Consider the following 59,134-nt stretch of genomic DNA (forward strand, 5'->3'; position numbering starts at 1 on the left):
GATCGATTAAGATTAGAGCAACAATTTAGGCAGATTTATTCCACCATTTTAGAATGTAGTACCGAACTGAATAAGAGAACAAATAGGTTTTATGGAGATTCGCCGCAGAAAATTTCGCGTAGGAAATCTCGTCGCATTTTTCATGCGGTGATTTATCCTATGCGGCGAAATTTCCCGCCGCGAATTTTCCGGAAACGGAACAAATATACGCACACGCAGTTTCGCGCAATGGAACCTGGAAGGCCTTAGAACACAGGATTTGCCGAATAGATCTGCGGGCAATCGTGACATAAGCGGTCAAGCGTTCTGCCGAATGAGGAAATGTTCAAAATTATTGCAATTATTTTTTACACTAAATCAGTAACAACACTATAGGTGTCACTGCTTGAAGACCCAACCAGGTCCCTCGCGACTTCTGTCGCACAATTAACGTTACTAGTTTATTTATTTTCTGTACCAGTCTTTGTGCATTTGTTTTTGAGACGACAAATAAATGATTGACTGACTGACTTTAAACTACAACAACAACAAGAAATTATCCGAACGGTTCAAAGGTGCACATCGCGTCTAATAAATTTTATCAGTTATTATCTCGGTTTGCGGTATAGCTTGTGACTAAGCCCACAGCACGCTAAGGAAGAGTATGTGATTCTTTAAGTCGTGGATGTAAAAACTAAACTCAAAATTTTTACTCACGGCTGAAATTTTCTTTTTAATGATGATTTAAATAAAGTTTCCCGGACTTCGGCGCGATGTCCTGATTTCTCAAATTCGTGATTGGTTAGATAGCTAGTTAAAGATTTAGATTCGATTCTTTGTCTCGAGTAGTCATAGTATATAGATATTCGCCACTATATAGATGTTCGCCACGGCGGGTTGGAAAGAATAAAATACCATGAAATCGTTATTGATACTTTTCTTGAATAAAGTCAGAACAGTCTGCAAACAGATGAACAAGATATACTCGTCTTGAAAGGATTATGATATGTGATCATGGCGAATACTTATTCTGTCAATATTTTGGATTAACCAAGTCTATGTTTGGTCAAGAAACGGATTAACTAGGATTCCAACTTTTATGTTCTCGCAAACAATGGATAAAAGACTTTTGTGAATCTGGGTGGGACGTTTTAGACTCCATCATGAGGCTAAATGAAATGGATTTCGATAAGATTTCACATCTCCTAACATCGTGTTAATAATGTCCTGGTTGTATACTTGGTTCTACACCCAAAATATTAGAGAATAAGGACGCTTACACTTATTTATTAAATCAGCATAACACGCACCATAAGATGCTTAGAGGAACGGAACAAACTGCGACACGTAACACTAGACATATAGCACAACCATTTATTAGGGACGTTACTCGACAAGGCATTATTAGCCATCATCAACACATCGTCACCAATGGAGTCGTTCCGGAAAAAGATTCCAGAGATGTAACTAATGGAATACGCTCTGATTATGTGTGCTGGACAGTTTTATTGATCAGGGATCTTTCAGAAACCATTTAACTTATTTTGCCTGATCAATTTTTTGACTTGGCATTATATTATATTAACTTGTTTTATAAAGTACCACGAAACACACATTCTAGTGAGACGAGGTCCCTTCAGAAAACTGCCTCAGTTGCAAAGTACGAAACGTTCATTATTATCATATTTAAAACTTTTCCTTTTAATACAGATTCAATTTTAAATATTTATGATGTAGTCAATGAATTAATACGGAAGAAGCATCAGCAACCAAAGTTTTCAATTACTGACAATTTCACCGTGATTTCAAATCAAAATGCCGGTCAATGCATATCGGGGTTCATTCCCCACATTGTCCGCCATGGTTAAAAGAGAAGATGAAAACAGAAGAGCAAGTATGAGAGCAGAAGCAAAATTAACTCAAGAATTTTTACAACCAGGGGGAATTGATGGAGCAAAAAAGTGAGTGTAAACTTACGTTTATTTTTTAAATTTATTTTTAAGTAGATGTACAAACTTGTGATTTGCGTCTATTTTTGTTAACAATTATCTACTCAGTGGTGGGACTCGAAGGAATCGCACGGGTTCGAGCGAAAGAGGATCTGTTATTAAGGTTTTAAATCATCAATCAGTAATTTTATTTTTTACCATTTGATTAATACACTCTGTATGAACAAAGAAAAGAAAAAAAACGCAAAAATGTCATTTTCCGAATTGAAAGGTGACGCGCAATACTGGTTAACGAGCAGCGACACCCGTGATTAAGTCCAACAGTAATTAATACGGAAGAAATCAGAAAGTCAAACATTGTTTTATTAGAAAAAGTTTACAGCGAAAAAAACAATGCTACGTACAAAAATACAACTCCAAGCGTGGTCAAATAAGGTAACCCTAGTAACGGCATTTCAAAGACACAGAATATACCGTATCGAATTAATCATGTAGCAAATTATACATCATACGAATATCAATACCCAAATGATAAGCCAATCTACGAATGGTTCCCCCAAATTTGACAATATCACTTACGTTATATTTTATCCAAGCAACAAAAAGACAATTTTTTGAAATATGAATAAACATATTTAAGTTAACAAAAGAGGAAATACTGACAAAAAATTGCTTTAAGAATATTTAATTAAGTACTCGATCTAGCCCAGACATATTTATGGCATAAAATACAGTAGAAATTATTTTTGTTACCGCGTGCTGTAGGGTGAGCTCTGGGAGTGGCTGACAATTAGTCAATCAATTCTTACAAGAAGACACGAGTGAAAGTAGAAAAAATTCCGTATATTATAAATCACGTTCTTCTTTTTTGAAAATAGTGTTTACGTAATTTTATTTCCACCAAATAACATAAAATTCAAAAACAAAGTTTAAACTTGACGATGGCGCTCTTAAATCATACGTTACCAAAGGGTTTATTCTCGGACCTATTACTAGTATTGTTTCCGCCGAACCGACTACAACCTGAGAAACGCATCTTCTTTCCTTGTTACTTTAGTTATTACTTTAGCATGGTGCTTCATAATCACGCTAGCAAATCGTTGGCGGTCATGATATATTTAAATGTACAAGAATCAAGTTAGTAATATTACCAACATCCTTGTTTTTGTTGCCCTATTTAAAATCTCGCCTTAGTGACGTCCGCCACAAATGAACGATTAATAATCTAATCTAAAAATACTAATTTAGATTTCGAATCAATATTCAATCTCAGTAATATGCAGGGAAGATTTAAATTTGTGAAGTAATTGCCATGTTTCTTCCACCACATATTTACTTAATTCGCTAATAGTGTGTTTTTGCGCAGCTGACTTATTACATTGAAGTTTTAAAGGATTTAGTTTTGTGGCCTCTCTACGGGTTCTTGACAACAAAAGGCTAAGAATATGAACAAACAACCCGCTTATTCATGAGAGGCATTTTATGAGCGGAAATATCAACAAAAGATTTATAGTTTATAAAAAACAGTAAATTATTTTGAATTCGAAAGTTATTGTGATAACTTGTTAAAATATAATATTTTAATTTTGATGAAAGGGTAATAATGCCGTAGAAAAGAAGATTCGTGTAAATTCAGTATTCTGAGTGGATTGAGATGTTCTACACAAAAAATCGAAATATAATAGTTTATCAATTAACAGCACAATTTTGATATAATTTTGGCATTTCATAGCAGGGTAAAATTGTAAATTTTATGTCAGAAACTTTTGCTTGTGGCTAACTGGGAGTAATATATAGGTATATGGCAGATATACATTTTCATTTAATTATTCTGGACGAAGAATTGATATAGACTGAGAGGAAATTGAACATGTGCAGATTCAATGTTAGAAAGAATATTGAGTAGTAGCGGGGCCGTGCAGTAGGTCATAATGGACAGTTACTTGTATGCATTGCTACTAAGATATCTAGTTTAAATAGAACTTTTGGATTTACGACTTTCTTTATTCTATATCAATATACTCTATCGGCGCTCCAGAAGTATGTTCACCAATATGGGGTAGCTAATTTTGTTCGCCTTTTTTACATCAAGTTGTGTAAAGCGACTGAAACCTATGGGCAGGGAGTATATTTACTTGGCTGACACAGACAGTCCCTGAACTCGTAATAAAACTAAAATGAGAAAAATCGAAATAAAATTATGGTCTAACCCTAACCTGGTACACATACTACGGAAGTACTCTCAAACTGTCGTCTTCTATTTATTTCAGACATAGTTTATCAGTCCACAGACGAGAGCGTGAGCAAGTGCGACAAGAACTTGAGAATATAAAATCATCGTTCAATAGAAATAGCATAATTATGATGCAAAATCCAGGTACGCAAACATTAAATATACTTTTATTGGAATAAGAAACAGTTTGCTCAATAAATGAGCTCATAAGAAACATTGTATTGATATATCTAAATTTGAATTGTCGAATGGCTTTTATATGTTATGTTTTTCAATTCTTATACTGTCAGGAATGATTGGTGCCCCATTATGCCTTGATTTTTATTTAAAGTCGCTGTTTGTTGCCATATGTCAAGTCTGATTGACGTTTGAATAGATGGGCATTCCTTTTGAATGAATATCGTCTCAATGATTCATTTTCAGATTTTAAATGAATATAAATGAATAAAAGATATCTGGTATATATACATAATCTAATTGGAATACTCAAAATAATACAAATCTATGGCAAACAATGATTGCCATGTTTATAACATTTGCCATATATATCAGCAAATATAAGAAGTATAATTTTTTTTTCTTTTGCAGATAACATGAAATATCTGAATCCTCAACTTGCTGAAGATTTGGAAGAACAAGAATTTATAAATGCGCAGAATCAACAAAACAGTCGGAGAAGTGGGATCCCAAAAAGTGCGATCACATTTTTTTAAATATGTCAATATCAATACAAAAATGGAAAGGGAGCAAATTGCTAATTATATTTCGAAAGAATAGAGAGTAACATCAAACACTTAAGTCTTTATATTAACATTTTACCCTGAAATAATATGTGTATCCATGTGTGTTCCTGTATGAGTGACTTTCATATTTCCACCCAGCAAAATTGATCGCTTATGCTGACCATTCAAACTTTTCTGTATTAGAAGTTGGTTAACGATAGCCAAACACCAACATCTATGTTGATTGATTGTCCATTTTGATTGACAAGCGTAGCATTCCGACACGAACAGTCAGATTGATAGATACTCCCGTAGTGTGTAAACCAGGTTAAGGTTAGGCCATAATTTTATTCCGATTTTCCCTATTTTGGGTATATACATTACGAGTTCAGGGTCTGTCTGTGTTAGCCAAGTGAATATACGTCTCTTTACACAACTTGATGTAAAGTAGGCGAACGAAATTATTTACCTCCGATCCTCCATATTGGTACACACACTTCTGGAGCGATGATATGCTTATCAGTGCATACATGGATCCTGAGCATTTCATTCAAATTTTTTTTCTAGATTACGGTCGTAATTATTTTGGATACAAGAGTCAACCAGGAAGCAATCAACCTCAGTTCCAACATATGAAAGCAATAAAGGACAAATACAGCCATGTCAAGTATGTTACAACTTAAGCTTTCATGCTCTTGCGCCCTCACAGTCCTAGATGGGGATTACGAAGAAGAATGGCCGAGCGGTCTAGGGCTCTGCGTACAGGTCGCAGTCTTCGATACAGGCGTGGGTGGGTTCGGGCTCCGCTTATGTCATCATTATTTATCGCGTTAAAAAAAAAACTTTGCTGAAACGAGAAAGCAATGATCGAATATTTGGAAACGAAGATCACACATGAGTAGGTTATATCGAGTCCAATGGGACCTAAACAAAATGTGAAAAAAATTGGTGGCGTGTTTCTTCTTCAATCATTGACAATTTGAACCGATTGGCCCATTAGTCACTGAGGAAAGTGATTTTTCCCAATAATATAAACATTTAGCAAGAAGATCCATTAGTGCATTTCGTTCCCAATAAGAACGTTCTTACTTTTTACTGTTTTAGAAATTACTACGAATATAAAGGACCAAAAATGATGGATAAAAAAACTCGAGAAAAATTGTCAAAACAAAAACAAGAAAATATGAGCGTGCAAGAGAGAGTGAAATCATTTTCTCTTCCGGAGAAACCAAGAAGCGGTAAGTTGGCTAGAACCAACGCGGAGTAAAATCTTCCCATTGCAAATATTGGATTACTTATCTGTTATGTAGATCGTCCGTGGGCAATCTCCATGGGCAATCTGATCTCAAATTTTGCCTATCGTAAATGCTTGTCGAAAATTACGTTGGCCCAATAAATTATGAATTATTGTCCGCATGACTGTATAAACCTTCATATATTAACTAATATCTCCTTGTGCTTGCTTTTTTCCCATTCATGTTCCTGTGCTTCTTATATGATATATATTTGCTTAGGCTTCTTCCTTAATACATTCAATAAATATAGTAAGTGCAAACTTAATAAACTCATAAATTTTAGCACAAATAGTTGGTTACCAAGCACTATCAGATGACACAAATAAAACGGCAGTGAAGCAAACAAATGATGAAGAAATTCAAAAGCCATCCATAGTTACAGAAGAGGTAAAAGACATTGTTTGTACGCTGTTAAAGTTGGCCACTATCTTGTTTGAACTACTGAAAAATCACGTCGATGATGTTTTATATGAAATATTTGGCGCTCCCGTAGTATGTGCACCAAGATGGCGGACAGGTTAGGGTTAGGACATAATTTTATTTTAATTTTCCTTATTTTAGTTCTATTACGAGTTCGGGGACTAGCAAAGTGACTTCCGTAATGTTTGTACCTGGAATTATGGCCTAGCCCTACCTGGTACACATATTACGTTCCGGTGTCCGCCATCTTGGTTCACATACTACATTAGTACCAAATATTTTTACCCATTTCAGTTGAAACAACATGAAAATATTGAATACCCTCAAACGTAGTTTGATAGAACTTTTGAATTAGGCTTAATATTAGAGATTTAACGCCGAGTGGAAAGGCTAAAATATTGCTAGGATGTCATGAATAAAAATATTTTTTTTTCATGTTTTTTTTCGTCAAAATCTATCTTCACAAATCTATCTCTATAAGCATAAACGCGAAGAAACTCAGGTCATGGTTGCTGGTCTTGCTCGGGCAAAAAAATCATCTAAGAACACAACAACAGAAGTTGGAAACTCTGCAGAAGAAAAACCGTCGCGAGAAAGCTACACTCTTCCAGGTTTAAGAGAAGATGAAGTAGGAGAAATTCCTCTTCCACCATCAGCAACGGTATTGATAGTCAAAAAATTATATTCTAGCTGCTCAAGCTGGGCATTGCAAATCGAATCGAATATTGAAGTATTCAAAATCGCCGCCATATTTTTTGTCCGCCAAAGGTCGAAGTGAATCCATATATATTTTTTTATTGAAGCATATTTTTAAAATGCAATTCTCTTCTTCTTGTTGAATTTTTGAAAAAAAAAATTGATGTTTTTTTATTGTGTATGAACACTTAGCGAACTGTCTGAGTGATAATTTCTATCTTATTAGTATTTTATGTGCCTTAGGGGCCCCATTACAATACAATGTCACCTACATTTGCATATTCGAGATTCGATTCGAAAAAATATTCGATTTGATTCTGAAATGCCCAGTCTTTCTGCTCAGTAGAGACATATATTGGACAGCAGGACGGCTTCCGCTTTGAAAACTTATTTGCTTTGCTTTAAATAATTTTTTCTAATATTTGGTGGGCCAATATAATTCTTTGCTCTCAAACAGCTGAAGTAATTGCTGTCAGCGTTGAAAAATTGAAAAAATGATAAAAAAGTATACCCTAGTAGAGGCTAGAACTTAAAAGCATATGAATTTCACATATTTGTTGTTTTTATGTTTTAGCCATCTCGAAGAATGAGTCGCATCCGACCTTCCTCGCCTGTGGGATCATATCGTAACTTTGATTCGGGTTCAGTCATAGGATCAACCATGTCTCTCCCACCTTACAGAACTTCGAAACCTAAAACTGCGCTTGATCTCGTATTTGATGCGGATACTTACGCTCCAGATGGAAGGTAAGTTGTGAATTGGGATGTAGGATTGGGAAATCCTCATTTTAATATCTTCCTCCGTTTTGTGGAGTATATTTGGCTGTATATTTTAATACCGCTTTTATAGTGGGAAAGTATGTGAAGAGTACAGTTTTAAAGTAGGGTTGGAAGGTGTCGAACAAAAATGCAAAATATGAATTTGTGAAAAATCCAATGTGTGTATATAATATATAATCTCATCTGTCGTGACATATAGTAGTCGCAAGTGCATTCAGATTTGACTGAGACAGGTATTGTTCTATAAATTACTTAGGAGAATTGAGTTAAATACTAAATCAAAGATGCTGATGAAAAGTTTTACAGGAGTGTACGGTATATCTCCAACACTCTAATAAAGTGAGTTCGACGCTTTTGGGCGATGCTGTTGACAATGTTATACGTCAGAATGACGTCAAAGAATGTAATGAATACCACAATATTATAATAAAAATCATTTTTGTAACAGGTTACGGACTGTTCACTGTTTACCAAACGTTGACAAAGCTTACAAAGAAGCAAGACAAGCAAGATACGTCAGAACTAAATACAAAAGAGAAATCGACAGAGAACTTACTGTCAGCGAAATATTCAGACGATAAACAGTGACTGCAAACAACAACACCACGCTAATAAGCCATATATATATTATATATTTTCTATATCTGTCACCATTTATAGCTTTCTTTGCGACATGAACAATATAGCTATACGAGGAGGGCCATATATATATATATATATATAATAATCAGCCACACCTGTAAGCCAAATTTAAATTTCACAATGACACAGAAACTTCAGATTAGTTCGAGACGTTGAGATCCTTTTTAAATTCAATTTTTATTATGATTAGATTATACAACCACGATTGTTTGAGATGAATATTATTGATAATATGCTATAACATTTTCAATAAAGGGGATGGAGTACGGGCAGTGCCGGAGATGGTAACAAAGGGACTTCGGAATAACAGATATTTGGGAATGCTTCGGACAACTAACAAGTAAAAACACTTTTGTGACATGTATCGATATGTATATTATGAATGCCATATGAAATATGAGGTTCTTATTTAAACATATCGCCAAGTAGCCCATCATAACTAAAGAGCCAAAAACGCATGGTAAATAGTGGCGATAACGGTTTGGTATTCATTTAAGTTTTGTCGTACCTGATTGCCTAAAAATCGTATTGTATAGCATAAACCTTTTACATATAGTGAATATTTTTAATGCGTACAAGGCAAATTTTGTTTTCGTTTTTATGGAGTAGATTTTGCTATTTTTATATCTTTTACTCAACAAATTTTATTTAATAAAGTATAATGATACTTGACACATCTTCATCAAAAGAACAAAATTGATATGTTCGACCACGAAAATTTCATTTATTGTAATAAATATTTTTATGTTGAATTGATTAAATTCCCTTCCACTTTGGTCTTTTATATTCCAACAAGGGCCTTTTATATTAAACTAAAATAATACTCCGAACTCGGATATCAGTTCTCAAAATTGAAATATATTATAAAAGTGGTGGAAATCTAAGGTATTGATCGACGTTCAATATAGTAAGAAAAAGGGGCGCTCCAGAAGTGTGTGTACAAATATGGAGGTAACTAAATTTGTTCGCCTACTTTACATCAAGTCGTGTAAAAAAACTGAAACCCGTGGGCAGGGGGTATATTCACTTGGCCAACACAGACAGTCTCGAAACTCGTAATGGATCTAAAATGAGTAATTTTCTTTTGTCCAGATTTTATTCTGTACTAACCTTACACAATACTTCTTCGAAAAAAATGTATCACGATTGAAATGGTAACAAGGTTAGTTCAATCGCGTTAGGTTTCGAACCTAATTGCGGGAATATCCTAACAGTGACATAATAATAAAAACGATTGTATCGCACTGAATGAATATTAAGCATAAAATATAAAACTGATATTGTAAAAAATAATTATTAAAGTTGATCGGCTAATTAAAATTGGTTCTGTGAGCCAAATCCATTAGTTCCATAAAACAAATGACTTTGAAAGCCTTCTCAACATGAGCATACCCACTTTATTCTATAAAGTGAATTTACCTTCGTAATTTTCTTTGAAAATCGCTCATATACACTATACACTTATTAGAAGGTATTGTTTCTTTAGAATTGATCGTTTTTTAAAAAATGTTATAATTCAGAGCCAAATCTTATTTGTTGTAAAAAAATAACAGAAAATCCAGATTCAAGACTTAAGCTACTTTTTTCGTTCACCTAGAAGTATGTCAATAAATAGGTAAATATATTTTCCTCCGCGTTTTGTTGTAAAATATTTCCATTCAATATTTACTATTATTTCCATAACATTTGTCCGCATTGAAGCATGATATTCGATTCCGGGTCGGAACTGTTTGGTATTTTCAATTCAAGGAATAAATATAGCGAAGAAATTTTATGCAAATTCGTGTCAACAAAATACTAAGAATGCCAGTAACGTAGTATTCCAAATTATTAACCGTTAAATTGCTTACCACGTTTACCGGCACATAGTGCTGAATGTATACTGTAACGAAACGTGATTTATATAGCAGCCGGCAAATAACACCGGAACAGACATGATTCTGATTTGTCAATAATTAGCATAAAAACTATGACACACAAAATGCTCTGACATAAAAAGCCAAAGGTCCAAAACTTTATATTCATTATTTTCAGTTTCGGTAATCGAATCAACAACGTGCGAGGGATAATAAGTTATCGAAATTTAACAGCTCGGGCCCCCGACCGTGCATTAGATTTCTAAGTCACTGTCTTCGACTTTATTTGAGAAAGAACAAAAATTTCCACGCTGAGATTTGAAAATAGAAATTTTGCGATGCATTTTGATTAACTCGTTCGAACAGTTGCTTTGTGATATTCCTTTCAATTTTCGGAGTTCTCCCTTGTCTCATTAGTATATTTTTGTCGTAACATCTGAACATTACGCGCTGTCATCCTTCGGGATTTTCAGGTAATGAAAATCTCCCTAGTTTGGAAAATAAGTACGATCTAGTTACCGAAAGCCATTTGATGGGTTCCTTTCACTACAGGGGCAGTTCCTCACGTTAAATCCATTATTGGACAAATAGAATTTCCTTGAATTATTTTTCCACAAGTGACGTTCTCACATCAGTACTCTCGCAACTTTTGACGTCAATCGGTGACTTTAATCGATATAACACGTGACGCAAGAAAGGACGTCATGGTCTCAACGTACGGTTGTTTTATTTCAGTTTAGTTTAGAACGTTTACTTAACAGAGACGAAATAACTTTCCCAGTTTTGCAACAGGACCAAGAATTCATTGTTGTCGCTCTGCTACAATTTTTTCAAAAATTCCGTTTACCAAGTCATCAAGTCATGTCACGCAGTTAAAGATTCTCGGAATTCCTTCCAACGTTACATGAGTTGTACACCGACTTTTGCTAAACGAAACTGCACGACTCTGCATGTTATACTATGACTGATATGAGAGCAATATATATATGTGTATAAAACAACATAACTTCTCTAATTAAGTACATGTATCTTCAATGACAAACTAGCTAGCTATTCTTATATCTGATCTTAACTAGTATGTAGTGTCTATACATGACAAGCTGTGGTGTTCGCCATATGATTAAGCCGTCCTGGCGGATTGCATTTCGCCCAGGATAAATATCTTCAATCGTATCTCATTCTGCACATTCAATGAGATAAAACGAAAAATTTAATTACAATTACAATAACTATGAATATACATTTTGAGCAAAGCCAATATCAAAGATGGGAACGGAAATTGTAAAACTGTCCATTGTTCAGTTATTAGGACATTAACTTAAAATCTGTGGTGTGATAATACAGAACCCACGGGCTTGGTATTTAATATTCACTGTTCAATTTACGTAAACGTGCATTTTTAAATAACGTGTGAAAGTATTTTCTTTCAAAAAAATGACCAAAATCACGGTATTCACCATGTTACGAATATCCAATCGATTAGCGAATTAGTTTTGCCATACTTGGAATGAGTAAGGAATCGATGCTACAATAAACTCGATTCAACCATTTTTCCTCATTCGATGGAATCACTAGTAACAACGAGAAAACAATTTTACTTGAATATATATATATATATAGAATACTTTCACTACTCATTCAGAATGTCTAGTGCCTTATCGCAACGGACATTCAATATAACTTAATAAAATGAAAATCTTAAAAAAGGTTCGATTCAGTTTCATGCAGTGAGAATGCTTGTCTTTTCATATAAGAAGTCGAGCGCTAGATCTAAACAAAATATCGATAGTAACTCAGATTAGTTTATAAAAAAATTGAGTTTGACAATGGAGTTATTGGTGAAATACAGCTGTAAAATTAGTAGAGAAGTTAGATGAAATCGCTTTCAGATAAAACTTGTTTTCCTAGGAAATTTTTTCCCGGCCAATCGAAGCATAATATATTATAGAGATAATGTATACCGGTATTTGAGGTACTGGTACAAAAATAGAAATAATAAACATCACAATGCAATGTTCAGTAAGCAGTATGTATAATAAAAACAAGATTCCTAGTTATAATTTGATCAGGGTTAGGTGCGGAAACTGGAATAAGTTTGCGCTACTCGAAACATTTAGGACAAAAGTATTCATATTATATTTTAGAAAACGATTTCACTCAATAAAATTGAATGATTAAAAATCATCATTATCAAAGTTACAACCAATACTCAGGTTTTTTCTACGTGGTGATCGTTATCTCCTGAAAGCTACAATTATACTTTTGAAAACGAGTAATATAACATTATGTTACGTGATACACTGAACATCAATATCTTAAACCTTTATCGTAAGTTAATAAAAATTAATGCCTTGGGCAGTTTTTGCGTTTTTTGAGATGTCAAAGTCAATCAAATATATATGGTTATCTGACATTTAATTTCATTTGAACATAGATTATTACTTTTACTTAATGAGATTAAATCAAAAAATAAACATTGAAAGCACGATAGTATTATATATTCTGTATGGTTTAATTTAAACTAAAGTGTACTGAAGAGTAACTGTACTGAAGCAAATCAAGGAGTAGGGACCCAACTGCCCGGTCAGATTAAAGGTTCTCTATTTAAACTAGCTTCGTCAACTTCGAGAAAGTCATTTACATGTGAGAGAACTAGTTTGAATTAGAAAAAACTTTATACACGGGAGTATCATTCGCATGTAATTCAGTCAGTTAATCATTTATTCTTCCCCACAAAAAAACAAGTGTACAAAAAACGTGTAATGTAACTCTTGCGTTCAGAAGAACATTAAAATATAGGACCTCATGAAGTATGCGCACCAAGATGGTGCATAACCTGCACTCAGGTTGTGTACCAGGTTAGGGTTCAGGTTATGCGACATCTTGGTGCGCATACTTCAGGAGCACCAAAATATATCCCCTCTTCACCGACACATATCTGTATATATTTTTGAACTTCATGTTACGTGTACGGGAAGCGGTTTTTCAGTTTAAAGACGTAATTTGTAATTGGTCATCTTATTCCAAGGAGGTTCGAGGAATATGGATCTCTAGATGCTGAGAAGAGCGACGCTTAGGTGGTTGCGTCTAAAAATTGATAAAATAAATTTGTTTGCAATTTTTCGATGCACAGATATACATGAACACCAATGCATACTTAGCTAAGGTGTATAATTTTAATCTAGATAAGTTTGTCAATTTCCCTATAGGCCTATGTTAATATTTGTGACTTCTTAATTCAAACGTTACAGATATTATAGTAGCTAAATATTCCAAAAGATCAACATGACCGAGCTTTCCGAACGAACTCGCATCTTGATGTATGATGACATCACAAATAACCAAACCGAAGTACCTGGTGAATCAAATGAGACGATTTCTACCACGTCACCAGTTGACGTAACGACATTCGATGAATCAAAAATATATTCCGAATGGTTGATTTGCGAAGCGATGACAATATTTTTAGCGATCATTCTTGCGTATGTGTTGATATCTCTTATCATTTACCATATACGGCGAAAGAGAAGAGTTCTACCAATCAAAGACAAAACCAGAATACGAAATCAACGTTACTACATTGCTTTAAATGGATTGACGATAACTGGTATCGGATTTGCATTTATTCGAGTATTTTGTGATATCGACGCTATATGGGGAAGAAGTTCCGAATTGAATTGCAACTACATGAAAAAACCAAAAATATTATTTGCATTTCTAGCATTTGGCTTCGTTTGTTTCAACTATTGGCTGAGACAAAGGATAATCTACGGCAACGAACAACTTAAACATCTCAGTAACAAGTTTACAAGAATCATTAGTCCTGTTTTTCTTATCATCATCGCAATACTTTATCTTGCAGACCTTGGTTTATTTCTAATAAAAGATCAGAACTACCGTCCTTTACCGCCATACGGATGCTCAGAATCAAAAGAACTGTTACCGTTTTATATTGTTGCTTTTACGTCTGTGTCGGCACAAATTATTCTAGTGGTTCTGCTTGTTTACCCGATCATCAAAAGTCGGAAAAAGCTACCTGGCAGTTTTAAACGTAAAGAATGTAAGCTAAGAGATTTGCTTTACAGGGCATTTGCAACTTGCTTGACTGGCGTGGTGTTCAACATCACGGGTTTGATTGTTTTACGATTCATTCCCACTCAAGTTGACGACATAGGAATGTTGATTGTTGATATTAACTTAACCATACTTGGACTTTGCATGGTTCTGTCTTTCGCTGACTGGAAAAAAATGTTGTTTCCGTGCTCGATATCGAAAAAGAGAAAATCATCAAATTCTATCAGCGTGACGTCAGTACCTATGATGAGTCCTCAAACACATAGCTAGCAGTGAAATGTGGTTTTAAAGATGAAAAGAAAAGTATATAATATTGATTGACTGCTGACTACCTTGTAACAAACGATATAATGATTGGTACATTAAACGCCATATGAAGTAATCTTATCAAGTTTTTTGTGCAGAGATTATGACACTTCAAAAAAGTGGTAACAAGAAACCTAATTATAATATTATTTTATTTTCTAATTCTTATATAATAGTTTCTGATAACACTTTTACAGCAGAACAATATACTGTGAAATTATTAAATTATTTTCTAGCAAATCTCTTGATGTTGCAATTTTCAATACTTTGTTAAGCGTAAAACGATAGAGAGTTCACGATCAAGGTTTACGCAAGTTTACAATCAAAGTTTTCAAAAAATCGCGTAATTTTTAATCGAATCCTGGAATACAATCAAATTACAGTATATATTCATGGTGAATGTATCCACATGAAACAAAAGAACAAAATTCTTCAAAATGGTACGTTCCAAATCATAAAATATTCATCAATTTTGAACGTTATGTATCACTGGATAAACTTCTTATTTTCCAACTTCTTCACACATTTTTATAAATATATTTGTAAAATCGCTTGCTTCAATGACTTTTATGCCTGTGTATTTTTAGATATTTGTATGGAGCTTTATGGTATCTTGCAAATGTAGATAGGGTTGTTTTGCATGGGTATTTCAGTCATAGTTAGTCTCTTATTTCCCTATTAGGACTACGGCAGTACGTGGTTCAATTGCGTGGCAGCGTGTAGTTATTTTTGTAAATGCATTAAATGTTCAATTCACGTTTAGACTACGTGAGTCGCGTACTGTTCGCCGTATCCCACACCAAGCTGCTGCCGCGTTCAACAAATACGCATCACAGTAAGTATAAAAACAGTGCAAAATCTACCAGCACATTTGCAAACGTCGGTATTGTCACAATGAAATGAAACAATACGACTGAAATCGGCAAAACAATACAAGAGTTTCGAAGTAGAAGATAATTTGTACGTTGTTGTTTGCTTGCGATTTTGTTGCGAGCATTTATAAAAAAGTATTACCGTTTCCCCCCGAAAATAAGCCAAGGTCCTATTTCAATTTCCTTCCGAAAATAACACTAGGGCCTATTTTGGGGGGATGTCTTTTATTTTCATTCGTCAAAAACAAAGTTACAAAGTGGAGAATCACGAGATTTTTAAATATACAAAATATGAAACCGATATCCATTTACTTATAAAAAAACACGTTTCTATTTCAATATTAATCATTTGAAACGTGTAGAAAATATTTTTTGCTATCGACTAGGTCAAAAATAAATTTCTTGCTATTGACTAGGTTTCTTAAGAAGAGGGCTTGTATTAATAGAGGCAGTATTCTTTTAGTTTAATATAATGGCAAAAGCGTGATGTAGAAAAATGTATTAACCAGCTGAGTTTTCCTTATTATGTATTCATACCCGTTTATGGTCATTGCTAGTATGAATTATGAAAATGGCGCACTTTAAATTTGAAATAATTTTCCAACTCCAGTTTAATGCTACCATTTTTTTGTTGCAATGACAAGCTTTTAACGGGTTTTAGTATGTTAGAAGTGAAACATTTATTTTAAAAAATGACTCAGTTTCGTCTCCTGCAATAAGTCATGATGACAGTTCAACGTGTTCGGCATGTACGCTAAATATATACGATTGTAAATGGAAAGAAAAAGAATATATTTCGCAGTTTTGTGAAGACGCATGACAAAGGAATCAGACGTATGATTTTAAACATATTGTGAGTGGAATATAAACTGGTAAAATTGAAACAACTGCATTCAAATTACGTTGTTTACTTATGTTGTCAACATGGTTGCCAACACAATCTTCATAAACTATATACCAATCCAATCCAGCGATATATCTCTCTCCATATATATATATACATAGTTAAGAGTGGCGTGCATTATAAGAATATCACACTCAGTTAGTGGCGGAGTATTTTATATTTGTGAGTTTTATCAATATTTCAGGTAGATTTCGACGAAGAAATAACTCTGTTTCCGGATATTTTTATCAAGCTATTCATCGGTTTCCGTACATTTTTGAACCCACGACAATTGCACCTGCATACTATTACACCAATGACATAAAACAACATGATGCGCAACTCCGGCATTTTTGGCCGAAGATCGTATTCGATAGCACGCTCCAATGCACATACTTGACGAGACGAAAACGAGCGGATGTGTGTTGCTTTCAAGGCATAGCACGAATGGTGTTCGAGGTTGCTTCGACAATTGTTGTGGTTTTTAATGATATGTGGAAAATTGAAGGTAAAAATAAATCGGAAAAAAGTAAGGTAAATACTATTGTTGTATATCACACCCGGGCATCGCACTGTTAAGTACATGCGGGAAAGCCAGCTTTTGTCAAATACTACGAAGTTATTAATTCAGTACGGTACGTAGTTGCCCATTTGCCGAAATTGCATATTTACTTACCCCTTATGGTTTCAAATAGTTCATGCACCTCCATTTAGATTTTTTTAATCAGTGAGGATATATACTTATTGCTGTAACATACTATTGCTCATTCACTTTTATTTGCGTACTGAATCAACGGGTTAACAAGTTCACCTAAAATTTCCTCATACCGGTCTATATTGTATAATCTGATCTCTCAAGTATTTGGAGCCACGAATGCTTATAATTTTCTGACTAAACCCCTTTATTAGTTAGTTTATATACCAAACTCAGTAAAACATTTTTTACAAAAAACATAAGATATTGGATTTATTAGCTTTTCCATTCTGAATCATATAGACTGCTTTATTTATTCTTAACGAAAATTAATACATCTCCTCTCCTACAGATGTGAAAGTTGTGGACAGACCTGTCTAAGCATTGTGAGACTCCTGCAGCACAAGAGGCAATAGCAATAATAGTGAGTATATCAATCAAGAAATTAGGCCGACATAAAACAAAACTTTCAACTATTCGTCTAACCTCAATTTCCTATTATTTATTCACAGGACAACTGTAGCTGAAGGGGAGATATCAGAAGTCTGGCGACATATCAGTGACAGTTTGATTCCAAGAAATATGATTAGAATACTCCATAAATGTTTGCAATAGAAGAACAACCTATGGAGGAATGCAAAGACATTTGACCCTCCGGTAAAGTTGTGTATGGCCCCTACATCCTGCAGGGCTTGAGGGAAATAACTAAAAATTCCAAAGCGTAAGATTACATAAGCGGTCTTCTTTGTAAAAAGGCACAAAATATGCCAGACATACTTAAAACAGCTTTGAAAAATGAGGATTACGGTTCACTGACTACACCTGTGTTATATTTGGTTCATCAAATTTTGGTAGTACTATAGAAGAAATTCAGAAAAGGGTATAATCATGATTCATGATAAAATAATGTTATATATTTTGGACAACTTCAATCTAGACCAGGGATGTCAAACTCGCGGCCCCAGAGAACTTCCAGTGCGGCCCTCGAACGCTTAACAATAATTGTAATAGTATTTTGGAATTTTTTTTATTTAAATGTAAAAGATTTTTCAAACCTTTTAAAGTGAAATTGAATATTCACACAGAAAACAATTTACTGAAAGTAGTTTTAGAAAGGTAATTTTTTTTTGTTCACATTTTGACTCAATTAAGAATACACATCAAGCTAGCAAAAGAATACTGAATAAAACACTTGAGTGATTAAATTAAAGTACACGAAGAAAGTGGCATTTTCGGAGAAAATGGGAGTTGCAATATTTCTGCATTTCACAAAATTCTGAAGCACATTGTTTAATTTGTCATATTTCCATCAGTACAATGAAAAACACAATAAGCTCAGCAGTCAATATGACAAATTCGAAGACCAACTTCGAACAGAAAATTTCCATGTGTTTGTATATTAATATAAATATGCAACGACTTAGTTACTAAAAATCAATATCAATAATAATTCAAGCAATCCTATGCCATGCAATGTAGCGTGAAATGTCTTGTCGAAAAAATCTGTCATTTGTTTTTTTACTGATCTATACATGAAATGATAAAAGTAACTTTTTTGCATTACTGGAATTAATTAAACTTTTGCAAAGATACAGATTAACCCATGATCATGTGACCTCGTTAGTTAGAGTTGGTACTATAAAATCATTTCAGCCTGGCCTTAGTATGCTGGTGACACAAAGAAGATGCCAAACGTCAGGACAAATGTAATTAAAAAAACATTGAGTTTATACTGTAGTATTTTTGTTAATTTTAGGTTCATATATTTAGATTAAGTCATTTTTAGTGTATATATTATTCTTTCCTTAACCAAGGCTTGTTCAAAAATGATTTTGATGGTTGTACATGGAATTTTATGATTTTTTGTAATAAATACAGTAACTTGCAATAATAGTGGAATGCAAATATTAATATGTAATTGCATTTGAAATTAAAGAAAATAATAAAACTTAATCCAACTGATTAGTTGCATCACAATATATGTCACAAACTAAAACTATCTGAAAAATATCTCTCGAGTATACATTATCAAAAACTGTTTGCGGCCCTTTTTACAATTTCCAACATGCAATGCGGCTCTCGAAACCCATGAGTTTGACACCACTGATCTATTCTAGACGATTCAAGCATTGCTTTGGGAAATAGTATCACTTCAATTAAATTGCAAAAAAAATCTCGCTATATTAAATACAAAACCGTTGCTATCATAAAGGTAAACCAATTCAGCCACTCGGAATATATTGGCCTTCACAAAGCAATGGAGGCAGAATTGAGAGTTCATGAGCTATGCACTTTTGTTCTTTTCTTTGTCTTGAACTTTTCATACTCCACAGCCTCTATTAATTTTTTTTAAATTTTAATTACCATGTGATGGCCATACATACTGTATCTTTGTATTTTCTGTCATGATGTATTATCTCAATGTGTCAAACTTTTAATTAGTGTGTATATTTTGCTTGCAGATGACATGAATGTATTGTCTTGCTTATTACCTCAGCTTCGAGTATTGACAAGAAAAAAGTGCCCGTAAATTACGTAAAAAATGTTTAACTCTTTGATATAATCAGAATTCACATTTAATAGGAATTATAAACAGCCAACAATCAATGAGAATTATTTGCAAAATTCCTCACGATTGAATTTGTCTTCTAAAATCGGAGGAAGGCAAAACATATAGGTAGTTTCCATTCACACAAGTCTTTCAAGAAGACTTGCTCGAGACAAACTAAATGAGCATCGTCAGGTGATTGGTAAGGCTGCAAGTTGAATCAGCCCTGCAATCTCCTGCATAGAAGATAATATTAATTAGCGGGCTATGAGCTAAATTCCTAAATTTAGACACAAACCTATCTACGAGGCATTATGTACCAGTAATGTTACCTACGATTAACTGAATATGTAATATGTCTAATAAATTCACCTACTAAAACAAGTTCGATAGGTGCAAACTTTGTGTTATGGAATTGTATCACAGCACCTTTAAGAGAAGTAAAAACAGTTTTGCTGTTTTGTATGACACCCTCTTTAAATGAAATTTCAATGTTTAAGCGCAAACATTAAAATTACTAACTTTGAACTTTGTCATTATCTGCAAAATGTTTCACACAAATCCTTACGCTATCGCTTTTGTAATATTCTCTGATAAAAAAAACGTCTATGATGTTCAGAATTACTCTTTACAGCTTGTCTGTCATTCCAGCTTTCCAAATGAGCAAAACTTCTCAGATATAGAGATTATTTTCTTTCGTTACAGGCGCAAAAAGTCAGGTACGACACGTAAAGAAGACGCCGAGTAGCAAAAGCAAGCGGAAAACCGTCGCGAAAGGCGACGAGAAATATGTGCATTGGAGCGTATCATGAAATACAATCTTTCGCATGTAGTCTTATGGAGTGACGTCAGAGTTGCCTATCACGTTGTTTAATGTCATTGATTACACCTATGGAATTTTTGTTTTGCGGATATTTGAACGCATACTAACCCTAACCCACGGATATACACAATGTACGGTCACCCTATTCATCATCGGCGTAGGGTTAGAAGGAATGGTGATCGTACATTTGAACCCATGTGTATATCCGCGGGTTCAATCTATATGCGGGTCCTAAAACCCACAAGTTAGGGTTAATATGGGTTCAAATATTCGTAAAACAAAAAAATTTCTTAGGGGGCAATAGTATGCAGGTGCTATTGTCGTGGGTTCAAATGTAATGGAACCGAAAGAATCCACGAACAATTTGATTACGAAACGAGACTTTGATCGGCACAAATATTTTTATGAGAGCATCGTTTGATCTGGAGGATTTACTATGTTCGAACGTAAGATAAAATTAAATTAGTTCATTATTCATCTCAAAAAAATTACTTTACGTTGAATTGAACTCTATGCACGCAATTGCCAGTTTTCATGGCCTTATTTTCGGTATTCCAATTGATTAGATGCTCTGGTATCAGTCCCTGGTCACCCTAACGGAAGATATTGCAGCAGTTCTAGTGTCAAAATGGGGGCTCCCGAAGTATGCGAACCAAGATGGCGGACATGGGAATGAAATATGTGTACTAGGTTATGGTTAGGCCATAATTTTAGGTATAAATACTACGGGAGGCTCTTGGCTAGTCTTCGAACTGATAATAGGACTAAAATAAGGAAAATTGGAATAAAATTATGGTCTAACTCTAACCTGTTACCCATGTTACGTTCCGATGTCCGCCATCTTGGTTCGCACCTCAAAATGAGTCGTCTCAAACGTCCACAGAGTCTGGTTATCCAATTTTCTGAATAAATCCCGCATTATTGTTTTTTTTTAGACTGATTTGAACTCATGCGATCACTTTTAAATGGCTCTTCGAGACCTCTTCTACAAGGCTATTTCTAACAGACCACCATCGGGTCCATTCAACTTCACAATTAAGCAAGAGGATACGAAAACCCTTTTATTAATTTGACGCTTCGGAGATAGTCTTACTCAAGAAAATGCCAACTACGAACTAGGAGTAAATGTTCAAGTCGTCGCCCAACTTTAAGCGGCGCTCCCGAAGTATGTGTACCAGGCTAGGGTTCAGGCTGTGCGTAATCTTGGTACGGATAACCCCGGAGCGCCTTCGAACCTAAATACCAACCTTCGATCAGAGATTCTACTTCACCCGAACTTGAAACACTCATGGAACACCAGAGAGCTATACGGTGACAAATAACGTTTTTCTTTTTCAACTTTAATGTTGCATTAGTCGCAACAAAATCCCCGGCTTCAATAAATAGACCATATTACGGTGACGAATTAAGATTTTTCGGACACTAACAAATTTTTCAGTGCGATTTTCTAGTCCAGTGTTCACATATGCGACAAATTACGAGCAATCAGACAAAATGGCAAGTGCAGTTTTAAGTATTTTGTGGCGTCCGAAGAACCATTGCGACTGGCTCTTTAGCTGTCACAAACCAATGGCGGGGGAATTTTTGCTGCCGTAACCACGGCATGTCGGCAGGGCTGCCCCTGACGGTGACAATTATTGGGTAAGTTATTATGGATACAGTTTTGGGGTTAGGTTTCAGTAGATATAATTGATAAACTAAAATCTGGGTTCCATTACGTTTGAACCTATGACGATTGCACCTATGGAAATTTTTTTTGTTTTACGGATATTTGAACCCATACTGAACCTAAACCGCGGATATACACATGGGTTCAAATGTACAATCACAAAATCTGGTACATGACTTTGTGATTATACCAGTAATAGCGCCATAACCCATGGCAATAGCCGCCATCGCCACTCCATAATGGATTCAATGAAGTGTTAATGGTTAAATAACCTACTCTTCAAGACACTCGCTCTAAAAAAAAAGGGATTCGTTCAGCGCATTATTTATTAGGAAACTTCCAATGGAGAACAATGAAAAGTTTCCATCTTTATCCCTCTTGTTGCTTAGCACGCAAGAATGATGCTTTCTTCTGTTTGACACGATCTCTGCGCTGGGAGAATGTCATCTTCTTGCGATTCCATCTGAAATAAAAAATTTCAGAATTTTTATATCAAACTTTCCATTTATGAGCTGCTGTCTATTCACGATTGAATGGTCAAATGATGAAATTGGCTAATTTATCGTAACAGAAAGATTTCATCTTACCACAGAAAGTCTAGAATTCTTAAACAACATTACAAGCCAAAGCCAGTATTTATTTTTTGTTACTTTGTAGGTCCGATTGAGGATAGAACCACAGTAGTTATACTTATGGCACCGAAGACATAGCAGATCAAAGTTTAGTTTACCTCCCATTAAAATCTTGACAACACACAATACCAATGCAGTCAAGTCAAGAGTTAGAGGAATCAAAATGAAATCAAACAAGAGTGAAAGACATCAATAGAAAAAAAAAAAATTGGTTAATATAGAACAGTGGTTCTCAAACTTTTAAGCCACCCCCCTTTTTAGAAAGTAAAGTCTTATTCAAAAAAACGTGTCGAAAGCAAGTGGATGGAACGTAAACATGGAACGTAAACAACGAGTATGAGCCCTCCTTGTGGAGCGGGCCCCACAATTTGAAAAACACAGATAGAGTTTTATGCAACGTCCAAAAATATACATAAATAGCATTTGGGAGTACATCTTAAGAGTTATTTTAATTGTATTGAAAAACAGTCAAAATAATATACGAGGCAATTCAACCAGACAGCATACCTCTTAGTCTTTCCAGCAAAGTCAGTCTTCTTCTTAGGAGTAGGATCCTCCCTGATAGCAGCATGAGCTTTTGTGTACATTTCTTCAACTGTATCTGCCGTTACGCCATGCTTAATGTACTGAGAGAACTGGGATGAAAAGAAAACCTCAGTTAAATGAATAGTTTAGGCATTTGAAATAGGACACAGACTGTCTGTTCAAGGTTGAATGATCATTCGACGAAACTGGTTAATTGGTCATGATGCTTGCCACAAAAAGTCCCGCTACAACATTTACAAGCTAATACAAGTATTTATTTTTGTTACTTTGTAGGTCCGATTGAGGATAGAACCACAGTAGTAATACTTATGGCACCGAAGACATAGCAGACCAAAGTTTAGTTTACCTCCCATTAAAATCTTGACAACACACAATACCAATGCAGTCAAGTCAAGAGTTAGAGGAATCAAAATAAAATCATCAAAAGACATCAATAGAAGAGAAAAAGTGGTTTTTAATTAATATAGAGCTGTGTTCCTCAAACTTTTGAAGTCGAGACTTATTTAGGCTTGCAGCGACAATACCCAAAAACCTCGTTTTATGTTGTATATTGAAACTTTGTAACATTTTTATTGCTGAAACACATATACTTATATCAAACTTATCCTTGCTAAAATCAATAAAAATTAGTGTTCATATTACTTATATATTTACTCCAAATTAAATACAACAAATAAAAATTCTACTCCAAAATAGAAAAATACGAGTTCAAGGTCCAGATCATCAAAATAAAGATTATTAAATATTCAATAGAGAACTAATATCGGTACTCCAAAAGTATGTGAACCAAGATGGCAGAATCTGAACATAGTGTGTGTACCAGGTTAGGGTTAGGCCATAATTTTATTTTTCCCTATTTTAGTTCTATTACGAGTTCAGAGACTAGCCAAGTGCTCCTGTAGTATTTGTACCTGAAATTATGGCCTAACCCTAACCTGGTACAAATACCAAGTTCCGGTGTCCGCCATCTTGGTTTACATACTCCGGGAGTATCATACTATCAAGTTCTAGTAAAACTATATAATCATGTTTACCCAAAGAATTATTCGATGTTACCTGTCTCTTGAAGGCCTCTTCATCTTCCTCTTCCAATTCTTTCATGTAATTGGAAACATGTCCGCCAAAAATATGGCTGCGATGAACTTCAGCACTGAAATCACCAGACTCATCATCGTAACCTGTTACAAACCAGATTATGAGAATCAACAAAGAAATTTAAAAACCTGCGACACACGTGCGTTCGCTCAAAGAACTATGGTCTTATCTGTAAATGGTATAAGTAACAAAACTAGAGACATATGTGCGTAAATGTCAGAGATTTTGATAAATCTAAATGAACATAGTACCATAATTTAAAACATCTACCATCAATAGACGGTATACAGCCCAATCACTACTTCTCTGCAATCAAAAGAATGGTTTAAATTTATACTATACAGTACAACTTGGTATTTATTCAAAAACCAACTTTTAAAATTGTACGCAAGTGACTGACGAAGACCACACTGACATCTAGTGGTCATCGTTAATTAACGAGCAAATATTATCACACACTGGGAAAGGCCGCTCAAGCTCATTTTTATAAGCAAGCACGGGGCAAAAGTGTGTAAGTTAATGACATCACACAGCATACTGTCAAAACAGATTTAGATGCAGGTTAGTCCAATTGAGATGCACAAAAAGAAATGTACTCTACACCAGGGTTACTCAACTGGCGGACCGCAGTCCGAATCCGGACCTTTTGGGTATTAAATTTGGACCGCAGCCGCGTTTGACTTCGAATGTATCATTTGATTTTTCTTCCATAATCATGACATAATTTTCGTTAAACCACCGAGAAAAAGCGCTATATTGAGCATTGCACTAGTATTTTGTCAAACAATTTATAATTTTGTTTGTATAGTTAAAATATATTTCTGGAAGGTCCAGACCCCAGTAATTTTAAATTTTGGGTACAGACCTTTGGTGAAAATAGTTGAGTAGCCCTGCTCTACACTACCACAAAAACTTATACAGCACAAGTACTCTTAAATTATAACCACTGTATAAAAAATATAAATCTGATACAAACCAGGAAACCTTTTTGTTGAATGAGGAATATCAAGTCCACCATCGGCAGCTCCTTTCATTGCTCCAAAAACTTTGGCACCAGTGGTGGTACGAGCGAGTCCAACATCTAAGAATGCACGGAAAGCACCAGGTTTTCCATCCACATCCTCGACATAGAATTCGTCTCCGTCAATTTCAGTTTGACCTTCATAAATCTCATCCAATCCAAATTTATTGAGAAGCTGAAAAATGAATTCATTGAGTGAAATATTAGCACATTGAATATAAAAATTGCACCTGAAACATCTCAATGAAATACTGCTTTGTAATTGCTACATAATGCAATTTTAGGTCGATAACTCTAAATCCCGAGTCTAAGTCCAGCCAGGTGAGGGTCAAATAAATAGAGTCAATCTCTGAGCGAACTCCTACTGGCGATTAGCTGAGCCTGATTCAGAATCATTTCATCATTCGAGTCATACAACTACAGCATACCAAACACTTAGCTATTAATTATTATTAGGTAGTTCTTAGCATATCACCGACTCCACGTTTTTTGGCAACTCATTGAGAGTTTACTTTCAAACTTGAGAATATTTCAAGTTTTGTAGGCAAGTGACTGACGATCACCACACTGACATCTAGTGAGGATCGTTAATTAACAAGCAATTTATATAACACACTGGGAAAGGCCGCAGATGCTCATTATTGTAAGCAAACACGGGGCAAAAAAGTGTGTAAGCTATTTCTCCATTTAGGACAACGTCTTGACTTAACTAATTTGAGTCTATTTACGACTACAATCATCCGTCTCGCTTTCAGAACTGGCTAATCGGGTCTGGAGATACATCAGCCGGAAATTTATTTAAAGAGAAAAAGCACTGCTCAATTGTATAGACACGAAGGTCGCGCCTATTTCAAGTGATATATCTGTTTCTACAAGTCTTCCAGCGGAAACGTTAAAGAAAATAAATAACAGTAAGCTGTGTCGCAAATTTTCATCTTTACGCACGGAAACGTTCCATATGCACACTTTGTGTCAAGAAAGCAAAGAAGTATGTACAGAACGAGTTCATACATAACTATAGCAGTAGCCAAACTAGTTGATGCGAGCAAGCAAAAGTTCATCTAAGCAAATCTTACCCTTCTGCTCAGTAGCAATCCAGTACAATAAGCAGCAGCATAATTTGTCAGCCCAACCTTGACCCCATATCTTGGAAGTTCATGAGCGTATGCAGCGCATATCACAACATCCCCTTCAATACGGGCGTACGCTATCTGAAAAAATAGTTTAACATTATTACAAATCGACAATATACTGATAAATGGATCTGTGAGATTTCAAACGGTTTAAAAAATCGCAAAATCTATGCGGGTTTATTCAAATATATTTACAAAATTACGAGGCTGTATTTAACTTAGTTTTCCATAATTTGTTTGTTTAAAGTTTATTGAGTCTTGCACATATATCTGTATATATGTATTTACAATACGCTATGGTTCATACAATCTTAGGAAATAAACATCTGTAAGAAGCAACTCATTTTCATGGTCTGTTGCGCAGATAATATTATAAATCAGGAAATTGTTTGCTACACTGGCAACTGGAAACAGTCAATTACTAAAATACCAGCTTTGAGAATATTCAATCAATTACGATTTGAATAGCATTAACAGATTATAGAATAAATACCTGGCATACAATGTCCTTGTTTGTGAAACGAACAATCATGCGATACTTTGGTGTGTTGTACTTGTTTTTATCTTGTACAACCAATCGTTTACGAGCAAAGTAGTCAGTTTTACCTTGACGTCTACGCTTGTATTTAACTTGGTATCGCTTAAAGTAAGCTTTGTTTTTCACAACTTTTACAAATCCCTGAAAATCAAATGAAACAATTTGTGAATTTCAGAACTCGATTAATTAACTGATTACGGTAAATAACTTTTTGATGAAGGCAAGCAAATGAGACTAGAAATGTCTTTATTATCTCTATAGGTGAAATACTTTTTGCTCTATATTCCAGTATTCAGACATTCAATTCTAAGTTTAATCATTTTGGGATTCTTCGTCTACAAGACGTTTAATCTCAATGCAGCAATGGTACCGTAAGCTTTGTTTGCTACAGTTTAAAGATAGCCTGTTGTCCTTATCCATCAGTCCGTACATGCTTTATAGAATTCTTACTCATAAATATGCATATTATGAAAAAATAAACTTGACGACCAATTCGCGTCCCCTGCACCGTGACATATATTTTACTAAAAACACCGTGCCAATATCCGTGATAATCGACAACACAGAAATATTTAATATGACAATTACATGCACAGATTGTTAAATATACTACCACTAAACTTATAAAATTCCAAACGAAATCAAACTTACCATATTTACAGTCAAATAAGGTTTTCAACAAGGACAAAAGACCGATAGCATCGGTCTAGGGGTCGACTACATTCGAAAAGAGAGACTCGGGAAGGTTTTCATGCTGACTGCAATAACTACCACAAGAGGTCGTTGTAATGATAAGTATAATAAAAACACTAGTGGCGGGTCTTACTACTTACTGAATACAGCGCAAAACACTGCAAAGAGCGCAAAACAGCGCAAAACAGAGAAAAACAGCGCGAAACAGAAGGAAACCAGCGCAAAACAGAGGGAAACAGCGCAAAACAGGAGACGCAGTCATTACCACCTCTTGCCACGAAAGAACCACGGCGCCTCTCGCCATAGTTTTATGGCGCTATTTCGGTATATTTACAAGGTTATGTACCGGATTATAGGTCATCATGCGAAATTTTATCTACCTTTTTGGTGCTCCAGAAGTATGTGCAGCAATATGTCGCACAACCTGAATCCGCTACACACACACACACATACTATTTTCAGGTTGTGCGCCACCTTGGCGCACATACTTCTGGAGGTCCCTTTTTACCTAACCCTAACCCTAAAGCCAACCATATCCATATGGAAAATGTTCTAAATTATGGTACCCAAAATGTGTCACCAGCAGGGGCAGACCTGCCATTACAGCATTACTGGCTACATACGTTGGTTTGTGTTTTTAATTTGCTGCCGTGGTACTCCAACTCAAAACAAGGTGCCCCGAACTCATTGCAAAAAAATTTTCCGCGGGTCTTACTACTTACTGAATACAGCGCGAAACACCGCAAAGAGCGCGAAACACCGCAAAGACCGCAAAACAGCGCAAAATAGCGCGAAACAGAGGAAAACAGCGCGAAACAGAAGAAAACCAGCGCAAAACAGAGAGAAACAGCGCAAAACAGGAGACGCAGTCATTACCACCTCCTGCCACGAAAGAACCACAGCGCCTCTCGCCATGGTTTTATGGCGCTATTTTCGGTATATTTACAAGGTTATGTACCGGATTATAGGTCATCATGCGAAATTTTATCTACCTTTTTGGTGCTCCAGAAGTATGTGCAGCAATATGTCGCACAACCTGAATCCGCTACACACACACACACACACACATACTATTTTCAAGTTGTGCGCCATCTTGGTGCACATACTTCTGGAGGTCACTTTTTATCTAACCCTAACCCTGAAGCCATCCATATCTATATGGAAAATGTTTTAAATTATGGTACCCAAAATGTGTCACCAGCAGGGGCAGACCTGCCATTACAGCAATACTGGCTACATACGTTGATTTGTGTTTTTAATTTGCTGCCGTGGTACTCCAACTCAAAACAAGGTGCCCCAAAGTCATTGCAAAATTTTTTCCTGCTTCACACTGTTTCCCTCTGTTTTGCGCTTTTTCGCGCTGTTTCCCCACTGTTTTGCGTTGCTTCCCTCTGTTTTTCGCTGTTTTGCGCTCTTTGCGGTGTTTCGCGCTGTATTCAGTAAGTAGTGAGGCCGACCAGTAATCGATCGGTCTGACGAAAAATAACCCCCGTGACGGATTGCTGACAATGGATAGGGTTTTCATACTCATCCCGGGAGATAAAAGCCGATAACACGGCTTAGTCCTATGGCGAACCACAGATTACCGGTTACCAGCCCATGTCGGGTATGGGATTAGTTAGCCCATTAGCCAGTTATTTGTTTCAGATGCATGGACTCGACGATAGAAGAAGTCGTAACCGACCAGCGGTTATGTAAACCACATACCGTACCATGCCAAAGAGTCCAGCAATTCTCTTCCACATAATTATACCCCACGGGATTTGAACCTACATAGGGTAATCAGAGGTGCGATGGCGGGCATATTCTTAACGCTAAGCAACATCCACCACACCGCCGAGCCCATATGATCGCACATGATCATTCCGCACAGAATTTTGTCATCATAATGCAAAGATACGCATAGCAATGAATGTCTTCCTGGACTTGACCTTTCCTGGCCTTCCGTAAAATTTCTCTACACTTCAAGATTCCTCGATATTTAATAATTGATTTGATTGTGTATTAGCTAGTTAGAGAGAGAGAGAGAGATATTTACACAAAACAATGCTAAAAAAGAACAATAGTACAATTTTTTTTTTATAGAAATACGGTGCAGTGAATATTTAAACATTGAATCGTGATGGTCAGTATGCAAGACCTTTACAGGTCACCGAGGCTCCTGACCATTTTTTTTACGCTGTGATCAAACTGTCAGTATAGATTATCACAATATGAAATTATAAAATAAAGACAGAAAATGAGTCGACTGATGAATTTTTTTTTTACTATACGACACTTAACATTAGATTTATTATATAGTTCAGAGGGCATGTGTAAAATTGTGTATATATTATACTACACTTTGATCAAGTACAATATTGATCCCATCCACAGAACCTGGTTCCGTATAAAAAAGAGAGAGAGAGAGCGATATTTATTATTTTGTCAACCAAAATACAAACAGTCAATACGAAAAAAAAATGTAACATAAATAAAAATTGCTATAAACAGAAGGGAGCGATGCGGTCATCAAAGTTTCCACCCTATTTGCTGATGTGATTTAGGTTCTAATTGAAAATGACTATTAGAAAAGTCGGTCTGTCTAATAAGACTTCAACAATTTCGATATAATCACAGAAAACTTCACATTGGGGAAGGGCATGTTTTGTTGAGAATTCATTTGCACAATAAAATTCTATCGGCTTTGGACGATGGTAAACAATAATATATACAAACATTCGATATATATATACACATGTATTTCAGTGGATAGTGAGCTCGAAAAATGTAGCCTATCACCAGCATGACAAAAGATTAAATGCACAAGAGCGCTTATACGGTATAAATTTTCAAAATGGCGAGTTTGCTTCGAAATATTAAAAGCAGTCTGTTCAAAAAAAAGCGGCAGCTGATTTGCCCCCAGACTATCGCAGATTTTCAGTATCGTTTTTCGGTACCGACACTATTATTTAGTTCTTAAGGAGACAAAATGTGCATTTATGTTGTTTGATTCATTTCCTACTTTACGTAAACTAACTAAACGAGTAATATGACATTCAAAACAACGAAAAAAAGTCAATGTACGGCATAATCATATGGCGAATCACGGCCTCTCGTCCGGCCAGGTCGGGTTTGGGATTAGTTTGCCAGTTATATGTTTTTTAGGAAGCATGGACTTGAATTTTTTTTATTTTTTTATTGGATTTTTATTAAATTAAAATAATATTGCAATAAACAATATCGTTCAAAATCAAAAAACAATAAATAACAATATCATTTCAGATCACTCTATAGGACATGCATTTTTTTGGATTTTCATAAATTATAAAAGATTATATAGCAGCAAACAATATTAATAAATTCCTTAAACCATTCCACAGATAATTTTGGATTTTATACATAAAAACATAGAAATAAATAAATAGTAATATTACTCAATAACACAAACATAAGAGTATTTTTCCATAACATGAACATAACAGTTTTAATCAAATTATCTTACAGAATAAACATGAGAGAATTATTTTTTTTTTCTAAATCTCACACTTTTAAATATATATTAGGCTATATAAAGACTATAAACAAATTAGAACAAAAACACAGTTGTCAGGTTTAAGCTAAGTAATCAATGATTATATAAATAAACGCCATTTTGTATTATGTATCATGATTTTACCATTTTTCATTGCGATATATTTTTCATTGTTTCGAATATCAGAAATGAATTTATAAAAAACATCAAAAACTGGTTTACGCTTTTGAATCCGACATCTATATATAAAGAAACGTGCAGCTAACAGCACACAGTTGATGAATTGCATATCAGAAATGTCATCGAAGCCAATAAAACATTCTTTCATTCCAAGATTAAAATTCAAGTTATCGGTCTTAAAGACAATCCATTGGTTTATGTCAGACCAAAATTCACTGGTGATTGGACAATAATAAAATAAATGCAAAAGAGTTTCAATATGTAATTTACAGAATTCACAGAGGTTTGTTTCCACTAGTCCAAATCCATATAAAACATTATTCAGAACTATAGCTTTATAAAAAAAAATTTAATTTGAAAAGATCTAAGACTTGATTTTTGAGGAAGCCATAACCGACCAGCGGTTACGTGAACCACCCTACGGCGGCGAGAAGTCCAGCAATCCTTTCGCGAACCCACACAGGGTAATCAGAGATGCGACTATTAGCATGATGCGCCACACCGCCGACACTGGTTGGTTATTGTTACGGTGGTAAACAAGGAAGTCTATGCTCTGATAAATACATTGGCGGTTCAATAGAAAGATCCTATTTTGTGACTGTGTTAATTAAAAAATATTTCGATCTTTTCCTCAACACAACTAAATCAACTATGGTTGTCTTTCACCTGCTTATGATTTTTGTCACTTTTGAACGTTATGATTCACTGCTCAGTACATACGAGTAATGCAGGCATTGAACACATTCCCTGTCATCTCGAGTTACTTTGGTAAAGCCAACGTAATTGTCGTTCCATTTTCGTATTTAGGGCATTATGAATTTACATATGGGATATTGCGTCTATAATGCGATAGCGAAAGTTATCTCGCAGTCTGATGGAACCGCCAGTCTGCAGGCTAGACGGCCTACCAGCGAACTGTTTTTATTGGTGAATTCCAAATTCCATTATGATCAAACAATTCACGCACAAGAAAGTGAATATACCCAGTGATCGCAAATAACCTAGTTAGGTAATGAAAATACGGTGAACGCCAAAACAGGGAATTTGATTTTAGAAGGAAATTATGCAAACGAAATCGCCTTATGATCAGTTATTATCCTTGTGTCGTGCCCCCCTGGAACTGCTTCGTGGCCCCCGGTTGAGAACCACTGATTTATATGATTATAGGCGCGGCGGTGTGGCTCAACGGGCTAAGCGTTAGGAATACGCTCGCCACCGCACCTCTAACTACCCTGCGTGGGTTCGCAGGTTCGAATCCCATGCAGGAATGGTTATGTGCGAGAGGATTGCTGGACTTCTCGCCGTCGTTGGGTGGTTCACGTAACCGCTGGTCGGTTACGGCTTCCTCCACCACCAAGTCCATGCTTCCGAAAACAAACAATACAGTAAAACTAATCCCATACCCGACTTGGAATGGTAACCGGACGAGAGGCCGTGGTTCACCATATGGATAAGCCGTCTTATCGGCTTTCCTCTCCCCCGGGATAAATATGTAAATCCTATCCTATGTAAATCCTATCCTATGATGACTGGTGAGCGACCTTCCAGATTTCGGTGATTCCCCGCGCGCTGGTGGCATTGGCATGTCAAGGAGTTAATCTAGGATGAGTTTCTTTGGTTAGTTTGATCGCTCTGAGAATGACATGGGCAAACTACGGCCCGTGAACCAAATCGGACCCCTTGGGTAATTCAATTTTGCCTGTACGATGTAGCCACAACCAAACTAAAACCGAATTTCGATTTTTTAGCTGAAAATAGCTCAAGTAAACAGTTGAGTCTGTTGAGAGGCATTAAATTGTGTCTATTCTTGGCGCGAGGCTTATTGTTTTCCACTTTTGCTTTTGTAACACTGTAAATATTGGTCATAAAATGTAACTTTTCATGTCACTTATCAGTACATGCTGACATGGCCCGCCAGTCTAGGTCTGGTGGGCAAAATTTTTAGCGCCTGGTCTACAAACCTTGGCCACCCCTGCGTCTACTAAACTGTTAAAACCGTAAGCTTTTTCTGGTGTGGATGGTAATTATTTTTTCTTATCTCCTAATTTAGCACTCACTTTAAATCTACTGTACCGCTGTATGTCTAGCACTAGGTTGTTTTGGGGCCATTTTACTAAATTGAAATATTTTAAAAACTCCATCCCTCGCAGCACTATGGATCATAAAAGAACCTATGGAAATTATTCTGGGCAAGGCGGGACTGGAAACAACCCATATTCTGGTGAATGGTATAAGAATGATAACCCTCCTCAAAAAAGCCAAGTATATTCTAGAGGTGGAAGAAGGGGGGGAAGAGGCGGTAGAAGGGCAGGTAGAGGTGGGTATGGCAGGGCACGTAGAAGTAACATGGACGATAATGGAGAATGGAAACAACGTTCAGCAGGCAGGGGTAGAGGAAGGGGCGGACATCCTTCAGGTAAGTTGTTAATATCTGAATTTTTTTGCTATTTAACTTGCAGACTTGGCCTGACTACTGTAGTATATTAATTTATAATGTACATTAATAATGGAATTAGTGCTAGAATATTTAAAGCAACGCATAGTTTTCTAAACATGTTATCTATTGTAGGACAGCCTTTAAAAGAATTAATTATCAATTTCAATATAGTCTGATAGTAGATATCTCATGTCCCACTGCTTTCTCCAACAGATTTAATTTGAAGTAATGGGTGCTTTGAAAGCAATCCATTCATATCAATCAACCATAATTTGACATACCGTATTTCCCCGGCGAATAACTACCCGGCAAATAAGATGAGACCTGTTTTAAAGTCTGAAAAAATGGGCGGTCGGTCGCCGTGTTTGCGCATTGGTTAAAATAGCCTATAATGACGTTTTCTTGTAGTGTAATATTCAATCCATATAACTATGGGAATTCAAACTGTCTTTAAATTTTAATCTAATTGTGTTCAACTCGCGATTGCATCCACCATAAAAGAACATTAACTAATACATAATAAGGCGACACCAAAAAAATGAAAATTACCATACTCGCCTAATAAGACGACCCCCCCAAAATCAGGCCAAAAATTTGGGTCTAGAAAAGCGACTTATTCGCCGGGAAATACGGTATTAAAAGTAAAATATTGCTACTGTCTGAGTTGTGAATCTTTTTACAAATTTATCATTGAATCAGTAGTATTACTTGTTATGTCTTATATGAGCTTGACATTATTAAAAAATTACAGTATTACAGTATACAACTACACCATGCTTAAATTTTGCTTTTATTATTACCAGGATTGAAAGGCCGGGATATCGGACTGTGGTATGCACAAAGAGGTAAAGAAAGAAGACTTGAAAAAGAAATGCACAACAGGAAAACAATACATATGGATGAACAACAAATTGGACAAGTTAACCATGCATTATCAGATGCAAGATTTCAATCCAAAAAGCAAGAGATTCCTGATAGCAAAGTTTCGGGTTCCTCTCACGAAGCAGATTTTGAATGTATTGAGAATGAATCGCCTGAAAATGTTTCAGATTTTTTACCATTTTCAGACAATGATAAGTCATGGTTTTCAACACCACTACGATTAGGCGCAGACCTTACCATAAATAAAACATTAAAAGACGAGTTGGCAGAAAAGGCGAATGATTCGCATTATATTGGAATGCAGAAGTTTCGTAAAACTCTGCCTGCTTTTAAAAAGAGAATTGATCTAATGAAGCTGATCAATTCAAACCAAGTTATTGTTATTAGCGGAGAAACCGGTTGTGGCAAAACGACTCAAGTCCCACAATTTATTCTCGACGATGCTATCGAAAATAACAATGGCATGGCATGTAAGATTGTTTGCACTCAACCAAGAAGAATATCAGCTATTTCGGTGGCTGAAAGAGTTGCTGATGAGAGAAGTGAACGCTGTGGTGAAATTAGCAGTTGTGGATACCAAATACGACTTGATTCGAAGTTACCAAGATCAAGCGCATCAATTTTGTATTGTACAACGGGCATTTTAATTCAGTGTTTGAAATCTGATCCTCTACTTCAAAATATTAGCCACATAGTTTTAGATGAAATACATGAACGGGATCTCCAAACAGATTTTCTTATCACAATTGTTAAAAGCATTGTAGAAACTAGAAATGATTTGAAAGTTATTTTAATGAGTGCTACTCTTAATGCTGAACTTTTTTCATCATATTTTGATAATTGCCCTTGTTTTCATATTCCTGGGTTTACGTTTCCTGTTCAAAGTTTATTTTTAGAAGAAATCATGGATGTTACTAAGTATGACCCACCAGATGCAGCGTATCGTTTGATCGATGACGTTGAGAGATTCAACAATGGTCAAATGAAAAGACGAGAAGCGGAAAAATTCAGTAAGAAAAACATTGATCAGGACATAGCAAAGAAATGGAGAGAATATGAAAAAACAGAACTTTCATCAAGATTTCCAGAATGGGCTTGTGATAAGCTATACGCAATGCATCTCTACACACAAAGTGGGATTGACCCTCAACTAATTGTGGCAACTATAAAATATATAGTCAATGAACAACCAAGAGGAGCAATACTTGTTTTTGTTCCTGGCTGGATGGATATAAAAGCTGTTCACGATCAGTTACAACGGGATCGACAATTTTCTCCATCACGATTCTTGATTATTCCACTACATTCTATGATGCCGACAGCCAATCAAAGACAAGTATTTGACCGACCACCACCAGGCGTGACCAAAATCGTCATAGCAACTAACATAGCTGAAACTTCTATCACAATTGATGATGTAGTTCATGTAATAGACTCCGGTAAAATAAAATTAACCGACTTCGATCACATGACAAATATTGCTTCTTTACAAATGAGATGGGTAAGTCGTGCCAATGCTAAACAACGCAATGGCAGGGCGGGACGTGTGCAAGAAGGCTTCTGTTATCATTTATACACAAAGCTTCAAGAACGAGATTTTTCAGATTTCCTGTTGCCAGAAATGTTACGTACACCTTTAGATCAACTGTGTCTGCAAATCAGGGTCTTAGAATTAGGTAAAATTGAAGATTTTTTGTCAAAAGTTATGGAACCACCTCCATCTGAAGGAATTGAACTTTCAATACAAAAGCTCATTGCTTTAAGCGCAATGGATGTTGACCAACGACTTATGCCACTTGGATATCACCTTGCAAGACTCCCCGTTGAACCTCAAATAGGAAAAATGATTCTTATGGGTGCGATATTTTCATGTCTTGATCCTGTTTTGACAATTGCTGCAAATTTAAGTTTCAAAGATCCTTTTGTTGTTCCGCTTGGTAAAGAAAGAGAAGCAGACAGGAGGAAGAAAGACATTGCAGATGGGACCAATAGTGATCATCTTATGCTTTTAAATGCATATCAAGGATGGGAAAGTTCTGTAAGAGAAGGGCATCGAGAGGAGTCACAATACTGCTGGGATAATTTTCTTTCCAAGTCTACTTTGGGAATGTTACGAGACATGAAGGGACAATTTGCTCAGCAGTTACACTCCATTGGTTTCTGTTCTTCTCCATCACCTAAAGATCCGATCATGAACAAGCTATCAAATAATAAGAAAGTTGTTTTGGCTGTTGTATGTTCTGGACTTTATCCGAATATTGCTAAAATTAATTTTTCAAAACCGTACAAACCGGTAAAAATTATAACAAAATCAGAAAAGGTCAACTTTCATCCCAAATCTGTAAACTATGAAGCATGTGGAGAAAAATTTAGTGAACAGTGGCTCTGTTATTATTTAAAAATGAAAACTAGCGTTATATATCTTTTTGATACATCAGAAGTTACAGCCTACCCTCTATTATTTTTTGGCGGAAATATATCAGCTTATTATGACTTAAAAATGAAAGGTGACGTAATTGCAGTTGATGATTGGATTGTTTTCAAATCGAAGCCTCACATTGCTAAACTAGTTAAAGACTTGAGAATTGCACTTGATGATATTTTGGAAAAAAAGATTAGGGATCCAGACATCACTGTTTTAACTAATAATGACACTGCTAGTAAAGTTCTTTCGTCTATTGTTGATTTAATTACAACTGAATAATAAATATTCGGACCTCCTGAAGTATGCGCACCAAGATGGCGCACAACCTGAAATCAGGTAGTGTACCAGGTTAGGGTTCAGGTTATGCGACATCTTGCTGCGCATACTTCAGGAGTACCAAATATTCTTTAACGAATCATTTTTATATTTATTCATGGGTCACGTGGGAGGTTGATAAGATACAAACGCTTACTCATTATTTTTTCGCGGATATTTGTTTTCATATATGTGGACTTGATGGTGGAGTGACCCGTAATGACCAGCGGGTACGTGAACCACCCTATTGCGGCGTGGAGTCCAGCAATCTTCTCCCACATAACTACCCCCGCATTGGATTCGAACCCACGCACAGAGTAATCAGAGGTGTGGTGGCGAGCGTATTCCTAACGCTTAACACGATTAGCCACACCGTCGCGCCATCAAGGTCTAGTGATAGCATGTCAATCAGTCGCATCGTATCTATTGATTATGACTGGCAGTTGAAGCCGTGGGTGTGAACCATCCTGCAACAAAATCCAAGCACCCATTCCATTTGAAATTCCAATCTGCAAACCCATGCAGCTTGCCTACTCTTGAGTAGGGTACCCAGTGGTGGGTTATCGGCAGCGTCCCTGAAGCTCTCCATGACCACCCTACTTTCTTATTCGTTACAAAAGCGACCGATCATATGTAAGACGCTACTGATTATGAAAGGAACTGGAATCTTTCTGTGGGAATCTGCCTGCCAAATTTGTTACAACCTGGATGAGGCGGTAAGATGTATAATTTGTGAAGCCACCACAGTTAACGCTCCAGCCACCTCACCAACCGCCTTCATAGTTCTACCAGTAGCTACACAATTCCCGTGTGCGTGGCGCATCGTGCGGAGCGTTAGGAATACGCTTGCCACCACACCTATGATTAACCTGCGCGGGTTCGAATGCCATGCGGGGATATTTATGTGCGAGGAGATTGCTGGATTCCTCTCTGCAGTAGGGGGTTCACTCAACCGCTGGTCGGTGACGGCTTCGTGCAACATCAAGTCCATGCAGCTGAAAACAAATAACTGGCTATCTAATCCCATACCCGACATGGACTGGTAACAAAACGAGAGGCCATGATTTGTCATATGATTAAGTCGCCTTATCGGTTTCCATTCCCCCAGGATGAATATGCAAATCCCTCCTTCATGTTCAATGCATACGAAAAATTCATGCACTTCCGCATTCTCAAATACCGAATTTTGAAATGTTGTACAACGCGAACGCTGAACGCTAGAGGGCTGTATGACTCTGACATGTCGACGTTGACCTCGCTATTCCTTTTGCGCCGCATTGATCTCATAAGCCGAACACGGTCGTTGATCATAAACGATTCTGACCCAATGGCGTTTATAAGGTAACTATTCCAGTCAAGAAATTGAGACGTGGTGTCTGCAGGTCACTATTTCCGGAATATGCATTTCAAATGAAACAGCGTCCCATTCTACAAGGAACTATGTAAATGGGAAAAAAAATTTAAAACTGTTAACATGTAGAAATTACAAATAAAAAAACGGGCAGTCTAAAAAAAATCGAGTACTATTTACCAAAGATACAATTTTTGCAGACTGTGTGTACCTTGGAAAGTAATCTTATTCTGATGCTATATAATTGCCTATTGTATAGGATTATACGAAAATATCGTGCAAAATTACTTAAATATATTTGTTCCGTTTACGTATCTTTTCTAAAACTCATAATTTTGAGCAGAATTATTTAAAAATTAAAAAAACAACAATTCATCAATTACGTATATAAGCCTGGAATGACAAATTTGATCTACTTTACTGTAACGTGACCTCGTGTAAACTGAAACAGGTATATGTTGTTGTTTCTAAAATAGAATATTGTTTCAACATTCTACATTAATTGAAAATTGGTAATCTCACAAAACTCACAAATTAATTTCACATACAAAAATGATTCTTGGCCACGAAATAAACCTATTGATCGTTTTGTTATTATGTTGTTGTTCTTGCTCCTATTTTTGTTGGTATTTTTCTTCTTGAAAAAAATAGCCTTTCTCTTTAACTACTTAACCAACTGCATTCAGATTTTAAGTGGTTGAAGATTGTATTTTTTGTTTCATTTTTTCCTAAACTCAAGAGGGAATAAAAGTAAAATGAATTCCTAGCAGCATACAAAATCTTGCTTTTCTACATTAAAGTTTATTTTTAAAAAGATAAATAGAATAACATTCATCAAAAATGAAAAATAAATATTTCGAAGTACAATTCAAACTATACGTTCTTTACGTAATAGCAAATAGGTACGATGACGCTTTAACAATATAAAACATATATATTTTGTTAAGAAATGAGCAATTTAAAGTGTATTGTTTTACGCTCGCGGACTGTTAATGACGAACGAGTAAAACAATCAGACAACAATGGTGACGTCGTATTTTTGTTTATTAACGTATATTTACAGTAAATGCGTTGCGTAAATATAAAGCAAAAAGGTTACATGTAACGTAACGGGCGTTTAACAAACGTGGAAAAATGATTGATTCTAATATAATGGCGCACGATATGCGTCTTAGCTTGATATGAATCGTCATTGCAGCAACAAAAATTTTCTGTTTTATTTTTAATTTTTAACCGAGTTATGAACTTTGTTCGAAATCTTTGTTTGATTTTTGGGTTCAAGTTGCGGGCAACTAGGTAGAAAAGTATTATAATAGTTTGTATAATACGTCCAATGCCACTTCACCCTTTATAGCTAACTATTTTCTTACCTGCTTTTTCATGCTTGCGTGCGAAGCATAATGTTAGTTCATTGTTATTTAAATGACCTTGACTTATAAATATCAATTTCGAATATTATTGTCGCAAACGCGTCACAAGTCAATCTATTTAGGTTGATGTAATTTGCATGTATTTGATATAAATGTCACAAGGTAATGACCGTAACCTGTTAATATTCCATAATATAATAATAATCTCAATCTACTATTCTAAGTAAAGCATCTTTCGACGTTAGTCTTAACCAGTGGTTCAACCTTTTCTTTTTTGTGGCCCATTTTCGTTGCCCAAAAAGTTCTTGTGGCCCATAAAATTTTTATTGCAAGGAAAAAAACTACAAAAAGAATCGAAATCTTCCTGCGCAAATGGACAATTTCCCTTTAATAATTTGAATGAAAATTACAATTCAGTTGCAGAAATCAGCATCGTCAATCATTGGTACTACAATCAAAATTAAGGATAGTGATACAAATGAAACTAGCAATTTTCAATAGGTCTGTTGCCCATCTCAAGATTTATCCGTGGCCCAGCAGTGGGCCATGGCCCACTGGTTGGTAACCGGTGGTCTAAACCAGGGTTGTGCGACCTTTATTACAAAAGGGCCATATACAAGTAATTGGGTGACCGCGCCTTAATTTGAGATAGCCTTTCTAGTACTTGCAGGCACAAAAAATTGTTTCTTTTCATTCTTGATCTGACGCCATTGTTATTGGCCCTACAGAAATGGGTGAGTTAATTAAAACGTTATTTTTTAAAGAAAACTGCTATTAAAATTTATCGTCACACCGGCTTTAAACGAATTTAATGTGAAACACGTTTTTATAACATTGTGTATTTTGCTAGCTAGTTTTACTAATATGACAGTGGCACTCAGGTACTGATAATCTGGTATAGGCCTTGCTCCGCAAAGAGATCGGAATTGCTAGCACGTACTAGGTTAACTAAACTAAAAGTTGTTTCGCGGGCACGCCATCTAAAATAGACACTTCTCCCCGGGCCGCACAATTTTTCCTTGCGAGCCGCATTTGGCCCTTGGTACGCAGTTTGCACACCCCTGGTCTAAACTATGCAAAGTTTCGAGTCAAGTTCGAATAACAGCAAATTTTTAGTTCTATTTTTCATGTAGATTCAAGATCACTACAATATCGAGTCAAAATCCAAGCCGCATTGCTGCTGTTGGGATCACAAATGAGTCGAAGTCATTGTAGATTTCATAAACCAGAATGAAACGAATAAATTTGAGTCACGTTGACACTACGACTTTTATCTTGCGTCAAATGGACGGTATTCTGAAAGACAAGCATGAAGGAAATCATGCACTGACAAAGATTTGCTTAAAAATTCTTTCGAGTCCTAAGATTAGCATTGTGACGTTCATTTAATTCCATTCCAGTTTTTTCTTTCAGATAATTCAAGCCTTTGAAACAGGGGAATTGAGTCCGATTTGATTGAATGACTTGCGTTTCTCCAGGAATGCTACTCACCTATAAAGCGAATGAAATTTTCGTATGTTCCACCCATTAATCTCGTACTTACGAAGCAAAATACATTCAGAACCTCTATGTCGAGAATTCACAATTAAATGTAATTTCATATAATGCAAGAATACTAAGAAGCCAGTCACACTCACAATGTTGTTTATTATTACGTAGAACATAAACCAAAATATGTGATATAAGTCTCGCAAACTTAAAAAAATCGATGCTCTTTAGAGTTATAGACAAATAAATACGACACACTTTATTTTTGAAAAGAAAAAAAAAAACTAAATCTTGATAATTGCATGGTTTATGTATGGATTTACATAAGAATGTTGGTTTCGTAATAAGTTCATGTTGAACTAAATTTTGACATTAAGACTTCTCATAAATTCAAAATAAAATATTCGGAATTACCTGAAATACCAGGTTCATAATAAAGTTGAATGTTTTATATAAAAATGATATTTATACCTGTCCCGATTGGAATTTGAACGAGTCATAAAATTTGCTTAAAAGTTTGAAATGAAAATAACTTTGGCAATTTTAAAAATAGCGTGAATAAATTTTGGAAAATGTGAAACGATTTTGAGATGCAAAATCTTGCTGGCAGAACTAAAAAAAACGTGTAAGGTTACGAACATTGTTTATTCACATGAGTGGTAGGCAAAAACCATATTCAAAAACGTAATCACGCTATTTTTAAAATTTCCAAAGTTATCTACATTCAAACTTTCAAGCAAATTTTATAACTCGTTTAAATTCCAATCGGGACAGGTAAAAATATTATTTTTATATAAAACTTTTAACCTCATCATACTCCATGTATTTCATCCTAGTTCGGATATTTTAATTTGAAATTACGAGAAGTCTAAATGTCGAGACGGTGGTATGTTTTGCAAAATTAGTTCAACATAGACAGACTATGAAATGAACATTCATCCATCAACAAACCACACGATTTAGGTTTAATTTTCTTCTGTAAAATATTGTGTGTTGTAGGCCTAGTCATTTTTCTATGTAATTATAAAGAGCATTTTTTTTAAATCGAGACTTATATCCCATTTATGTTCTACTTAATAGTAAACAACATTGTGACAGGCTTTTTAGTATTTATTCTTGCATTATATGAATTTCAAATTTACTTGCGAATTCTCGACATAGAGGTTCTGAACCTATTACGCTGCCGTATGTACGAGGTTGAAAGGAACATACGGAAATTTCATTTGCTCTATAGGTGAGTAGTATTACTGGAGAAACGCAAATCAGTCCTCGAATCTGACTCAGTTCGTCTATTTCAAAGGCTTGAATCATCTAAACCATGGGTCATCAAACTACGGCCCGCTGGCCAGGTCCGGCCCTTGGCGTCATTTCATCTGGCTCGCAATAACAAGAGAAAATGGCGAAATTTTTTTCCAAGCTATGTTTACCCGAACAACGACTTCCTTGTTTATTTCGTATCATTGGCCAATCAGCAAGATGCAAATAATGACATACCAATTCTATTCGTTAGTTTCTGGTTGGGTTACGGTAATTTAAGTATGAATCAAATAGGTCAATCATCATTTTTGTGATTTCATTGTACAGTATTGCATTGACAAACATATTTGTCCGATCCGTTTTCAACACAGTTTGAGTCATACCTGGCCCTAGGTCAAAAAAGTTTGATGACCCCTGGTCTAAACTAAAAATCTAATCTTAAAACTCGAAAGTAATTTTAAGTAAATCTTTGTCAATGTATGATTTATTTCCTGCTGACTTTCACAATAACGTTTGTTCGACCCATATCATTCTTGTTTGAGAAATCGAGCGAGTTTTTTTTTTAATTTAGTTAATTCTAGTTAATACGTGTGAATAATTTTAAGCTTTTTGCGTTGCGAAGCTTATACCTACGTTCAATTATTATTTATGCCTATGACGTTACAATTTACAATGTCCTAAATATTTGTGCCTGCAACTACTAGAAAGCCTATGTTCAATACAAGTGTGGCCCGCGGTTTCACCCAGTTATTTGAAATCTGGCCCTCGTGTATTGGAGGTTAGAATAAAGTCGAAAGACGTGTCACTTAGAATAGTAAATTGAGATTACTGGAAATGTTCATAATATTATGGAACATTAAAAGTTTACGGTCATTACCTTGTGACATTTATATCAAATGTATGCAAATTACATCAACTTAAATAGATCAACTTGTGACGCGTTCGCGACAATAATATTCGAAATTGATATTTATAAGTCAAGGTCATTTAAATAACAATGAACTAACATTAAGCTTCGCACGCAAGCATGAAGAAGCAGGTAAGAAAATAGTTATCTATAAAGGGTAAAGTGACATTGTACGTATTATACAAATTATTATAATACCTTTCTACCTGGCTGCCCGCAACTTGAACCCATAAATGAAACAAAGATTTCGAACAAAGTTCATAAAGCGCTTAAAAAAAAAATTTCTCGTTTGCTGTAATGACGATTTATATCAAACTCAGACGCATACCGTGCGCCATTATAACTGGTATCAATCATTTTTCCATGTTTGTTAAACGCCCGTAACGTTAAATGCAACCTTTTTACTTTATATTTACGCAACGCATTTACTGTAAGTTTACGTTAAACCAAAACAAGACGTCACCGTTGTTGTCTCTTTCCATGTTTGTTAAACGCCCGTAACGTTAAATGCAACCTTTTTACTTTATATTTACGCAACGCATTTACTGTAAGTTTACGTTAAACCAAAACAAGACGTCACCGTTGTTGTCTGAATGACTTACACGTTCGTCATTAACAGCCCGTGTGCGCATAACAATAAGCTTTATATTGTTCATTTATTAACAAAATATATATGTTTTATATTGTTAAAGTGTCATCGTAACTATTTGGCTAATACGTAAAAAATCTATAATTGAAATTGTACTTCGTAATGTGTATTTTTCATTTATGATGAATGTTATTCAACTTAATGTTATAAAAATAAACTTTTGTACTCCCGAAGTATGTGAACCGAGATGGCGAACTCCGGAACGTAATATGTGTACCAGGTTAGGGTTAGGCCATAATATTTTATCATTTTTTGTGCCTGAGTAACCCCAAAATCAGGTTCATTACAACAATCTGTCCACTCGCATGGTTGTATCAGCAATGCAACTTTTTTTCTTTTTGAATGTAAAAATTAAATATTGTGGTCCTAAAATCATTATGCGAAACTAGATCTTCCTTCATGATATTGCGTGATATAAATATATGTTTGGCACTTTTAAGTGTTTCAGTATTCCATTGCAAAGTCCATTTCATATTTCTGGAACAAAAATAAAACTGTCTTATAGCAGTGTAATGCCAACGTGGTATAAAGTCGTTTTTTTATTAGCATATGGCTTCCGTGCATCCAAATATTTTGTTTTAATTTCCGAGTATGGACTGATGCTAAATGTTTTTTTTTCTTGTTTTTCAGTAGGCCATCTATATGCTTTTACTGTTTGTTGCACGCAGACATTCCATCAATGACATGGTATTTTTATTTTGTGGCGTGACGCGCATTTCACGATTTTCAATCTTAATAATTAGGCATCAAATGTCATGCTAGACTATTTTTAGAAATGCACTTTCGGTAAAACTATACTGTGTTACGTAAAAAAAGAAATCCGTCTGCAGTCTGACTAAGTATTCAATTAATCACGAGGTTTGGCAATACAGCATTGAGATGTCATAAACGGCACGTGAGAAGCAATACCATTCGAAAAAATGTTGGTACTCCCGTAGTGTGCGTACCAGGTTAGGGTTAGGCCATAATTTGATTCAGATGTTTCTCATTTTAGCTCTATTACAAGTTCGGACACTGTCTGTGTTAGCCAAGTGAATATACCCTCCTGCCCATAGGTTTCAATTCCTTTATACAACTTGATGTAAAGTAGGCGAACAAAATTAGTTACCTCCATATTGGTACACATACTTCTGGAGCGACAAAATATTTACATGACTTGTTTAAAAATATTGTAATAATTACAGTAATATTTCATAGTAATTCTAACATATATAATCAATTTTGACAGCTAACTATTAATAACATCACATCCTAGAAAAATAATTTTCTCCCAATTTTTTTAAATTAGTTTTCTCCATTGATCAACATTTTATGCACGACCTTCCAATTATCTCATACAAATACGAACGTTTATGTTCTAACAAGATGCAATGCGTGGAGATATTTATTACTTTCCTGTAAATACAAAATGTATTTAACATAATTGCTAAATTTAACATGGCTAGAATAATATACATCTCAGTGATGGGAGTAGCTTCCAGGTTAATCCCGTAGTGTGTGTACCAGATTAGGGTTAGGCCAAGTGAATATAATCCATGCGAATAGGCTTCCGTCCCTTTACACAACTTGATAGTAGGCGAACAAAATTATCTTCATGTTGGTAAACACACTTCCGGAGCGCCGCTTTCAGTAGGTACAAAATCCATGCAGGCAACGAAAATAAATTGAAAATTTGTTCCTTTTTTTCCTCTGTAGATCATATCGCGTAATTCAGTGATGAATTAGAAAAAAACACGAAATGAACAAAGATACAATAAATTCACGAAAATTTTATTCTATATTGGTCAAATTTAAATTTTAGGATAAAATTTACTTCGTCCTGAAAAGACTAACTATAGAATAAGGAGCGCGAAAATATTACGTCGCATCCCAATGGACACGTGACTTCCGACGTTGCTTTGAGGTATTGACATGAATGCAAATGGGTTTAATTCCATTTATCCATCCATACAAAGCTGATAATCTAAATACAACTAGATTTAACGTCATTTTGAAATGATTTACCAGCATTCCTTCTAAAATAACTCATGATTTTTTTACAAAATGCGATAAGGCATTGATTGTAATTTTATTTATATTGTTTGAATCAAAATTTAAGCGATTTTTAGAAATCAAGCATAATGAACAACCGAATTAACTCTAACTCATAGAATCTTTTACTTCGGGTTATGTTATGGTTATTGCATTGTGGAAATATAATTTGTTTCTATAAATATGCTTTTCAAAACGTATCGAAATCAAAGATATATTGGGGAACGTTAATAAATTTGCATTATAGGTTGGAATGATGCTGTCTTACTTGCCAACATAATTTTTTGTGCTTAAAATACTGCAAAAGTTCGGTTTTAATTAGTTATTTTAATATGATTAGGATTATGACTTACAAAATATATGCAGGCAAGGAAAATAAATTGGGAATTAGTTTCCCTCTTCCCTCTGTAGATCATGAAGAAAGATATAATATATCTAGAGAAATTTTATTCTATATTGGTCAAATTTGAATTTTAGGATAAAACTTACTTCGTCATAAAAAGACTAACTATAGAATAAGGAGCGCGAAAAGATTACGTCACATCCCATTGGACACGTGACTTCCGACATTGCTTTGAGGTATTGACATGAATGCAAATGGGTTTGATTTCATTTATCCATCATTACAAAGCCAATAATTTAAATACAACTAGTTTTAACGTCAATTTGAAACAATTTACCAGCATAGCTTTAATTAATAATCCATGGACTTCATAAAAAGCGATAAATGCATTGATTGTAATTTTAGTTATATTGTTTGTATCGAAATTTGAGTGATTTCTAAGAATTGAGCATAATAAACAACCAAATTTAACTATAACGCATAGAATCTTTTACGTCGGGTTATGTTATGATTATGGTACTCCCGAAGTATGTGAACCAAGATGGCGGACACTGGGACCGGAACGTAGTATGTGTGCCAGGTTAGGGTTCGGCTATAATTTCAGGTACAAATACTACGGGAGTCACTTGGCTAGTCCCCGAACTCGTAATAGAACTAAAATAAGGAAAATTGGAATAAAATTATGGCCTAACCCTAGTTTGGTACACATACTACGTTCCGATGTCCGCCATCTTAGTTAACATACTTCGGGAGTACCATGATTACTCCATTGTGGAAAATATCATTGTTTCTTCAAATATACTTTTTCAAATCGTATCGAAATCAAATAGTGAATTGGCAAACGTTAATAAATTTGTATTTACAGATTGGAAAGATGCTGTCTTACTTGTCAGCATAATTTCTTGTGTACTTAAAATACTGCAAAAGTTCGGTTTTAATTAGATATTTTAATATGATTAGGATTATGACTTACAAAATATATGCAGCAATGCAGGCAACGAAAATAAATTGGAAATTAGTTCCCCTCTTCCCTCTGTAGATCATGAAGAAAGATATAATATATCTAGGGAAATTTTATTCTATATTGGTCAAATTTAAATTTTAGGATGAAATTTACTTCGTCATAAAAAGACTAACTATAGAATAAGGAGCGCGAAAAGATACGTCACATCCCATTGGACACGTGACTTCCGACATTGCTTTGAGGTATTGACATGAATGCAAATGGGTTTAATTTCATTTATCCATCATTACAAAGCCAATAATCTAAATACAACTAGTTTTGACGTCATTTCAAAAGGATTTATGATTTATCAGCATACCTTTTAAATTAACCTTCATGTAAGGCGAAAAAGGAATTTATTGTAATTTTATTTTAATTTTTGAATCGAAATTTAAGTGATTTCTAGAAATCGAGCATAATAAACGACCAAATTTATCTATACCTCATAAAATCTTTTGTTTAAGACTATGTTATGATTATGGTCCTCATGTAGTATGTGAACCAAGATGGCGGACACCGGAACGTAGTATGTGTACCAGGTTAGGGTATAATTCTAGGTACAAATACTGCGGGAGTGACTTGGCTAGTCCCTGAACTCGTAATAGAACTGAAATAATGGAAATTGGAATCAAATTATGGCCTAGCCTTAATCTGGTACACATACCACGTTCCGATGTCCGTCATCTTAGTTCACATACTTCGGGAGTATCATGATTATTGCATTGTGGAAAATATCATTGTTTCTTCAAATCGTATGCATATCAAAAAGTAAATTGAACGTTAATAAATTTGTACTATATGCTGGAACGAGGCTGTCTGATTTGCCAACATAATTTCTTATGTACATTGAAATACTGCAAAAGTTCGATTAAAATTAGGTTTTATCATTATTAGTGTAATGACTTATTGGTATTTTTTTTATATAAAGGCCTTAATTGACATGGATTACTATTTAAATGAAAAACGAAATTTGAATATATTCAAAGTATGATTCTGTGTATTTTATAAATAATATGAACTAACTACAAATTACATTTTAAATATCACGCGAAGAATACAAGTAACAAAATCTTGAAATATCGTTACGATTTTTCATCAAAATATTATTTAATACCTTGAAAAAACTCAGTTTATTTTATTCATCCATCAAAATACTTTTGAAGTCCTTCTAAACGATGTTAAATAAAATAAAATTTGAATTCAGAAATACCAACGCGAGTGTCATTTCCTTATTGTTATGGCATGTTCATCACTTCCTGACTAATTAATATTTTCTTCTTATTCAAAACATTTTTTCTCTAAAGTGCAATGTAATAATGCAATGAGTTTTATTGGAAGCTAAATTTGCCACGTTTCTGATTCTCGTGATAGATTTATAATGATTCATAATATATATTATATTATTGTGCATTAGATAATTGAGATTTTTAGCATCTTTGCTATTTTTAAGGTATATAATCTATTTTTGTGAGAATAACTGTGGTTATGTCTATATATTATGACTATTTGGTTATGATTGTGACGTCAACATAAACTCGACTTTCTTTAAGATATAGTGCTGCCGAGAATGAAAAATGAAAGCAGTTATGTAATATGAAAATAAAATTTGAAAAATATCTCTTAGGTAATTTTAAAATAAAAATATTATTGATAACTTCATCTAAAAATATATATATATATATATGAAAATGGTTGAATGCGGATTACAATATAAAGCATAATGTGTAGTATTGGACAATTACAGCTTTTACCACCCAGTGGTACGCGGGGGCTTTTTAATTGGTACAAGAGCAGCTTTGAATATTTCCAACAATCAACTTTTGAGTTGACTAAAATATGCCGGCAACGCTTTCTCTTTATCTTCCATACTGTATGTATTCGCTGAACGGCGTTTATATAGCACTCACTACCAGTCCCTTTTTTAATGATCGCCCTCGTCCGTTGTGCTTGTTACGACACTAAGGATATTGTGCCGCATTATAAAATACTTCCATAGCGCGTTTTTGTGCCATTGTTCCCCACACCAAAAGGGGGCTTTGCCGGGGGTACGTGACCAGAGTAAAAACATCAAAGTGGTACGCTTCCAGTAAAAGGTTTATAACACTGATTATTGTAACTCAAATGCCACCCTTAGGACTTTTATAAACATACCCCAAATAAAGACTGATCCCGATTAATTTATTGAACATAATAAATTGCCGTCAAGATTCTGAATTTTGAATTTAAGAGAAGTGTGATGCGCTTGGTGGAGTCATAGGCAGTGCATTCTCTTTTATATGTTCATTTTGAGGTCGTGCATAATATAATAGTGAGATGTAGTCGCCAATAAGTTGGATAGACATTCCAGTTTTGATTTTCCTACCTATCTCAAATGTTATAATTAAAGACGTGGTCCCCAGGTTCTTGTGGTATTCCAAGGAGTATGTGTCTCACAGCATACGGTTGGGGTGAATTGAGTCACGGACTCGTCTCTGGTCAGACTAGACTAGAGTAATCTTTTTTTGAACACTTAAAATGGATCGTGAATCATGACTCGTAACTGCAGAATCTCGACTTGACTTGGGGCTCATGAGTGTGAGTGACTTTAAAATTTTTCGAAACTCGAATGACGAGCAACTCGATTGAATCGCGACTTAAGGTTGATAGGCTTTTAACACTATTTGCGGGTACCTTTGAGTGAATATCGTACCTTCAATTAACAAACGTTCATTTCCTAAGTGATGTGGCAGTAATGATAACCAAGGGAATTCCACTAACGCTGTTGTATTCGACGTCTCTTAATTACACCCCATTCGGGCTTTCATCAACGTATTGTGTTTTGATACTTTGTTAGGCATTTAAAGGTAAAATAATCCTAGTTTTAGAGTGTAAATGTTTCAATGTACTCGAATAGCAAATACATGTCTCGATACATGACACTGACAGACGTTCATTGATTAAACTCGGGATATATAACCAAAATAGATAGATCTTCTTACAGTACGTGACATATTCAAATCACGATCTGACATAAAATTTGTGTCAAGTTTATCAAAATACCCAAATCAAACAATATTAATATATTTGTATATTTTTATGTTTAGGAACGCGCATGACAAAGTGTCCACATCGCGTCTAGACTCGTTGTATATAAATCTAAAATTCTACTAAAGTACAGTTAAGATCACGAAATGGCTTGATTGGTTCAGGCGTGAAATTGTTTGACGTCACCAACCGACCAATTACCCTTTTTATCTCGATAGTAGTCTGGTTTAAAATAAACTTCCAGGAATAATAAGTTAGTCTACGTGTTGGTATTTTACCAGTATCCACATTGTTTGGCCCGATAAAAAAAAATACTCAAATACACCGTTTTAGTTTGGATTGATATTGGTCTGGCATTTCAGGTTAAATGTTAAACCATTACTCACTCTTACAAATGGACAAAATTTCTTGTAAAAGTTAAACTAAATTATACCGTATGTGCCTAATGGGATTTTATTGGAAAATTGTCTATGTTAAAAAGGTAAGCGCGCGAGAACGAATTTTAATCTCCGATTTTTAGACTGTTTGTATGTTTAGGGCAGTATTAAATATAAGATTTGTACTTGTTAAATCAATGCCCTCTCATACATGATATCGTCTAAACGTGCATCGAATTCTCTATGCAATACTTTTGATCCACACATTTGCATGAAGCATGATTTGCAATTTCTAGAAATCAACCACATCTAGTAAGTGATGTTAGTTGGATACCTCGTACGGTAGGCCTACTCACCATCAAAGACAGTAGATTTCAAATTTTAAGATTTAGCTGGCCAGCTTTGGTTCCCCGCGACTGCCCTTCCCAGAAATCTGTGATTTTTTTCTTTACTGATTAGAAAAAATAAATTTGACTTGACATCTTCATGTTACTACAGGAAGATGTTTAATTTACTTGCCCAAAATGATTCATTCATAAAAGTATTGTCAAAATATTGTATGAAAGTTGTGAAGATTATTAGGTAAATCAACTGTAATTGTAATCACACCAGTCGTAACTTTGACTAAAGCTGAACAAACTATTTCACTATTATTTTACGTGTGTGATTAACTTTCTCTCTCTCTCTCTCTAAATGCTTGGCTATTTTTGCTAATAACACATCAAATCTATAATCATTTCAATTCTGTGAAAATCTAGAAAGCATTATTTACGGGCTCTTAATGATAGAATGAGGAGAGTTAAATCATGGCGATCTATGATGGGAATTCAATTAACACTCTTCTATTAAATTAAAAGATTAATTTTAGAAAGTAATTAGATACTTCCGATTTTACGTAAAGCGTCTAAATGAGATAGGTAACTAATTAATTGCGCTGTGTTGTTGCACAAAGTTTATCTGACAAAAAAAGTGGCCAAACAGGCGAATCGGAATTTTATTATAGCCGATGTTTAATTAAAACATATAAAATGTATCCTAAAACGGTGAATTTTTTTTTTCCATTTGTTCCGTGACTGTATCAAATTGACAAATCACAAAAACTAATGGGTTGCTACAAAATGTATAACTAGATTAATGTTGGTTATTATTGATACTATTTTGCCAAAAACAGCCTGAAAGTACCCATCTTGTTTATTTTCAAGGCCCAGATAACCCATACTTAGGTATGACTTCTTTTTAAACAACATTAAAATATGAAGTTGACAGTGTAAAAAAAGACAAATGGTTGATTAAAAATAATGCCTTTCAAAGCGGTTACATCTCGAATGTTTACGGGCATTTAGTAGGGATACCTACACTATGTTAGGTAGTGTTACGTACTATCCCATAGTCACACTGAGTGTATTGAAAACTTTAGAACGAAGGGTATTTTGTAGTTTCTGTCAGCGCCAACAGCAAGTTACCACAGAATTCACAGTGTATGTGTCCGCTCATTAATAATACATTGGCTTGTTTTTCATTTCGGGCATTTTTTAAATAATTCAGTAGTCACCTGAAACCTCTCTATTATGTTATCGTTGTTGTTCTTTTTGGTACTCCCGTAGTATGCGAACTAAGATGGCGGACACCGGAACGTAGTATGTGCGCCAGGTTAGGGTTAAGCCATAATTTTATTCCAATTTTCCTTATTTTAGTTCTATTACGAGTTCGGGGACTGGCCAAGTGACTCCCGTAGTATTTGTACCTGAATTATGGCCTAACCCTAACCTGGCACACATACTACGTTCCAGTGTCCGCCATCTTGGTTCGCATACTACATGAGTAGCTTTTTTGTCATCAGTTGATGTCTATGTTCTTGCCTTTAAAAAAAAAATTAAAGTTAGCTGTTGATTTAATTATGTTAGAGGTTGTTAAGAATTGTCAGGATGCGATTGCCACATTTGATAAATAGCAAATTTATGAGGTTTCTCACTTTTGCCAAATTTATTCAATTGTAATCAAATTTGTTGCGTGCATGAATAAAATTAATAAAAATTTGTTGCTGATGTTGATGGATGTAATCCTGAACATGAACTCTCAAAATAACTCATTTTGTCATTATTTCACAGATGAAAAATTTCCAACCCGGAAACGATAACAAATATAGGAAGTTGTTTTTCACACGATATGACCTGCACTTGACACGAAGTGCAAACTTATAACTAAATGTACTTTGCTTTTAAAACAAATAACACATTATCTGCATTTCAATTCCAAAAGTAAATGAAATGGTGAAAAGCTGATTACCTATTAATGTTCGATCTAATTAAAGTGAACGTTAAATAGCCTGTCCAACTTTGTCTTATCAGTGAAATGTTTGGTACTTCCGTAGTATGTGAACCAAGATGGCGGACCCCGAAACGTAGTATGTGTGTCAGGTTGGCGTTAGGCCATAATTCAAAAAATGGAATAAAATTATGGCCTAACTCTAACCTGGTACACATACTACGTTCCGGTGTACGCCATCTTGGTTCACATACTACAGAAGACTATCAATCGTTTTTATCTGTGCATCTTTGATTAAAGATAATCAATCAGCATCTATTTTTCATGATAAATGCAATTATATTCTGTATGACTCATCAACTTTTGTTTTTGATTCGACGAACTATGACGCATATTTCTATCCTGTCGACATAGTTTCAATAGTCATGTTTCAGCGTCAAAATGATTAAAAAATATTTTATACAGTTTTAGTTTTAAAGTTTATAAATTTAAATATTTTAATTAAACTTAAGGTAATAAATACATATTTTTGATTCCAACTGAAGTAGATTGAAACAGATTCTTAGTAAATTTTAGATTTGAATAAACGGTTTTAATGGGGCTCAAAACATTTATTGGTATATAAAAACGATGCTCAATTTAACTCAAAATATATTCTTATTAAAAGCAATATAGAATACAATATAACAATATTTGAGATGGCTGATTGCCATAATACATGGTAGCAATGTCCAAATGCTGCAAACTTTATTGTTATTAAATCCACAAATGATTTCGGCCGAACAGTCACTACATCCGATTCCAGTAAGGTTATTAATTAATTTGTGACAAAAATATAAAATTTACACCTGTAACAAAACTCCCCTTCATTAAAACTAGTCATGTATTCTCAATTATAAACCTTAATCAATTTATCAAATTAGTTTTATTATTAGTCTTAACCTCTCACATTTTGTACTCAAATAGACAATAATTTTCCGGTCATTTAAGTTTTTTTGCATTATATATCCCATTTTCTTCTCAAAATATTATATCTTATAAACTAGGCATATTTATCGGGTTCAAATTTGATAGCAAGTAGTTATTTAAAAATTTCTCAAAATTGAAAATGAAAAATACTCAATGTGTTTATATAAAATTCATAATTAACATGTTAAGGCAAGAAATACATAGAAAACGCTCAGAATTTGAAAAAAAATTTAAGTTGTTTGGCTACTCGAACTTATTTATAACAATTTTGTGTAAATCTTGCAATTTAGGAAAGTTGATCTTTCTCTCATCCGGATGTACATATTCTGTTTCATGCACTGATCTTTATCTATTGTACTGTTTGTCACATATAGTCACTGTCAATTTTGTCATGTCAAGAGTATGTCATGTAAATCGCAACGGCATATATAGAGACTGTACTGTACTCTTGATGTGTTAGGTTTCAAGTTGACTTCTGATGCATTACATCATATTTATAGTCAAAAATATGTAATTGTTTGATCGGTATTCTATAATCTCTCATGCGACAAAACATCATTTAGCAATAAAATGTCGAACCAGTTTGAACCGTGAATTATTCTGTAATATATGACTTTCTGATTTGAGATCTGATGTGTAATCGAAATTTCTCATTTATTATTAGAAGCTCAATATTGTCGACGTATTGACAAAAATGGATCCTCATTTTTGCTAAGCCAACTCGTGCATGCTGAAAAAATGCCGTGACTTTTTTATATTTGTTTTAGTATATTTGGAATATGGAACGATTATCATACACTACTTAAATTTCATCACAAAATGATTTACAAGGTTTAGTTGAACACGAGAATGGGTTACGAATCTAATTCTGATTTTTTGCCAAATAAACACATACCTGCTCTGATAAATATTCGGACTTGAAAAATAAAACACGAAAAGTACATTTTTTGCATAGATATTGGGCTACATTATATTTCAGTGAAACACGGAGAACGATTTTTGTTTTATTTTTATCTATAACACCTTGCTTAAGTCATGTTCATATGCAATTACTAACATTTTCACCTATAGGTATAACCTTAATACTCAACTTTTGGCTCGACAAAATGTTTTTGCCACTTGACTTTCACCTGTTAATTTTGCTTTATAATTAAATACCCGTGAATTAACCAATTTCCGATTAAAAATAAACTTGATAGTTATCCTATTTGCAAACCCGAAAACTTTGAAAAACTGCAACCTAATGACTTTATCAAAACATTCTAATCGAGAACGAAATTCAACCTGCGGTAATTAGGATTGCAAACAGGATAACGTAATCAAGTAATCCGGTACCCAACGTTTTGCATTTTAGTTGGTTCTATATGAAATATATTCTTTTTTTTTTACATCAGTAACGGTCATATGATGCTACTTAAATTTGCGAATTTGTATTTTTATAAGCATTTTGAATTATACACCATCCGGATAAAAGTATACAAATTCTAGTGGGTCAGTTTGCATTTTATGCGCGTAGAAAATGATTCCATGAAAGCTGTCCAATTACTGTACATAATGAGTCGTTTGGTTAATTTGAAACCCGCAATTAAGTCTTCGATAATCACCAATATCTTATACTTTTCAGCGAAAATTGTCACGATTGAAACAATTTTCTTTAAATTCTACACGAAAATAAATCACTTGACGTCACATCTATGACGTAGACTTTAATGGCTTCACGAGAGCGAGAACGCAAAGTGAAAAACCGTGCGAAATAGCTTGAACGCAACAACGTGCCTATGGTTTTATATTTATCTTCTTGCGCTTGTTGGATTTTATTGATACGTGAAACATGTTCTAAATATTTATATTCTGGTGACATAGTTTAGTTTCATAGTTTGTTGGTAGCGTACGCGGTAGCTTAGAATTGACCATGTGATTTATATTTTGATGAAAAAGGCATTTCTTATTCAGAGACTGTATTTTGAAGTGTTTGAATATTGAATATATTTTGCTCGGTGTAGCATATTGATGAGACGTAGTAAATTTCAATGGATAGATTTCAGAAAGTTTCAAAAAAGAAAATCATATGACAAGTTAAAATTGTTGAATTCCAGTTGAAAGGTCAGTTTTTTTAGAAATATACGGGTCGATAGGTAATTATGCGATTAGATCTTTCGGTTTTAAATTCACTGCAGCTGAAATTATTTGTTCGTGGAGTATTTGAAAATTACCTCTGATCGAGCGATAGAAAGAATACAAATAAATAGTTTTTAGACAGAAATTTCCTGAAATCGTTTTATAGCAAAAATGATCTACGGGCAAATTTTATTCATTCCGTCTATATTAGGCTTTATATAACTGACATGCTGCAGTTTGATATTTTGATATACATTTCCCAGGTTTAATTCTCTTTTTCTCCTCAATTTTTAGGTATTTTTTAATTTGCAAACATCCGTTTTTCTAAGTAAAAATTATACCAAAATAAGGTTTAGAAGAAGTTGTAATTTTGGGCGATTTATTGAATTTCGTACTATGTACTTATGTTTTATTACGTTTCGAGGTTTATTCATTACTGCTTTGATGTTACATTTAGCCAGCAATATCATTACGTTATGGCAAATTAAAAAAAAAATACAGTATGTAGTCCATCGTTTTCTCCTCAGTAACCTAGTATCTGTTTAGTATATATATGTTTGAAAATATATATCGATCAGCATTTTCGTTTAAATTTGATTAAACATTCTATGGCCAGGCAGTTCAAATAGGCGTATAAAGCGATAATGCAACTTTCAAAAAACTTTTACAAATTTAACGAAATTTTTATTCAAATTTTATTCTTCTATTTTTAATTCTTTTATATTACCATCATTACATATAACATTCATTCTTTCTATTCGCAACTGAAACTCAAACTTGTGCCAACTTTAACTAATCTTTATTTGACCAGTTTCAATCAAGTTCAAATGTTTCATATGTTTCAAATGGGTTCAAATTGTATGGTTCAGTATATATGTATAATGTATGTTTACCAGTCAGTTTACAATACCTACTTATAGCAAAAAGTTTTTCTGTAGCAATTTCTAAGAAATTTGATAAAATGCAAAAGTAATAGCAAGTTGTTTTTATTTTATCCGAAGCTTTTGTCGAGTACAAATCAGAAATGAAACCACTTTTAGATTTCTAAATTTTAAAAACCCAACGCTCCGGCCAGAGCAATGTGAGAGCAGATGCCACCATATCATGTCTTTATTGATTTAGTCTTATTAGACTAGGCACTCTGAGAGGCAGAGTAAAATATATCAGCTAAATTCTGTATATATATTGCATTTTAATTTGTGACAATGGTGTGGAAACATTTATGAATAAGATGCGAGACAACTAATTTTGGCCATGAAATCACTTATATGTGCTATTTTTAAAACGGGTTTGAATTTTTGTTGAATTGTGTGGACGATTTAAATTAAATCAACCATACTCTGAATTCAAAAAATACCGTTAAAATCAATTTATTGTAGAGTATAACAATAAGGCATCTAAATTTGAAAATCAAAATTTTTTTTGATAAATTTAGGTGACAGGGCATATTCTCCGTCGTTTATTTATTTTCATTTTAGCTCAATTATTTCAAACAATTTGTGAGATAAAATTCTTGTATATATTTATAGTATTATAATTATGTCGCTTGCATTCTTGTTACTCGCCCCGGGTGAGATTTTGATGATTAGGAGAGGTCCAGATACCAGTGTCTCTCAGTATATTTTTAGAAAGATCCATGCAATGTTGATAAAATTCTTTCTTTTATATTCCGATATAAACATTTCGTAGTTTTCATAATAGCGGAGGTTTATTAAAAAGGGATAAATATTGAGAAAATTACAGAAATTTAATATTTGTATTTTTTCTTGAAATTTTTTTTTTTACTTGAATAGTATATGATATAATATAAGGGTTACAGAGTTTTATTTCGTTTCAAATCTGTATATTTATGGTTTGGTATTAATTCTCGTTGCAATTGTGTTTTCAGTTTGATTGGGAGTCAATATAGGAATATTACCTATTTATTTAAAACAAAATTTAGCATGCTCGCAATATTAAATTTTGTTACTATCAATATATGGCTACCTAAATAATATATTAGTTATGTTTCTAATGTATTCAAAATCCAATTTCTAAATTTGATGCATACATGGTTACCTTTTTGCTAAATTTATTTTTCTACTTTGTATATTCAAAGTAGTTCAACTCGGATGTCGACAAATAATGAAT

The 59,134-nt window shown here is 34.6% G+C and overlaps 3 protein-coding genes, 1 long non-coding RNA gene and 2 other non-coding genes across 9 annotated transcripts; 3 read left to right on the plus strand and 3 right to left on the minus strand.

Moving 5' to 3' along the window:
- The first annotated feature begins 1,693 nt into the window (after positions 1 to 1,693).
- On the plus strand, positions 1,694 to 9,573 carry LOC120344960 (uncharacterized). Of its 2 annotated transcripts, none has more exons than XM_078112844.1 (9): positions 1,694 to 1,940; positions 4,199 to 4,305; positions 4,750 to 4,854; positions 5,451 to 5,550; positions 5,988 to 6,121; positions 6,471 to 6,565; positions 7,080 to 7,259; positions 7,869 to 8,041; positions 8,523 to 9,573. In XM_078112844.1, the coding sequence occupies exons 1-9, from the start codon at positions 1,795 to 1,797 to the stop codon at positions 8,653 to 8,655; spliced, it is 1,173 nt and encodes a 390-aa protein (XP_077968970.1). In that variant the 5' UTR covers positions 1,694 to 1,794; the 3' UTR covers positions 8,656 to 9,573. The 2 variants fall into 2 exon arrangements, with proteins under 2 accessions (XP_077968970.1, XP_039270242.2); XM_039414308.2 differs by having other exon boundaries at positions 6,462 to 6,565; positions 8,523 to 9,572.
- Positions 2,316 to 28,214, minus strand: LOC120345108 (large ribosomal subunit protein uL18). 2 transcript variants are annotated; one of them, XM_078112845.1, is made up of 8 exons: positions 28,058 to 28,214; positions 27,362 to 27,547; positions 26,812 to 26,946; positions 25,691 to 25,910; positions 24,676 to 24,797; positions 23,581 to 23,708; positions 22,798 to 22,904; positions 2,316 to 2,325 (listed from the first exon to the last, which is right to left on the minus strand). In XM_078112845.1, exons 1-7 carry the CDS (start codon positions 28,058 to 28,060, stop codon positions 22,811 to 22,813), a joined length of 888 nt encoding a protein of 295 aa, XP_077968971.1. In that variant the 5' UTR covers positions 28,061 to 28,214; the 3' UTR covers positions 2,316 to 2,325; positions 22,798 to 22,810. The 2 variants fall into 2 exon arrangements, with proteins under 2 accessions (XP_077968971.1, XP_039270439.1); XM_039414505.2 differs by lacking the exon at positions 2,316 to 2,325 and having other exon boundaries at positions 22,753 to 22,904.
- LOC144423032 (uncharacterized) lies at positions 17,033 to 18,597 on the plus strand. Of its 2 annotated transcripts, none has more exons than XR_013475522.1 (3): positions 17,033 to 17,241; positions 17,754 to 17,825; positions 17,914 to 18,597. It is a non-coding gene; the product is annotated as an uncharacterized LOC144423032 (long non-coding RNA). The 2 variants fall into 2 exon arrangements; XR_013475523.1 differs by having other exon boundaries at positions 17,033 to 17,215.
- On the minus strand, positions 23,091 to 23,229 carry LOC120345247 (small nucleolar RNA SNORA57). The gene has a single exon (XR_005569883.2). It is a non-coding gene; the product is annotated as a small nucleolar RNA SNORA57 (small nucleolar RNA).
- LOC120345246 (small nucleolar RNA SNORA57) lies at positions 23,885 to 24,023 on the minus strand. The gene has a single exon (XR_005569882.1). It is a non-coding gene; the product is annotated as a small nucleolar RNA SNORA57 (small nucleolar RNA).
- Positions 28,215 to 33,803: 5,589 nt separating the features above from the next.
- On the plus strand, positions 33,804 to 38,663 carry LOC120344985 (ATP-dependent DNA/RNA helicase DHX36-like). The gene is made up of 2 exons (XM_039414336.2): positions 33,804 to 34,209; positions 35,034 to 38,663. Exons 1-2 carry the CDS (start codon positions 33,873 to 33,875, stop codon positions 37,814 to 37,816), a joined length of 3,120 nt encoding a protein of 1,039 aa, XP_039270270.2. The 5' UTR covers positions 33,804 to 33,872; the 3' UTR covers positions 37,817 to 38,663.
- The last annotated feature ends 20,471 nt before the right edge of the window (positions 38,664 to 59,134 follow it).

The sequence above is a fragment of the Styela clava genome, chromosome 5, assembly GCF_964204865.1.
Source record: "Styela clava chromosome 5, kaStyClav1.hap1.2, whole genome shotgun sequence".
NCBI classification, from domain to species: domain Eukaryota; kingdom Metazoa; phylum Chordata; class Ascidiacea; order Stolidobranchia; family Styelidae; genus Styela; species Styela clava.

Excerpts from the sequence above, each read along its gene's own strand:
- LOC120344985 (XM_039414336.2), top strand. The coding sequence starts at position 33,873 with ATGTCTAGCACTAGGTTGTTTTGGGGCCATTTTACTAAATTGAAATAT. Across the intron at positions 34,210-35,033 it reads AAGGGGCGGACATCCTTCAG|GATTGAAAGGCCGGGATATC; the intron begins GTAAGTTGTTAA and ends TATTATTACCAG.
- LOC120345108 (XM_078112845.1), bottom strand. Across the intron at positions 26,947-27,361 it reads ACAAGGACATTGTATGCCAG|ATAGCGTACGCCCGTATTGA; the intron begins GTATTTATTCTA and ends CTATTTTTTCAG. Across the intron at positions 22,905-23,580 it reads TTTGCTGGAAAGACTAAGAG|ATGGAATCGCAAGAAGATGA; the intron begins GTATGCTGTCTG and ends TTTTTATTTCAG.
- LOC120344960 (XM_039414308.2), top strand. The coding sequence starts at position 1,795 with ATGCCGGTCAATGCATATCGGGGTTCATTCCCCACATTGTCCGCCATG. Across the intron at positions 4,855-5,450 it reads GAGAAGTGGGATCCCAAAAA|ATTACGGTCGTAATTATTTT; the intron begins GTGCGATCACAT and ends TTTTTTTTCTAG. Across the intron at positions 7,260-7,868 it reads CTCTTCCACCATCAGCAACG|CCATCTCGAAGAATGAGTCG; the intron begins GTATTGATAGTC and ends TTTATGTTTTAG.